Source organism: Melospiza georgiana, chromosome 31, assembly GCF_028018845.1.
Source record: "Melospiza georgiana isolate bMelGeo1 chromosome 31, bMelGeo1.pri, whole genome shotgun sequence".
Taxonomy (NCBI): Eukaryota; Metazoa; Chordata; class Aves; order Passeriformes; family Passerellidae; genus Melospiza; species Melospiza georgiana.
In genome coordinates, this window is record NC_080460.1 from 2323380 (window position 1) to 2393191 (window position 69812).

The following is a 69812-nucleotide window of genomic DNA, read 5'->3' on the forward strand; positions in this document are numbered from 1 at the left end:
CGGACCTCCGGCAGGACAGCGGTTCTGACTTCTGATTGGCTAGCGTTGAGCAGGGCGTGGCGCGGCGGCGTCACGGCGCATTCACCACAGAGCGGCGACAGGTCAGAGCGGCGCACGCGCGGGGCACGACGGGACGGGTGGGAGGGCCGGGGAGCAGAACCGGAAGCGGAAGCAGAACCGGTACCGCGACCGGGGCACCGGGATAGGGATCGGCATCACCGGGACTGGCACGAGCACCGGGACCGGAGAGGGGCGGCGCGGCAAGCCCCGGTCCGGCCCCGACGCGCCCGGCAGCGCTCGGGGATGGGGCCGGCCGGGCCCCGGCGGCCCCCGGCGCCCGCCGGAGCTGCCGCCGCCCCCCGCCGCTACCGGGGCTGAGGGCCCGCCGCGCCCGGCCCTGCCATGGCTGCGTGCGGCTGTAACGCGCTCCTGGCCGCGGCCAGGGCCAGGTGAGCCCGCGCGGGGTCGGACGGGCCTGGGGGGGTTCGGAGCTTTTATCCATTCCCCGTTAAAGCGGCTCCGGGAGTGGCGGCGGGGCTGCCCCGTCAGGGAGGGCACAGCGCGGCCGGTCGGTGCTGCAGCCGGTGCCGGGGGATCGGGCTGTCAGCACAAAAGCGATTTCACGGGGCTGGTTTGGGTGCGATGCCTCGGTGTCGGGATCTTCAGCTGCTCACAGTGATCCCGAGAAAAGTTCCAAAGTCTCTTTTCCCAGCCCGGCGCTTGAAGAAGGAGTCCGAGCTCTTAATTTCTCAGTCTCAAGGTTGTTTATTTTGTCTTATCTATAAAATTCTTTCTCCTGCCCTGCCGAGGTCCGTCCAGCAGGACAGTTCCAGGCACTCTGCCTGCCCCCAGGGCGGTGTTATGTCTTTATACTAAAAACTACGTGTACAATATTTACAATTCCTTCCCAATACCTATCACCTGTGTTAGGCAGTGAGCTTCTACTCTAAACCAATCCAAAAGTGCCACCATCACAGCAGAAGGTGGAGGCCAAGAAGAGGAAGGAGGAAGGCTGGACACACCCAGTTCCCTCCAATTTGCCTCCTGAACCCCTAAAATCTACTTTTCCACCCGGTGATAACTCCACTATTATTCTGCTTAACTGTCGTGGCTTGCAGATCTTCATCTAAGGTCGATAATTTGCTCCATGGGTCATAACCAAAACCACAGAGGGGTTTTGGGCTGTGTGCCAGGGTCTCTGAGCCCCCTGGCAGGGTCTGGGCTGCTCAGGAGAGCCAGAGGGATGTCCTGGGTTCTCGGCACTGGCTTTTCCTGCCCTGCTCTCACCCAAACACCTCTCCAGTTTCAGGGGCTCCCGTCTCCTGGCTCACTGCAGCTCTCCGTGCTCCCCAGCCGCTGCTCTGGTCCGCCTGGTGGATCCCCAGCTCAGCTGGAGCTGCAGAGACTCCAAAAGCCAGCCCTGGGCACGCCGGGCCTGCCTGCCCCGCTCAGCTGCCCACGCCCTGCACACCTCCAGCAGCTGCCAGCAGCAGCTGCCAGGGGACCCCCATGGAAAACCCAGGAACCAGGGGGCTAAAGCTGCTAAAAACCTGGCCAAGCAGGTGGTGGCTCCTGCAGGGAAGAAACCTTTGAGGCAGAGGGTGGTGGATGAGCTGAAGCATTACTACAATGGGTTCCACCTGCTCTGGATCGACACCAAGGTGGCTGCCAGGATGGTGTGGAGGCTGCTGCACGGGCAGGTGCTCACCAGGAGGGAGAGGAGAAGGGTGAGTGCTACAATTTTAGTGTTCAGGAACACATAATTACAGAATAATTATGTGCAGGTGCTTCTGTTTGGGTCAGGGGTACAGACCCAGATCTGACAGCAACATGGCTTTGAGCTGAACATGTTTTGTATCCTATCATTGTATAACTTACATATTAATTATTAAACTTACATTGTTCTATTGTATGCATTGATTTTATCCAAGCATGGATTTCTTGTGATCCCCTCAAACCCCTAACGTAGTTATGATTCTTTAAACAATAATTATATCTAATCACATCTAAAAATTATATCATTTATCATGTACTGACTACACAGGTGCAGTTTCACATGATCTAGCAAGATGTGATATAATGTAATGGGATATAATGGGATATATAATATAATATGATATAATGTAATGTGATGTAATGTGATATATAATATAATATAATGTGTAATATAATATAATGTGATATATAATATAATGTGATGTGATATATAATATAATATAATGTGATATATAATATAATGTGATCTATAATATAATATAATGTGATATATGATGTAATATAATATATATGTGATATGTAATATATATGTGATATATAATGTAATATATTATATATGTGATATATATGATATATATAATATATTTTACATATAATATAAAAATATATATGTAATATATATATGTAATATATGATGTAGTATATAATATGACATATACTATTTAATATTATATAATATATCATGTAATATATAGTAGGTTATCTATAATATAATGTTTAGTATTATATGATATATTATGTAGTATGTAATATATAATATATTATATATAATACAATATTTAATCTAACTTTCCCTGGGCCCACCTTTAACATTTCCCCAGGGCCTACTAAGCCTAATTTTCTTTCTAGCTCCCCGAATTTTCTATGATTTTAAAATCTTTTACTATCAACAACACCTGGATAAAGTGATGTGTTAAGAGGCTTAACCCCTTCTTTGGGCACACTTTGGTAATCCCTGCTGTGCTTTTCTGCCTGCAGCTGCTGAGAACTTGTGCAGATCTCTTCAGGCTGGTTCCCTTCCTGGTGTTTGTCATTGTTCCCTTCATGGAGTTTCTGTTACCGATGTTCCTGAAGCTCTTCCCTGACATGCTGCCCTCCACGTTTGAGACGGAGTCAAAAAAGGTTTGTGGAGTGTCCCCAGCCCCTCAGAACATCTGGGCAGCTGTGCAGGGCTGCTGTTCCCTGCCTGTGCTGCCAGTGAGCCTCAGACATTCCCAGCTCATTCCTGGGCTGAGTGATATTACTGTCACATTTTCTGAAAAACCCTCTTTGCCCAGGATTTTCTCCTGGGAAGCTGAGAAGCCTCAGCTTCTCCTGTGTTTGCTGCTCTAGAATGTGGCCTGGAGATTGTTTATCCAACATGTGAATTGTTTTAACTTCATGGCCAATCCCAGCCAGGCTCTGAGGAGTCACAAGTTTTTATTATTCAATCTTGTTAAGCTTTCTGTCTGTATCCTTTCTCTTTTTTAGTATAGTTTTAGTATAGCATTCATAACATAATTATAATATAATTACAATATAATGTAAATACAATACAATATAAATATAAGTGATATAAATAATATAATATTAATAATATAATAATAAATCAGACTTCTAAGAACATAGAGTCAAATTCTCATCTCTCACCTCATCCTGGGGACCCCCAAAAATTCAACAGAATGGGACAGTTGGAAGGCTCTGCTGCAGACTGGGATCAGGAGGAATGTGCACAGCAATTCCATTTTCTGCTTTATAACTTTGTATTTCCCAAATGAAGGAAGAGAAGCTGAAGAAGAAGTTGAATGCCAGGCTGGAGTTGGCCAAGTTCCTGAGGGAGACCATTACAGAGATGGCCAAAAGGAACAAGGCAGACACAGGAAAAGGGAAACAATTTTCCTTTTACCTGCACGAGGTAGGATGGCAGCCATGGCACACACACACACACACCTTTAGGGCTGCTGGTGGGGCAGAGAGCAGGGGATTTGTACCAGGACTGTGGGGACAGAGCAGCTGTCAGGGGCTGTTCCCTGGCTGCCTCCCTGCCCACCCTGCTCAGGAATTCCCAGCCTGGCAGGGCACACCTTTCACCCCATGGAAATTCCAGTGGCTGCTCAATAAGGGTTTCACTGTGACTTTTAACTGGATCTCCAGCAAGGACAGGAATTCCCCAGTGAGGAGGGGAAGGGGAAGGAAGTTCCCATCTGGGGATCCCACTCAGGGCTTTGTGCCTTCCCTCAGCTCTGTCCCAGCCCTGCTCACAGGAATTCCCAGCCTGGCAGGGCACACATTTCACCCCCTGGAAATTCCAGTGACCACTCAATAACAGTTTCACTGTGACTTTTAACTGTGAGGAAGGGGAAGGTGGGGAGGTTCCAGCTGGGGATCCCACTCACCTCCGGGCTCTTTGTGCCTCCCCTCAGGTGCGTCCCAGCGGCCAGCAGCCCAGCACACAGGAGATTGTGTGTTTCTCCAAGCTCTTTGAGGATGAGCTGACCCTGGAGCACCTGGAGAGGCCCCAGCTGGTGGCTCTGTGCAAGCTGCTGGAGCTGCAGGCCCTGGGCACCAACAACCTGCTGCGCTTCCAGCTGCTGATGCGGCTGCGCAGCATCAAGGCCGACGACGAGGTGGGTCTGCAGCAGCACCCAGGAGCTGCCCACACCCCTCAGAACAGGGGAAGTTGGTGTTGATGAGAGTCAGATCCTCCCCAGCACACATCTCAGAAGAAGACAGAATGAGAGAATTCACCTCCCTGCAGCCTTGCAGTCTTTGGGGAGTTGTAACGTATTACATGATGAGGTCACTGGGGTGAGAGAAGGATGAGAATCTTGTTTCATGATCAGAAGGTTGGATTTATTGATATATGATATATAATACATTATAACTATACTAAAAAGAATAAGAAGAGAAGTTGCAGATGCTGCTAACCTAAGAATAGAATAGAAAAGAATCTCCAAACAAGAGAGTTCTCTGTCACTGTGTTCCAGAGAGCTTGCCCTGTGATTGGCCCTTAATTGTACACGTGGAACATGAACCAATCACAGGTGCATCCTATTGCATTCCACAGCAGCTGATAATCATTGTTCACATTCTCTTTCTGGGGCCTCAGCTTCCCAGAAGATGAACAAGTTCCAAAGAAAGAATTTCTATGAAAAAATGTCTGCGACAGTAACGGAGGTGGCATTTCAGATATTGCCACTAGAACATTTCCTTTTGGTCATGCTAACTTATAAAAAAGGGATGCTTTTTGATGTGCAATGGGGTTATTTGGAAAATGGAATCAGATTTACACATGCTGAGTTAGTGGCCATAAGTTGCAGCAAGGGAAATTTCAACTCAGTCAAGTGAGTGTGTAAACAGTGGAACAGGCTGTGAAATCCCCATCTCTAAACAGGTTCAAAACACAAATACTGAACAATTTTGAGCAGGAGATTGAACTGAGGACCTCCAGAAGTCCCTTCAGGTGCAGCAGGGTCCTGGCTTGCCCTGTGCTGGATGGGGATGTTGTGTTCATTGCAGATGATTGCCAAGGAAGGGGTCAGTGGCCTGAGCGTGGCGGAGCTGCAGAGCGCCTGCAGGGCCAGAGGGATGCGCTCAGTGGGGCTCTCTGAGGAGCAGCTGAAGGAGCAGCTGGGGCAGGTGAGTGTGCCCTGGCCTGGGCAGGTGTGAGATTCATCAGAGGACAGGCTCCAGGCAGTGCTCAGGTGCAGCAGGCACAGCTTCCTGAGAATTCATGCATGAATTTCAAGCTGGATCCTGACCCACAGAGCTGAGCTCTAAGGCATGAAGGGTCCAGATGATGTCCTAGACTAAACAGAAAACCACCTTGCTCCTATCTGGCCCTGGTTTTGTTTGAAGTGGGAGGTATTCCTAACTCTTCAGACCCATTTCTTCTCATTATGGTAACTTAAAACTGTATTATCCTCACTCACAGAGCTGAGCTCTAAGGCATGAAGGGTCCAGATTATGTCTTAGACTAAAGAGAAAACCAAATAGAACCAGGGCCAGATAGGAGCAGGGTGAAGTGGGGGTATTTCTAATTCTTCAGACCCATTTCTTCTCATTATGGTAACTTAAAACTGTATTATCATCACCCACAGAGCTGAGCTCTAAGGTGTGAAGGGTCCAGATTATGTCCTAGACTAAACAGAAAACCACCTTGCTCCTATCTGGTTTGAAGTGGGGGTGTTCCTAACTCTTCAGACCCATTTCTTCTCATTATGGTAACTTAAAACTGTATTATCATCACCCACAGAGCTGAGCTCTAAGGCATGAAGGGTCCTAGACTAAAGAGAAACCCCCCACTTCACTTTGCTCCTATCTGGCCCTGGTTCTATTTGGTTATTCCTAACTCTTCAGACCCATTTCTTCTCATTATGGTAACTTAAAACTGTATTATCCAAACTCAAGACTGCTTTAAGGACAGTGTTGTATGAATAAATGCTCACATAGAGCCAATATGAAGCAACTTTTCCTTCTGTTTTCTTCCAACAGTGGCTGGATCTGCATTTAAAAGAGAACATTCCTTCTTCCCTCCTCCTGCTTTCCCGTGCCTTGTACTTAATAGATGTAAAGCCACAATCTGTTCCCATTCCACAGAGCAAGGCAAGTGGTTTGAATAAAGCTCTTAGGTTAATAGCTCAACCATTATGCATTATAAAAACGAAGGACTTTGATAGAATCTTGTTTTCTGAGCCTACAAGTGGACTGAAGTTGTGACTCTGTGTTCTTCAGCAGACAGCTGATGCTGCTGGGATGACATCTGTGCTTGAAGGTCAGAAGACCCTCCTGGATCCTGCCTCTGTTGTACAGGGAAGAAAGGTTAGAAACAGCAGTCTGCAAGCAGGAAAACTTGCAGAATTGGGAATTGGGTGTGACCAAACCTTTCCAAAGCTGGACAAACCCAGTGTTTGACACCACAGCACAGAGCAGTGTCTGTTTTTGCACTGTGTGGGTGTTTTTCCCTCCAAGAGTCTCACAGTTCTGATTTGAGAGGCAAGGGGAGGGAGCAGGGATCTGCTGTGGCAGAGCTGGTGCTGTGCCTGGGAGCAGCTGGTTATTGAGTACCATGGTGCTGGCTCCCAGCCAGGGAGGACTCAACCTCAACCTGAATTCTTTCAGACCTCAGCCCAGCTACATTCAGCTCAGAGGAACCAGTTAAAAGAGGACTTGTTTTGAGCCCTCTTAGTGAATTTGGGTTTGTTATCTGGGACAAAATGAGCCAAAATATCTGGAGTAAGAAAGCCAGAACATATGGTTCTCAGCATCACACTGCAGTGAATTCCTTAGATTAGTCCCAGCTGATAAAAGCAGCAGCAGGAATCAAAGAATATTGTATCAACTGCCAGAAATATTTCCACATAGTTAAATTGTGCTGGGGAAGCAATGGAAATGCCAGCACAGCTTTCACAGAGTGAGCAGGGAACAGCCTTGTTAGGGCCTGGGAAGGGGGTGGTTTGGGCCTTTCTGAGAGGGTTTTGTGACTTACAGCTGCTTTTTCCTTAAAGACTGAAGAATTTGTGTCCCAGCCAACAGAGAAATTGCCATTCTCTGAAGCATCAGTGAAGCCTCCTCCCCCACGAGAGGTGAGCTTGTCAGAGTTCTTACATTTCCCAAAAGGGGTTGTTCTTCACACAGCTTGCAGCCAAACTGAGCAAGTTTGGAGTGCAGGGTGCTCTGAATGCTGCTGGGTTCAGGGAGCAGCTGGAGGAACTGGATGAGAACTGCACTGGGGGCTGTTCAATACAAAGATAGCACACATGGCAGAGAGCAGTCAAACTGGGAGGAATTACTGATAGAACCATGTAATCTTCCTCAGTAATCTGCCTTGGGCCACTGGGACAGACCAGCCTTCCCTTGGGGTCAGCAGGGTAAGAGCCACTTGGTGTCTGTAAAAATATTTCTGCAGTGATTGTCTTTGTTTTGCCCATTTTCTTTCTGGGAATGTTTGATTTCAATTTAGGTGCTTATGTGCACATCTGGGATGCTCCTTAAGGCAAGTTTGGGAGTCCAGACAGACTCTTATCTCCTTTAACCTGAAGAACTTTGCTCCTTATCAATTCTCCAGAGCAGCTTCCCATGCTAAATGGGAAAACACCTTCAGAAAAGATTATGAATTTCGAAAAACATTTCTATTGCCTAAAATCTGCCCTTTCTCTTTTGCCCCTAGACCAAAATGGAAGCATCCCAGAGCAGCAAGGCTGGTGCCAATGGAGTCTAACGTGGAGGCAGCACTGGGAGGAAACAGCTTCCATCTCCACACCTGCAAAGGGAGCAGGGATTTCCCAGGAGGGCAGTAGCCCTCAGGGACCTCTCTCTCTCTGTCCCAAGCTTGTTAGCAACTAGGCTACTGCTGTCTGGATGGCCCCAGACATCTCTTTTGTGCTGGATCCTTGCCCCTGCTACTTTTAACTTATGGTGTAAATATGTTAATAATGGTGCTGCTGTCTGTGCTGTTCCTGAGCAGGTGTTTGTGCTTAGCAAAGGCAGCTTTTCATGTTAGAATGGCCTGTGCACAGAGCAGGCTGGGCTGGGCTCCAGCAGAGCCTGTTCTGCAGTGTGAAATCCTCTGCAGGAACATCCCCACACAGCCAGGGCCAGCAGCTTGTCCTGAGGGTCACAGCTCAGGCTCTTGGTCCTGTTTGGGTGTTTTAGTCACTCATCAGCCCACAACAACCCACGTGGCCACAGTTTAACTGAGGAGGTGGCCACAGGAAGGGGGAAGGAGCAGCATTTGGTGTGGTAGCACTGATCACAAGGGCTCCAGGCCCTGCTGGACAGGAGCAGCCTCACCTGGGAGTGTGGGAGCTGTGCAGGTGCCACACACTGTGACAGAATCTGACTTGCACTTTCAGGATCCCTCTGGGTCACAAGAGAGGGAACAAGCTGGGCCTGCACACCTCTCCCAAGGGTGGAGCTTTGGATGATCCTCAGCAGGCTCAGCACACACACCAAGTGCTCTCCACACCTGCAAAGTGACTCCTCACGTGCTCAGTTTTTGCCAGACTCTCAGAGGATTCTGAAAAGCTGTTTTTAGCATTTGTTAAAATTTTTTTACTCTGTCCTGTGTAAATACTGAGAAATTACTCACATTATGGATTTTAAATATGTATATATTTATACTTACTGTAAAATTAGATTTGGTGCTAAGTAGGAATGAAATGTCTCTTCCAGAGTCAGCCAGCATTTAGAACAACCCAACTGAGAGCCAGTTCTCCAAGCTCAGGTAGGAGCAGCACTTTAAACCCAAGGCCTCAGGCTCCTGCCAGCTGTCAGGTGTCCTGTGTCCTTAGCTCTGTCCCTGAGCCTCTCCTTGTTCACCCAGCCCGTCCACAGTGCTGGATCTGTGTCTAATAAATGGAACAAATGTTGTTTCAATAAAATAACACCTTGCTGTGGAGTTGTGACCGTGTTCACAGGGGTCTGAGGGTGAGGGAGGATCTGACTCCATGTTTCAGAAGGCTTATTATTTTATTATATATATTACATTAAAACTATATCTTAAACTGGGGATGTTCCCACTACTACCCTAAATTGGGGATTGTGGTGGTGTTCACAGGAGTCTTAGGATGAGGGAAGAGATGAGGATCTGACTCCATGTTTCAGAAGACTTGATTTATTATTTTATGATATATATTACATTAAAACTATACTAAAAGAGTAGAAGAAAGGATTTAATCAGAAGGCTGGCTAAGAATAGAAGAAGAAAGAATGATCATAAAAGCTTCTGTCTTGGACAGAGAGTCTGAGCCAGCTGACTGTGATTGGCCATTAATTAAAAACAACCCCATGAGACCAATCACAGATGCACCTGTTGCATTCCACAGCAGCAGATAACCATTGTTTGCATTTTGTTCCTGAGGCTTCTCAGCTTCTCAGGAGGAAAAATCCTAAAGAAAGGATTTTCCATAAAAGATGTCTGTGACATGGAGTCACTGCTGCCTCTTAGTGCCACAATGAGGGAAGGCATCTCCTCCCTCCTGCTGCTCCAGCCCGGGGCTGCTCCACTCCCAAACCCGCCTGGCTTTCTCTGGAAGCCCGGGGAGCTTTGGGGTGAAATGATCAGGCAATGGCTCTGCTGGCTCCCAGGGCTCAGCCCCTGCTCTGGGCGGAGGGAGAGGAGGAGGCTGGGTGGGATGAAGGCAGAGCCAGCACATTCCTCTGCTGAGGGGTTTCACAGATGGAGAGAGCAGAGGGGCTGGCAGGGAGCCCTGGCATCACCTGGGCACTGCCCTGCTCTGGGTGAGCTCTGGGTGGGCTCTGGTGCCTCCCACATCCCCATCCTCCATCCGTGCACCACCACATCACACTGGTGTGTGTGTGCCAGGCCTCGTGTGTCCATTTACCTCCTGTGTTTTCAATTTAGAAAGATCTGGAAGCTGGGACTCTGTTTTCCTTGGATGTCCTGCAGTGCCCACCAGCCCCGTGTTCAGCCTGAAGCGAGCACAGGCTGTGCCAACCTTCATCTTCCCAGGGGGCAGGCAGAAGGGCATGGACCCTTTCCACACAACTCTGAACAAACCCATTTTCAGATCAAAAAGCCAGCCAGCTTTTTTCCTTAGCTTCACTTGGGGATGTGCCCACTCTCACCTCTGCCTGGCACGTGGGGACCCCAGGCACCTTCCCAGGACCCTGTGCCCTGCAGAGGGGAGAAGCAGCAATTCTGCTGCATGACTTTGTGAGCTAGAGGAGGAAACGAGCCCCGTGGAGCCCCATAAATCACGGGATTCTGTTCTGCAGCACCAGGCGAACACAACGCTGCGGAGATCCAAGCTGTGTGTGCTTTGGCGTGGGGAGAGCTTTTCCAGCCGTCCTGGTGCCAAACACCTTCCAGTCTCCCCTCAGCCTGGAGAAACAGCTTCTTGCCTGTTTATCCTTCCCCAGGGCATCCTCACACTCTTTCTGCTCCAGCCCCGAGCTGGGCGTTGTGGTGCCCGTGTCCGTCCCAGCGCTGTTTTGGGGAGAGAAACAAAACTCCACAAATTCTGTGAAAGTTGTAAAGCTGGTGTGTTTATTGCAGCGCTGGACTCATGTGGGAATCCAGTCTGGGAAAACTCCAGATCCTCTTTTATCTCCCTCTCAAATACATATACATGCAATTTCGCCATAGGTTCATACATATTCATTCCACTGATTTCACTTGCCACTAATTGTGACCGTGTTCACAGGGGTCTGAGGATGAGGAAGAGACGAGGATCTGACTCCATGTTTCAGAAGGCTTGATATATTATTTTATGATATATATTATATTAAAACTATACTAAAAGAACAGAAGAAAGGATTTCATCAGAAGGCTGGCTAAGAATAGAAAAAGAAGGAATGTATAACAAAGGTTTGTGGCTCAGACTCTGTCCGAGCCAGCTGACTGTGATTGGCCATTAATTAGAAACAACCCCATGAGACCAATCACAGATGCACCTGTTGCATTCCACAGCAGCAGATAATCAATGTTTACATTTTGTTCCTGAGGCCTCCAGCTTCTCAAGAGGAAAATTCCTAAGGAAAGGATTTTTCATAAAAGATGTCTGTGACAATTAATACTTCAGAAAGAACTCCTGGGCCAGGTTGTCCTGCTCTCTCTGCCCCCCTTTCCCCCCTTATTTCAGCCCTTCCAGAGAGCAGGCAGTCAGAAAAACCAGCAAGCTAAAGATGTACATTCCACCTAAATCAAAATGGATTTCTACCCTGGAACATTTCCACTCTGCCTCAGCGCCTTGCCCTGGAGCAGGGAATTTCTGCTGGATTTCTGCTGGACGCTGCTCCCGTGGCAGCGCCAGCCCCAGGCTTTGCGTCAGCCTCTTCCCCTGAAAGCTGCAGGGAAAAGATGCCCCGGTCAGCACTTTTGGAGGACATTAGCATTCAGAGGGAAAGGCGGTGATTTAGTGCGGCCCAAGCACAACAAAGGCTGGGATTTACAGCTCCCGGATCGCAGCAGCACATTCCTGCAGCCCTCCTGCCTCTGCTGTAAACGTGCAACAAAGGAGAGGAGCCTGGAATCGAGCAGGGACAAGGGCTCTGCCGTCAAATCTTGCACGGAGCACGACGGGGTGCAGGTGGCAACGTCCCCAAGGTGTCCCCAGGGATGGTCCCACCCTGCTTCTCCTTGTGGTGCCCAGGACAGGGGGGTTTGGGGGAGCTGTGTGCCCCAGCTGCAGCTGCACACATCTGGCTCTGGCTCTGCTCAGCTCTGGGGGGGCTGGAGCTGCACATTGCTGAGCCTTTTTGGAGCATCCCTTGGCGCGCTTTGGAGCCCCTTGTATCCCTCAGAACATCCCTGTATCCTTTAGAACATCCTTGAGCCCCTTGGAGCATCCCTAGGGCCCTTGGGGCATCCTGCTGACCCCACAGCTGGCTGGAACATGGGGGATAGGGGGTGGCTGAGGGGGCTGGGGGATCATTGCCCACCCACCCTGAGCCCTGCTCGGAGCTGTGGGAGCTGCCCCGAGGTGCAGTGGCACAGGAGGTGCAGTGGCACAGGAGGTGCAGTGGCACAGGAGGTTCCTGCAGGGCTGGCAGGGTGACAAAGCCCAGCTGAGCCCTGGCAGAGCAGCCATGGCCTGGGCTGGGGCCAGGAGATTGTCCCGGCCCTGCACAGCCCGAGGACTTTAAAAGGAGAGAATCAGGAAGGCGAGGAGTGCAGAAGACAAAGGATGCTGTGAGAGCCAAGCACTCGGCAGGCACCGGTGCCCAGCACACCCCACCCGCTCTGGGGGCTCCTGAGGGGCAGCACCTTCAGCTCCTCCGTGCCCCTGGAGCCATTTCCCAAGGGATCCTGCCCCATCTCCCTCCTCAGCACTGACCTTGGAGGGGCTGCAGGGGTCCAGCTGGGGGGTGCTCTGGTCCTGGGTGAGGCCTGTGGGGGCGCTGAGGTCACTTTTGGGGTATCCCCATCTCCCACGTTGCCCACGTGGACAGGATGGCTTAGCAGGAAGGGCAGAGGGGAGCTGAATTTTGCTGCTGGGCTCCAGCATTCAGGCAGCCCTGTGCCATCAGCCTTTGTGGTTTCTGCTGGGCAGCACCCTGGGGACCCTCCATGCTGTGTCCCCATGGAATTTAGGGGTACCCAGCTGCATGTGCCCCTTCCCCAGCCTGCCAGGGAGCACCTCAGGGACCCTCCATGCTGTGTCCCCATGGAATTTAGGGGTACCCAGCTGCATGTGCCCCTTCCCCAGCCTGGCAGGGAGCACCAGGTTGGTGATTTTTGCTGGGCACCAGCCAGGACAGCACCCTGGGGACCCTCCATGCTGTGTCCCCATGGAATTTAGGGGTACCCAGCTGTATGTGCCCCTTCCCCAGCCTGGCAGGGAGCACCTCAGGGACCCTCCATGCTGTGTCCCCATGGAATTTAGGGGCACCCAGATGTATGTGCCCCTTCCCAGCCTGGCAGGGAGCACAAGGTGGGTGCTTTCTAATGGGTGCCAGCCAGAACAGCACCCAGGGACCCTCCACGTTGTGTCCCAATGTCCCCATGGTGTACAGGGGGGTGATTTATTGCTGGGCCCCAGCCAGGACAGCACCCTGGGGACCCTCCATGCTGTGTCCCCATGGAATTCAGGGGTACCCAGCTGCATGTGCCCCTTCCCCAGCCTGGCAGGGAGCACCACCAGCAGTTCTGCTGCAGCTGCTCTGCTTATTTTCATATTTAATTGCCCTCCTGGTAACCCCAGGAAATGAGCAGGAGCCGGTTTGGGATGATGTAAACACCAACTCCAGCCCTCCCTGCGCCAAGAGAGCTGTGATTTATGCAATTTATGCGATTTATGTGATTTATGGAGCCCCCCCAGCCCTGCCCCCAGCCTGGGCTGCCACTTTAATCCGGGCCCGCGAATTCAACATAAATCACTTGATTAAAAGCTCTACTTAATTTAAAGGGGGTGGGGCAATGGGCAGAGTGCAGCTGATCGATTTAATTTACACCGGCAAACAGCAACAGGCAGACACATTTAAAAAGGCTCAAAAAGGCTGGGGAGGCCCCGGTGATGCTGCAGCTGCCTCAGTTTAACCCTTTAAAGGCTCTCAGCCTCCCTCCATGCATGGCCAGCCACCACTGTGGGGTGCAGGGTGCTGGAAGATTTTTATGGGAAGCACTGGAGCCATGAAAAAGCAGAATTTCCCCCAAAAGCAGCTGAACATCATCCTCCCAAAGTGCTGCCTGTTTTTGTTTTTGTTTTAAAGCATTGGAGCCATGAAAAACCAGAATTCCCCCAAAAGCAGCTGAGCATCATCCTCTTAAAGTGCTGCCTGTTTTTTGGGATTTTTTGGGTTTTTTTTTATGGTACTGGAGCCATGAAAGAACAGGATTCCCCCCAAAAGCATCTGGAGCATCATCCTCCCAAAGTGCTGCCTGGTTTTTTGGGGTTTTTTAATGGTACTGGAGCCATGAAAATACAGAATTCTCCCAAAAGCAGCTGAGCATCACCTTCCCAAAGTGCTGCCTGTTTTTTTGGGTTTTTTTATGGTACTGGAGCCATGAAAAAACAGGATTCCCCCCAAAATCAGCTGAGCATCATCCTCCCAAAGTGCTGCCTGGTTTTTGGGGGTTTTTTGGGTTTTTTTTGTGGTACTGGAGCCATGAAAAAACAGAATTTCCCCAAAAGCAGCTGAGCATCATCTTCCCAAAGTGCTGCCTGTTTTTGTTTTATTTTTTTAAAGCACTGGAGCCATGAAAAAACAGAATTTCCCACAAAAGCAGCTGAGCATCACCTTCTCAAAGTGCTGCCTGTTTTTTGGGTTTTTTTATGGTACTGGAGCCATGAAAAACCAGAATTCCCACGAAAGCAGCTGCAGCATCATCCTCCCAAAGTGCTGCTTGTTTTTTGGTTTTTTTTTGGGGTTTTTTAAAGCACTGGAGCCACGAAAAAACAGGATTCCCCCCAAAAGCATCTGGAGCACCATCCTCCCAAAGTGCTGCCTGGTTTTTTGGGGGTTTTTATGGTACTGGAGCCATGAAAAAACAGAAATCCCCCCAAAATCAGCTGAGCATCACCTTCCCAAAGTGCTGCCTGGATGATCTTGAACCCCCTCCCCACCCCCAAGGGAGATGTAAGGGTGGTTAAAGTCTTTTAATAATTACAAGAATTCCAGGATCTCATTACAGAAAAAAAGAGTTTACAACAAATAATATTTCTCCGTACAAAGGCAAAATAAACTTTTCAAGTAACAGCGGCCCGGCGGGGAGGGATTTCGGGGGGGGGGGGGGTGTGCCCTGTCTGTCTGTCTGTCCGTCCGTCCGTCCGCGGGACTGCAGGGGGAGCACAGAGCTGGGCGGAGGGTGTGAGGATGCTCCCAGGTAAGGCACTGGCAGGGGATGCCCGGGCACGGTGGGGTTGGCACCGAGCTGGGCACTGCCCAGAGCTTTCCCCCCAGGCACGTCATGACAACAGATTCCCAAAAGGCATCATCGACACGTTATTATTATTAATTATTATTATTATTATTATTATTGTTGTTTAATACAACCCCATATAAAACTGAAGCAGCAGCAGCAAATTCTTATCGAGGGGACCTAAACTGAAATAGGTTTAGAACATAATTTAAAAAAATAAAACCAGCAAAAATAGCAAAATATATGACTTTTTTTTTTTTTTTTTTTTAATATATATATATATATATATAGCAACTGATATCTACCAGCCACTAGTACCTTCCTACCAAACTGGTATATCTCTGGTAACAACCCCTTTTTAAAAAGACATGTAAATATATATTCATATTTATACATATTTTTTTTTTCGTTATGTACACGGGACTCTGGGTTTAGCACGGGTGGGTTCAGGCACCTCCTGCCCTGGCAGTGCCAGGCCTGGCTCAGCAGAGCCCACGGGCGATGCTCTGGGGGCATCCCGGGCACGGAGGGAGCCACACCACGAGGGTGCTGGCATGCTGAGGGCCCCTGGCACACCCAGTGATGGTTATGGAACACCAGTGGGGCACCTGGCACACCAGTGATGGTTACGGAACACCAGTGGGGCACCTGGCACATTGGTGAGGCTCCTGGCACACCAGTGAGGCCCCTGGCACACCAGTGAAGCTCCTGGCACATTGGTGAGGGTCCTGGCACACCAGTGGGGCACTTGGCACACCAGTGAGGCTCCTGGCACACCAGTGATCCTCCTGGCACACCAGTGAGGCCCCTGGCACATTGGTGAGGCTTCTGGCACACCAGGCAGGGGCACAAAATCCCTATGGGGCTCCTGGCACACCAGTGATGGTTACAGAACACCAGGGAGGGTCCTGGCACATTACTGATGGTCCTGGCACACCAGTGAAGCTCCTGGCACACCAGTGAGGTTCATGGCACACCAGTGAAGCTCCTGGCACACCAGTGAGAGTCCTGGCATACCAGGGAGGCTCGTGGCCCATTAGTGATGGTCCTGGCACACCAGTGAGGGTCCCAGCACACCAGTGAAGCTCCTGGCACATCAGTGGGGCTCCTGGCACACCAGTGATGGTTACAGAACACCAACAGGGCTCCTGGCACACCAGTCAAGCTCCTGGCACACCAGTAATGGTTACAGAACACTAATGGGGCTCCTGGCACACCAGTGATGGTTACAGCACACCAGTGAAACCCTTGGCACACCAGTGAGGCTCTCGGCATGCCAGTGAGGCTCCTGGCACCCCAATGAGGCTCCTGGCACACCAGTGAGGCTCCTGGCACACCAGTGAGGCCCTTGGCACACCAGTGATGGTTACAGAACACCAATGGGGCTCCTGGCACACCAGTGAGGCTCATGGCACCTTAGTGATGGTCCTGGCACACCAGTGATGGTTACAAAACACCAGTGAGGCTCCTGGCACATCAGGGAGAGTCCTAGCACACCAGTGAGCCTCCCAGAACACCAGTTAGGGTCACAAAAATGCCAATGAAGCTCTTGGCACACCAATGAGGCCCCTGGCACACCAGTGAAGCTTCTGGCACACCAGTGATGGTTACAGAACACCAGTGAAGCTCATGGCACACCAGTGAAACCCCTGGCACACCAGTGAGGGTCTCAGCATGCCAGTGAGGCTCCTGGCACATTGGTGAGGGTCCTGGCACCCCAATGAGGCTCCTGGCACACCAGTGAGGCTCCCAGCACACCAGTGAGGCTCCCAGCACACCAGTGAGGCTCCTGGCACACCAATGATGGTCCTGGCACACCAGTGATGGTCCTGGCACACCAGTAAGGCCCCTGACACGCCGAGGCTCCCCCCCTGTGCAGCCACAGGAGCCTGGTGCTGCTGCCAGCTCCCCCTGGCACACCAGCCTGTGCCCCAGCAGGCTGTGCCAGCCCAGGATGCCTGGCTGGGCTCTTTGGCCACGCAGTGCCCGCGGGAGGGGATCTCAGCTCAGCCAGGTGGGAACCCTCCAGCACAGAATGACAGAAAAGAGGTTTAAAAACAAAAGGAGGAAAGGCCACGGAAACCCCGGAGCCTTTGGGCTGGGCAGAGCTGGCAGGAGGAGCTGGGTGGTGCTTTTGGTTGTGTGAGATGCTGCAGATGTCTCTGAACCCTTTCTGCACCAGCTGGGCACAGCCAGGCCGCGCAGGCAGCGTCCATGGGCACGGCATGGCGTGGCAGTGCCAGGCTCAGTGTCGCTTCAGTCCACCATTGCTGTGCTGAGGGGGCAGCTTGGGCAGGCAGGGCTCGTCGGGCAGCGGGTCGTGGGAGAACACAGAGTCCTCTCCTGAGGAGCACGTGGAGCTGCGCGTGGCCGGGAAACCGGGGGAGTACTGGTCCAGGGGCAGGGACAGGTCCAGGTACTCCTGAGAGAGGGACAAACCCAGGGATGGCATCAGGAGGGGACACAGCACAGCCTAACCCAGTGCCACCTCTCCTACTGACCCTGGTCCAGGGGCAGGGACAGGTCCAGGTACTCCTGGGGGGAACAAACCCCAGTGACAGGATCAGGAAGGGACATGGCACAGCCTAACCCAGTGCCACCAGTGCCACCTCTCCTACTGACCCTGATCCAGGGGCATGGACAGATCCAGGTACTCCTGAGAGGGACAAACCCCAGTGACAGGATCAGGAAAGGACAGGGCAGCCCCCAGTGAGCCCCTCACCCAGGGGAGAACTGGTCCAGGGGCATGAACAGGTCCAGGTACTCCTGAGGGGGACAAACCCCAGTGACAGGATCAGGAAAGGACAGGGAACAGCCTAACCCAGTGCCACCTCTCCTACTGACCCTGGTCCAGGGGCAGGGACAGGTCCAGGTACTCCTGAGAGGGACAAACCCAGGGATGGCATCAGGAAAGGACAGGGCAGCCCCCAGAGAGCCCCTCACCCAGGGGAGAACTGGTCCAGGGGCAGGGACAGGTCCAGGTACTCCTGAGGGGGACAAACCCCAGAGAGGGCTCAGGAAAGGGCAGGGCAGCCCCCAGTGAGCCCCTCACCCAAGGGAGAACTGGTCCAGGGGCAGGGACAGGTCCAGGTACTCCTGAGAGAGGGACAAACCCCAGGGATGGGATCAGGAGGGGACACAGCACAGCCTAACCCAGGTGCCACCTCTCCTACTGACCCTGGTCCAGGGGCAGGGACAGGTCCAGGTACTCCCGAGAGAGGGACAAACCCAGGGATGGCATCAGGAAAGGACAGGGCACAGCCTAACCCAGTGCCACCAGCCCCACCTCTCCTACTGACCCTGGTCCAGGGCCATGGACAGGTCCAGGTACTCCTGAGAGAGGGACAAACCCCAGGGACAGGATCAGGAGGGGACACGGCACAGCCTAACCCAGGTGCCACCTCTCCTACTGACCCTGGGAAGCCATGGACAGGTTCAGGCACTCCTGGCAGGGACAAACCCCAGGCACAGACTCAGGAAAGGACAGAGCAGCCCCCATGGAGCCCCTGACCCAGGTGCCACCAGTGCCACCTCTCCTACTGACCCCAGGAAGCCATGGACAGGTCCAGGCACTCCTGGCAGGGACAAACCCCAGGGACAGGCTCAGGAGGGGACAGGGCAGCCCCCCCTGACCCAGGTGCCACCTCTCCTACCTGGTTGGAGGTCATGGCCACGATCCTGTCCAGGTCCTCCACCAGCTGCTTGAAGGTGGGTCTCTGGGAGGGGACGGCGTGCCAGCAATCCCTCATCATCATGTACCTGTGAGGGCAGGGCAGGAAGGGGCTCAGCGTGGGGACCCCCAGCCACAGGAGCACAGAGGCACCAGGAATGTGTGCCCAGCGTCCCTGTGCCCAGGCTGGACCATCAGGGAAGATGCTACTCCAGGGTGATCCCCCATGTGCAAGGAAGGGGAACCCTTCTCAAGAATTGCCTGGATTGTGGGAGAGTGAGGAATACTAAAGATGTGATGAACACTTCATTCTTTGAGAAATGTGGCTGATTTTTGAGATATATATGCGGGACTACTGTTGGTTTTTACTTCTTGGGGCACACTTAATGAAGCAAAAGTTTGCAAAAAATGCTGACAGGCGTGATTACTTGTTTCACTTGTGTGAAGAGAAGCAAAAATTGCACTAGAGAACGTGTCTACTGAAACATGAATATTTTTAAATTCACTAAAGGAAGGGTATTTAGTGATGTCTGTTTGCTGTAACTGCAGGCTTTGTAAACTTAGTGCTGCTCTTGTAGAAACAGGAGGTTGCACAAGCTAACAGGGCAAGTATTGATGATAGCCTTAGCTTGACTTTTGGAAGTTTGAAACATTTCCACAAGTGCTTGCACGTTTTGGTGAAAAAAGGCATGACTCAGTTTTGCTTGTTTAAAAACGTTTGGCAAAGTGTTTGAAATAACCATTGTCAGTTTGTTTCTTCCTACTAAAAATCTAGGGAGCGAAGAATGAGCTCCGATGTGAGAGACAAAATATGGATTAGTTCTATACTGCAAAGTTGTATAAAGACATGAAAGCCTGCCCTCTCAACCCAGGGAGGAGGATGGACACAGTCTGGACTGGTTTCTGTGCTGGGATTCCCTCATTATTGCAAATCTGGCTGACTGATGTTTTTTGCAGGGCTGGGATTGTAACTCCCAACATCTGCCTGCCACCCTCCATGCCCCATGCAGTCAGCAATGGCACTCAGAGATGCCAAACCCCTCTTCCCCACGCCACTCACAGCTCGTTGGTGCAGTTGCTGGGCTTGTCCATCCTGTGACCTTCCTTCAGCAGCTTGAAGAGCTCCTCAACGGGCACGCCGGGGTAGGGGGACCCACCCAGTGTGAAAATCTCCCACAGCAGCACCCCAAAGGACCACCTGGGAACACAGGGCACATGCTGGGGCTCCAGGGTGCTGACACCCTGCTGGACCCCAGCTAGGGGCTGGTTTGCTGGGAGGAACAACCATCCACAGCTTCGATTCGCTCTGCAGGATAAATGAGCCCCAGCACCAAAAAACGTTTGGTTGGCTGGCACCAACTGTAATTTCATTAAATCAAAGCAAACCCCATCCCTGCACGTCCCCACACATCACTCACACATCACTCTGGTGGGTGTAGATTCTGTCAAAGAGAGCCTCAGGAGCCATCCACTTCACTGGCAGGCGACCCTGGAGCACAAAACCCACAAGGGCTGTGAGGGAAGCTGAGCCCTGCATGCCTGGGGCACTCCCAGCTCAGACTGGGGCACTCCCAGCACAGACTGGGGCACTCCCAGCTCAGACTGGGGCACTCCCAGCTCAGACTGAGGCATTCCCAGCTCAGACTGGGGCACTCCCAGCACAGACTGGGGCACTCCCAGCTCAGACTGGGGCATTCCCAGCACTCACATTTGTGGTCTTCTTGTAGTAATCGATGTGGTGGATGTCCCGGGCCAGCCCGAAGTCGGCGATCTTCATCACGTTGTCCTCTGTGACCAGCACGTTCCTGGCTGCCAGGTCCCTGTGGATGCACTGACCAAGCACAGGGCTCTCAGAATTGGAGGGTTCTCCATCGTGATGGGGTGTGTCACGGATATATTTTATGAAAAATCCTTTCATTAGGACTTTTTGAAATGCTTTCATTAGGGTTTGACCAAGCACAGGGCTCTCAGAACCAGAGGGTTCCCCATGATGGGATGTGAAAAATTCTTTATCATTAGGATTTTTTTCTCCCGAGAAGCCTCAGAAATTAAATGCAAACAACAATTATCTGCTGCTGTGGAATGCAACAGGCGGATCTTTAACTGGTGTCATGTGGTTGTTTCTAATTAATGGCCAATCACAGTCAGCTGGCTTGGACTCTCTGGCCAGTCACAAGATTTTATTATCATTCCATTCCATTCCATTCCATTCCATTTCATTCCATTCCATTCCATTCCATTCCATTCCATTCCATTCCATTCCATTCCATTCCATTCCTTTCCTTGCTAGCCTTCTGATGAAATCCTTTCTTCTATTCTTTTAGAATAGTTTTAATATATAATTTTATTTTAATACATATATATTAATATATATCATAAAGTAATAAATCAGCCTTCTGACGAGATCCTTCCTCTATTCTTTTAGTATCATTTTAATATATAATTTTCTTTTAATATAATATATACCATAAAATAATAAATCAGCCTTCTGATGAAATCCTTCCTCTATTCTTTTAGTGTAGTTTTAATATATTCTATTATAATAATTATATTTTATATTATAGTAATTATATATATTATATTATATTATATTATATTATATTATATTATATTATATTATATTATATTATATTATATTATATTATATTATACTATATTATATATTTTAATACAATATATAAAATACTATATTTATATAATATATAAAATACTATATTTATATTATAGATTAATATAATATATAGAATACATATATATAAAACATTAATTTAATATATAGAATACATATAATAATATTATATATATATAAAATATTATATATATATATACACACACACACACACACACATATATATATATATATATATATATATATAAAATAATAAATCAACCTTCTGAAACATGAAGTCAAGATTCTCATCTCTCCCCTCATCCTGGGACCCCTGTGAGGGATGGGCAGGGAGGGAATGGTGCATGCCCCAGGCCCAGCTGCTGGGCTCCCCATCCCACCACAGCCTCCTGGGAGCTCCTCACCTTCTTGGAGGCCAGGTACTCCATGCCCCGTGCCACCTGGTAGGCACAGGAGACCAGGTCCTTGAAGGAGAGCTGCTCCTCGGGCACGCGGGCGGGGTTGTAGCAGTACTCCATGCCCGGGGGCCGCCGTGCCTGCAGGTACTCCCGGAGGTTGCCCTTGCTGGCGTATTCCACGATCACATAGAGCGGTCCTGAGGGGATGAGGACATGGAGCAGGGTGTGCCAGGAGAGCCCCTCTAGCTGAGGGGTGGCGCAGGGGACGCCTCGCCCCCACTCACCGTCCTGCGTGCAGGCTCCCAGCAGGTTGATGATGTTCTTGTGCTTGCCGATCATCTTCATCATCTCCATCTCGGAGATGAGGTCAGACAAGTCCTTCTCTGTGGCGTCAGCTGAAGGGGAGGAGGCAGCACTTAGGGGGTGCACGCTGCAGACCCCAGCCAGGGCTGCGGCATCGTGCCAGTATAATTTTAATACATCGTTTTCCTTTAATGTAATATACAGATCATAAAACAATCAATCAGCCTTCTGAAACAGGGAGTCAAGATTCTCATCTCTTCCCTCATCCTGGGACCCTTGTGAACACCACCACAGGGAGGGAAAGGTGTGTGCCCCAGGCCCAGGTGCTGGGCTCCCCATCCCACCAAACCCCTTTTCCCCATCCCAGCACTGCACTCACAGTTCATTGGTGAGCTGTGACTTTTATGAGTCACAGTCACAATTATCTCTATCTAGTATTGTATTAAGGGCTACTGCATCACTGAAAGTTTGGCTTTGCAAACTTTCTGAAAACTCCTCTCTCTTGCTTGCTAAAAATTTCACAGCATTGTTTTGCAAGAATAATTCGTTACCATCAGTTTCTTGTACAAACTGCGGAGTAGCCATGATATTTTCTGAAAAATCCTTTCTTTAGGATTATTTCTCCTGAGAAGCTGAGAGGCCTCAGGAAGAAAATTGTAAACATTGATTATCTGCTGCTGTGGGATGCAACAGGGGCATCTGGGATTGGGCTCATGTGGTTGGTTCTGATTAATGGCCAATCCCAGTCAGCTGGCTCAGAATCTCTGTCCAAGCCACAAGCCTTTGTTATAATTCCTTCTTTTTCTATTCTTAGCTGGCCTTCTGATGAAATCCTTTCTTCTATTCTTTTAGTATAGTTTTCATATAATATATATCATAAAATAATAAATCAGCCTTCTGAAACATGGAGTCAGATCCTCATCGCTTCCCTCATCCTAAGACCCCTGCAAACACCACCACACTGCAGTTAGATGATTACATTCTGTCCCCCTGAATTCCTTCTGTAGCATCATTTTGCCAAGACATTTTTTGCTGCCACTTACACTTGAGCATCTTCACCGCCACCTTGGTCACACGGTTGGGCTTGTCCTTGTCCAGGCCGATGGCTTCTGCCAGCACCACCTGCCCGAAGCAGCCTTCTCCCAGGGGCTTGCCCAGGATCAGCCTGCAGGGAGAAGACCCCAAATGTTGGGGAAGATGAAACAGGAAAGCCTTATCAATACGATTGCCTGGCAAAAGATTTTGAGAATATAGAAACTATAAGTGAGATTGAAATGAAAGCAAGCTTTGAGATCCCTCAGATACTGAACAACTGGAAAACAATGGTGTGGCTGGCTGAAGGTGATCCCCTTTGGATGGAGCAACACCCTCTGCTTGCAGACAGCTCCAAGGCTCAGAGCAGACCCTACAGCTTGGCAGAAGGGGCACAAAGAGGAGTTTTTAGGGTTTAAAATGTAACACAGGATGGTAATGTAATGGTTCTTATGGGCTGTATGGAAATGCTGTAGGATTTGTACCTTGTACTAGATTGGTTAGTGAGAATCAGAATACTCAACACAGAAGATGATTTATTGTATTGGAATGAGAACTTTGCTCTCTTACCCCTTTTACTCTCTTACCCTCTCATCCTCTCTCCCCCTCTCCTCTCTCAGCCCTGCTCTGAGCTGTGGCTGGCATCTCCCAGCAGGGCCCTGCACTTGGCCCTTTGCAATGAACCCCAAATTCCATGACCAGAAGATTTATTGTAATGGGAACCTCACTCTCTCATCCTCTTTACCCCTCTCTTTACCTCTCTTTCTCTCTCTCAGTCCTGCTCTGAGCTGTGCCTGGCAGCTCCCTGCACCCAGGCCCTTTGCCTCCATAGTTATCCAGCAAGCCTGGCTCAGCAATTCTTTTCTTCTATATCAAAACTTGCTTCCATCTCCATTCTTCCATCGGACCCAACATTTAAAAATCTCCCTGCCAAGCACACATACCTGTGAGACTCTCCTGTCAAACCCTCATCCCTCCCAACCCTCACCTGTCCCGGGGCAGCTCCCAGCGTGGATCCTCGGGCAGCTCGTACTCGGAGACCCCGGCCAGCATGGGGGTGCCGCTGGAGGAGAGGCGGGAGGGCCTCACCAGCATCACCCCCGAGTTCATGGACGAGCTGGAGTCGGCTGACACCTGCAGGGGGGGGATGTGGGTTACCTTCATGCAGCGCCCAGCCCGCGGCTGGCTGCCCCCGGGGTGGGGGGAATGGTGATGGGAGCGTTGGTTCACCCTATGGAAGTGTGCTCCCTACTGATGGAGTGACAAAACTATCCTCTGTCCCCTTGAAGGAGTGGCAAAACTGCCCTTTGTAACCTTGAAGGAGTGACAAAACTGTCCCCTCAAAAAGGAAAGAAACCCAGAAGTTTCTCTCCTGGATTAGGTGAAAAAGCCATCTCACAGGACCTAGGGGACTTCACCTCAAACTTAAGGATACTACACTTAAAGGATACCCAATTGCACAGAAGCCAAAAAGTCTTGTATAGGAATGTGCTCCCTGTTGACAGAGTGACAAAATTATCCTTTGTCTCCTTAAAAAGGGAAAAATCCAGAAGTTTCCCTCCTGGATTAAGTGGAAAAGCCACCTGATAGGACCTGGGAACTTCACCTCAAACTTAAGGATAGCTAATTGCACAGGAGTCAAAAAGTCTTGTATAGGAATGTGCTCCCTGTTGACAGAGTGACAAAACTATTCTTTGTCCCCTTGGAGTGACAAAACTATCCCATGTACCCTTGAAGGAGTGACAAAACTATCCTCTGTACCCTCAAAAAGGAAATAAGCCCAGAAGTTTCTCTCCTCAATTAGGTGAAAATGGCATCTTATAGGTCTGGGGGACTTCACCTCAAATTTAAGGATAGCTAATTGGACAGAAGCCAAAAAGTCTTGTATAGGAATGTGCTCGCTGTTGATGGAGTGACAAAACTATTCCTTGTCCCATCAAAAAGGAAAGAAGGCCACAAGTTTCCCTCCTGGATTAGGTGAAAAAGCCACCTCATAGAACCTGGGGGATTTCACCTCAAACTTAAGGATACCCAAATGGACAGAAGCCAAAAAGTCCTGCCTGAGCAATTAATTAGAAAAAGAAGTGAAACTAACTGCTTTTGTGAGGTGCTTTACCAAGAGCAAAGACGTCCTATACCTGGCTTGGTTTTTCTCTGTTTGTTATTTTGCCTTTTTGTTTCCAACACTGCAACAGAAGCCATCCTGCTGATTTTTATGCCTCCAAGGGTAGCTGAGCTATCTTGGGTGTGTTTTAGACCTCTGAAATCTTATTAGACCTGGCTCGAGGAGGCTCCTATAACAACCCCTGCCCACCCTGCCCACGTGCCCAGCAGTGCTGCTCCCCTCTGTGGAACTTTTAATTACTCTCCATCATGCTGAAGCCCAAAAAGGCACAGCTTGGGAGCTCTCCCATCTCCTCCACACTCTGCTCAAACCCTGAACTGCTGTAAATCCTCCTGGTTCTCCTCATGAGCCCCATCAGGGGAGGGACGAGGGGAAGCTGTGCAGCCCCACCACCCTGCTGACTGTGCTGCCATCAGAAGCACAGCCAGGTGGGCACATCCAGCAGGGTGAGATGGTCCCAGATCATCCCATCCCTCCTCCCCCAGGTGCCCTGGGCTCCAGGGGAGGCAGTAGGTGCAAACAAACCCCCTCTCTACTTTCTGTTACCTGTCTGCGCAGGGGGATGCTCTTGGCCAGCTTGTGCACGGCCAGCTGGCTGTTGAAATCTGTCTTCTTGGTGGTGCTCTTCAGCTTGTAGATGATGATGGTCACCACCATGCAGGAGATGAGGAAGGCCCCGATGCAGTAGATGATGATCTCCAGGTAGAAGGGGGACGTCATCATGGCTGGGGTGTCTTCAATGGCTGGGTCAGCGTGAACAGGGGGGTTTGTTAGCACCCACCAGGCCACAGGGAGTGGCAATGGGGAGCCCCTGGCTCGTCCCCAAGCTCAGTGGGGACATTGGTGTAGCAGGGCCTGGGGGCTGCCCCCCAAACCCTTCATGGGAAATTGTGCAAGCAGCCCCCAGCTCATCATCCCCAATGCCTCTGCCACCTCTGCAGGCAGCCCAGGGCGGTCAAACGGGGCAAGGAATGAAGAAGGGGACCTTTGGGGACAGGTTGTTTAAACTAAAAACTTTACAACTTTGTGAAATTTGTAAAGCTGGTGTGTTTGTTACAGTGCTGGATGCATGTGGAGATGATTCTCTTTAAAAGACGTATACTTTTGGGAATTTCCGATTTTTAAAATTTTAAATATATGTATATATATAAATATATATATTATATAGATATAAATATATATTTTTTCTTCTAAATCTATATGCATACAATTTTACAATAGGTTTCTATATATTCCTTTTTACGAATTTTGCGTGATATTTGCTGTTAGTTCTTTATTAGAAAGAATTTTTAGGTCAGGTTGACTTGGCAATGCAGCCAGGGGCACTCCGGTGGCAATGACCTGCTGGGGGAAGGAAGGGACCCTGCTTTGGTGGCTGATGGGGTTTTGGAGCCCTGAAGAGCTCAGAGCCCCTTCCATGTGCCTGGTCCATGGTGAATCAGGCAGGATGGGGCTGCCAGCCCACCCTGTGCACCCCCAGAGAGCAGAATCTCAGAGAGAGGTGTGAGAGGGAGCTGAAGGTTCCTGCCCCAACCTCTGAGCACACCCGGCTGACAAAGCAGTGGCTGATAACTGGGAAAGTTTTGGCTGGGAAGCAGCGAGCACACAGCACCCCAAAAGCTTTCCCCAGAAGCTGTTATCAGGCTTTGCTCCCTCATTGATAGCCAGCAGCAGCAGCATCAATGGGGACGGGGCAGCCATCCCCACAGGGCAGGCACACACAGCCCTGACAGTCCCACACCACAGGGCAAGGCCAGGCTCTGGCAGGGAAGGGCAGCACTGCCAGCACCCCCAAACCCCCCTGGACCCCCTGAATGGCAGCACTGGCCTGGCCTGGGGGTGTGAGACCGTCCTGCTCCAGTGCAGCCAGCCCTGGTTAAGTACCCCAGGTATGCATTGCCTGGGCCAGGGAGAGAGCAGGGGCAGACCCCAGCTGGGGTGGAGAGGGGCACAGAGCCAGGGGACACTGGGGACACTGCCACAGCTGCAGGGCAGCCCGCACCGAGCCAGGGATGGGGCTGGGATGTGCTCTCTCCCAGACCACAATGCATACCACGGAAAGGAGGGAGGAAAGGAAGAGGAGTATATACCTTCGAGAACTGTCAACCATGCAGAGTGATGGGAGATCCCAATAGAATTACCCGCCAAACATGTATACTCCCCAGCATCCTCAAATGAGACATTCCTTAAGTGAAGCACTTCCATTTCTTTGTCTGTCGTGTTAACGCCAGCCGTCTGGAAGGGAAAAAATGGGAGCAAAAAAAAAAAAAAAAAAAAAAACGGAGAAGCAAACGACATGAGATCTTCTGGGAGGAGGCCAGAGAGGAGGGAGAGCCCAGTCTCATTTGGCAGAGCCCCGGGGAGCAGACAGAGACCACGGCAGAGATGAGAGACCCTCGGGATGACCGCTCATCCCTGGCGACCTAGGGAGATGCTGTTAAACAAAACCCTCCACCAGACGGGGTGTCCTGCCCATCATCATGCTGGGGATGGGCTGCATGGAGAAATCACCTGGGCAGGGCTGGCTGGACAGGGAGGGGAGCACAGAGACAGGACACAGACAAGAGGGTGGTGGCACAGACAGGGGATGCCGCGCTGTGCCAGTCTGGGGTGCGTGGACTGGCATGATGGCAGCACCCTCATGTGTGGGTTTCTATTAAGGGCTACAGCATCACTGAAAGTTTAGCTTTGCAGGTAAGATATAAACCTGAAAACTTCACTCTCTTGCTTGCTAAAGAGCTCACAGCAAGAATAATTCGCTACCATCAGTTTCTTGTACAAACTGCAGTGTAGCCATGATATTTTCTGAAAAATCCTTTCCTTAGGATTATTTCTCCTGAGAAGCTGAGAGGCCTCAGGAACAAAGTGTAAACAATGGTTATCTGCTGCTGTGGAATGCAACAGGTGCATCTGTGATTGGTCTCATGTGGTTGTTTTAATTAATGGCCAATCACAGTCAGCTGGCTCGGACTCTCTGTCCAAGACAGAAGCTTTTATGATCATTCTTTCTTCTTCTAGTCTTAGCCAGCCTTCTGATGAAATCCTTTCCTCTATTCTTTTAGTATAGTTTTAATATAATATATATAATAAAATAATAAATCAAGCCTTCTGAAACATGGAGTCAGATCCTCATCTCTTCCCTCATCCTCAGACCCCTGTCGCACCCTCAGCTATCATTCTTTTTCATTAACCCTTTGTTATCATCATTTTTCTATTCTTAGAAAAGAACAGCTAGCCTTTTTTATCATTCTTTTTCTATTCTTAGCTAGCCCTCTGGTCCTAAGACACCAGCACACCCTTAGAGACCCAGGTTCACTGGTGCCAGGCTGTCACTACAGGACACAAAACAACACGAGCACACACACTGCTGCTCTCAAGGTGAAGAAAAGGGAAGTTATTTTCTGTCTCTAACATTTACAGTTTTCTAAAAGTGACACTGGATTGGAGGGTTAAAGTGCCACCTCTCCAGTGACACTGGACAAACCAACAGTCCATCAAATTTCTCTTCTTGCATAAAAGAATGCAAAGCAACGAGTTATTTACAGAAAGCGTGTGAGAGAAAGTTTGCTACAAGAATGTGAACATCAGAAGGCTTAGAAAATCTTAAAAAAATCTTAAAAAAATCTTAAAAAATCTTAAAAAATCAGGGTGACACCTGCCCAGCAGGCACTTGGTGTGTCATGATGGGGAGCACAGACACTGGGACACACACAGAGCACAGCCAGCCCCGCTGGGTATTTTTCCATGGTTGTTGCACCAGAAACAGCAGAAACAGGAGAGCCCAGAGTTTTGTCTTCCACCGCCAGGCATTCCTCGTGTTACCTGTGGCCAGGGGCCTGGTGACAGTGAGCCACGCAGACTGGTTGGCCTCTCCAATATAATTGGAAACCTTACAAACATACTCCCCGCTCTCGGCCTCTGTCACATTGTACAGGGTCAGCACCTCCGCATCTGAGCTATTAATCCCCGAGTGCTGGAACAGACCAACAACAGCAGTCACACGCTGTGCCCAGGAGCCCCAGCGCCCTCGGGGCTGGCACAGGCTCTGCCAGCTCCCACAGGGGTGGGGGGCATGGGGATGTGCACAGGGGGATACAGGAGGGAGGAGCAGGCAAAGGGATGGGGGGTAACTCTGCTCCCCTCACTCAGGAGCACAGCTGGCATGCATGGAATCACTGAGTGCGGTGGAAGGGATGCTTAAAGACACCTGAAAGGACCTCCTGGCACAGCTGGAATGGCGGCCAGTGTGCCCACTGAGTGGCACTGCTGGGGTGCAGAGGGAGCTGCTCTGCCTGGGACCATGCAGGGCTCAGCTCCCAGCTCCAGAGCTGGGCTGGCTGCCTGGGACACACACCCAGCCCTGTGCTGTGTGCCCTTGGGGCTCCAAAAGCACTGGGATAATAACACACCCAGCCCTGTGCTGTGTGTCCTTAGGGCTCCAAGAGCACTGGGATAACACACCCAGCCCTGTGCTGAGTGCCCTTGGGGCTCCAAAGGCACTGGGACACCCACCCAGCCCTGTGCTGAGTGCCCTTGGGGCTCCAAAAGCACTGGGATAACACACCCAGCCCTGTGCTGTGTGCTCTTAGGGCTCCCAGCCCTGTGCTGTGTCCCCTCAGGGCTCCAAGGGCGCAGCTGGCGCACACATCTGGCACACTCCCTGCTCCCTGCTGGGGATGGCTCTGGGCTCCAGCTGCCCCCAGGCTGCTCCCCAGCCCCAGGTGACTCTGGTGGCTGCCAATGCTGCTGCCCCAGGCACTGGGGAGCCCCCGGAGCGTGGCTTTACCTTCAGGATCTGCACGTAGGGCAGGTTGTCAGGCCCGATCTTGCTGCCGTTCACCTCGATGTGCTTCAGCCACTGGATGTGGGGCTGGGGGTCGCTGTACACCTTGCACACAAACTCCACGTTGCTGCCCAGGGCCACTGTCTTGTTGGCAGGGAGCCCTGCCTGCAGGATGGGCCGGTGTGGGGAGCGCTCTGTGGGAGCAGACGTATTTTATTGTATGAAAAATCACAGGCATATTTCATTTTAGTTTATGAAAAATCCTCTTGCTAGGATCTTTTTCTCCTGACAAGCTGAGAGGACTCAGGAACGAAATGTAAACAGCGGTTATCTGCTGCTGTGGAATGCAACAGGTGCATCTGGGATTGGTCTCATGGGGTTGTTTCAAATTAATAACCAATCACAGTCAGCTGGCTTGGACTGTCTGGTTAGTCACAAGATTTTATTATCATTCCATTTCATTCCTTGCTAACCTTCTGATGAAATCCTTTCTTCTATTATTTTAGTATAGTTATAATATATCAATATAATATACTATACTATCATATAATATACCATATTATCATATAATATACTATACTATCATATAATATGCTATAATATACTATACTATAATATAATGCAATATACTGCAATATAATATAATGTACTATAATAAAATATACTATACTATACTATACTATACTATACTATATAATAGAATATAATGTAATATAATGTAATATAATGTAATATAATGTAATATAATGTAATATAATATAATATAATATAATATAATATAATATAATATAATATAATATAATATAATATAATATAATATAATATAATATAATATAATATAATATAATATAATATAATATGATATAATATGATATAATATAATATAATATAATACAATGCAATAGAATATAATACAATAATAATGTAATATAATATAATATAATATAATATAATATAATAATGTAATGTAATGTAATACAATATAAATAGTATAATAATATATAATATAATAATAATATATATATATAATAAAATAATGAATCAGCCTTCTGAAACATGGAGTCAAGATTCTCATCTCTTCCCTCCTCCTGGGACCCCTGTGAACCCCACCACAATGGGGCACCTTACAATGGGGTTTGGGGTGCACCCTGCAGCCCCCCATGCCCAGGACCCCTGGCACAGGTTGGCACCAATGCCCCCAACTCAGCATTAGTGTCCCCTCAGCCAGGAGCCTCCTGCAGTGGGGTGACAGCATGCAGGATGGGGGACAGGTGAATTCCCTGTGGGACAGGGACATCAGCACCTCTTGGGCAGGGTGAGGGGTCAAACCAACCTATGGAGGGTCCTGGCTGCTCACAAAGGGGCTGCCACTGTGGTGAGTCAGCATTAACAAACCCCTTTGTTCCCCTCGCTGACTGTTCCCTTCAGTTTGCTCAGTGTAATCAAATTAAATCACATTTTTAATGGTTCATTTACTGGCATTTAGAGCAGCTCCACATGTGGAACTGCTCAGACCAGCCTTCCCAGCTGGGAATTATGGCTAATAAGGCCATTAGAAAAACTTTCTGTCCGGTCTATGAAATGATTTTCAGCACAATTAAAAACCCCCAGAACAGGGTGGGGTGAAGCTCTCGCTGCCCAGACTGGGGCAGGAGGCCATGGGGATGGTGAGGTGGCTCTTTCCATGGGATCAGAACCCACCCAACCCTACAGGGTGGTGTTTGGGAGGGCTGAGGGTGTGGGGTGAGCCCCCAGCCCCTGCACTCACCCACAACGTCCAGCTGGTAGGTGTGGTTGATGCTGCCATACTTGTTCTCCACGATGCACGTGTAGTTGCCCTTATCAGATGGCACCACCGAGTCCATGATGATGCTCCAGGTGGCCTGGCGGACCTGGGGGGGGACAGAGCCAGTTATGTGCAGCCTGCAGAACCCCAGACCTGCTCATGTTCAACCCCTGGTATGAGCAGGACATCAATCTCCCTTTGAGGTCACCTTTGCTGTTCCCTACAGAGGGGCTGTGAGTGCTGCCAGCTGTCCCAGGAGGGACAGGAGGCACAGAGCCAGCCCTGGCCACACAGAGCCAGCTGTGCTGACCAGATGTTGTCCACGGGTTGGTGGGGACACCCTCCCTGGTGTGTGCAGGGAACAGAGCAGCTTTGTTCTTCCTGCAGGAGCTGCTTCCCTGGCTGGTCCTGGCGGTCAGACCCTGCTCCCCATGGCCAGTGGGGTCTGAGGTGGGCAGTGGGCAGCTGTAGCTGCACCCAGGGCACTCTGTGGGTGCTGCTGACCCCGTGATGTCCTCTGGAGGAGCCTCAGTGGCTCTGCTGGGCACTGCCCAGGTCCCTTTGGCCACGGGGCTCTCCAAATTCCAGCCCTGTCCCCGCCAGCTCCAGCTGCGGCTCCTCATGGCAAACCCTCCCTGAGCCTGGCTGGAAACTGGGTTATTTCCACTGGTTATTTCAGCCCTGTTGGCACTGTGCTGTCACCAGCCACGTCCTGGCTGAGCCCTGTGTCCCTGCAGGCCACCCTGCCCAGAGCTGGCAGCTGTGACGTGGCTGCATTGCTGGCAGGAGCCCTGGCATGCAGGGCACGTCTGGAGCCGCTTGTGACACGTGGCACGTGGCCCAGGGGTGATGGGGGCTCAGGCTGCAGCTCCCAAAAACAGAGAGGTGGCAAAAAGGGGACAGTGATTCCTTCTGGATGGGGAAAAGGAACTTGGGGATGCTGGTCTGGAGTTGTGAGAGGGGGAAAGCCAAGCTGCCATCCCAGCCTGGCACTGCCGTGCCCAGAACTGAGCTCCTGCCCAGCCCAGGGAGCCCCAGAGATGTGCTGGAGCACCCCCACTGTCACAGAAAAATGAAAAAATTAATGAAAATTTTATGAAAAATCCTTTCCTTAGGATTTTTTTTACTCCTGACAAGCTGAGAGGCCTCAGGAACAAAATGTAAACAATGGTTATCTGCTGCTGTGGAATGCAACAGGTGCATCTGTGATTGGTCTCATGGGGTTGTTTCTAATTAATGGCCAATCACAGTCAGCTGGGTCAGACTCTCTGGTCAGTCACAAGATTTTACTATCACTCCTTTTAATTCCTTGCTAACCTTCGGATGAAATCCTTTCTTCTATTATTTTAGTATAATAATTAGTTAATAATAATTATGTTTAATATAATAATAATAATATTATAATAATACAATAATATAATAATCTATAATATAGTCTATTATATATTATATATAAATATGTATAACATACACTATTATATTATATTATATTATGTTATGTTATGTTATATTATATTATATTATACTATACTATATTATATTATATTATATTATATTATATTATATTATATTATATTATATTATATTATATTATATTATATTATATTATATTATATTATATTATATCATATCATAACATATCATATCATATATATTATTATATTATACATATTATATGTTATATATATTATATTATATATAATATATATTATATATTATTATATATTATTATATATTATATTATATTATTATAATATTATATATAACATTATATTTAATGATAATTAAATATATTATATTTATAGAATACTAGATAAATATATATTATATATAAATATATAATATGTATATTTATATGATAATATATAAAAAGAGTATAATTATAATAATAATAATATTATAATAATTACATTTAACATAATATATCGCATAAAATAATAAATCCCAGCCATACCTTGTACCCCCCAATGCGATGGTCAGGTTTGAACTCTTTGCCGTTCTTCAGCCAGCGCAGCGTGGGGTTGGGGGTCCCGCTGGAGGGACATTTGAATTTCACTGTTTTGGCAGCAGGGACAGCGTGGAGCTTCTTCTCCATCTTCTCAGGGTAGGTCCAGTAGGGAGCAATGGCCTCTGGGGAGCAGAGGGAGGGCTCAGCAGGGCCAAACCCAGCAGCCTCCTGCTCCTGAGGCACCCAAGGATGCCCAGAGCAGGGATCAGGAGAGATGCCAGCAGCCAAGGCCAGCAGGGAGGGGAACTCAAAATGTTGCCTATTTTTTAAATAGGCTAAATTTTTTAAAATCTGTATCTTAATAGGTCTTACAATACCGGAATTATTTCTTTGCTTGCAGGTTTTTACGTGGAAAAATATCTTAGTTTTTCACACTAATAAAGACATGGTTTTGTCCAAGCAGTGAAAGTTTGATGATTTCTTGTTTTGGAGCTCTGGGGCATCACCCAGAGACACAGGAGCCCTTTCCCTGTGGGGTGGATGCTCAGCTAAAGCAGGGAAGGGAATTCAATACATTGCATATTTTTTAAATAGGCTCAATCTTTTAAATCCATATCTTAATAGGTCTTACAATATCAGAATGATTTTTTTTTGTTTGCAGGTTTTGATGTGGAAAAATATTTTAGCTTTTCAGACTAATAAAGGCTATTTCTTGTTTTGGAGCTCTGGGGCATCACCCAGAGACATAGGAACTCTTTCCCTGTGGGCTGGATGCTCAGCTAAAGCAAGGAGGGGAATTCAATACGTTGCATATTTTTAAAATAGGCTCAATTTTTAAAATCCATATCTTAACAGGTCTTACAATATCAGAATGATTTCTTTGTTTGCGGGTTTTCACGTGGGAAAATATTTTAGCTTTTCAGACTAATTTTGTCTAAGCAACAAAAGTTTGATGATTTCTTGTTTTGGAGCTCTGGGGCATCACCCAGAGACACAGGAGCCCTTTCCCTGTGGGGTGGATGCTCAGCGGCACCAGCAGTGACCCCAACCCAGCCCTGCTCTGCCCACCATGCCCTCGACAATGCCAGGTGCCCAGGGCTGCTTTCCCCACCCCTGGGTGATGCCCATTTGTGCCCAGGCTCCCCCTGCCTGCCCACAGGGCAGTGCCAGCTCGCACGTACGGTTGGGCTTGGTGTTGTCAGCCTCCTTCTCCTCCGACGAGGAATCATCTTCATCATCATCATCCTCTGCAGAGGGGAGGGCGTCTGCAAGAGAGGGAACGGCCCTGATGAGTGCCCGGGTGTGTGAGGGGAGCTTTGGATGGAGCACAAAGGGTGGGTGGGTGGTGAGGGCTGTGCCCGCTGGTGCTGGTGCCCAACAGGGGCACAGGGATCCACAGAAATCCCACAGAATCCCCACCATCCCAGTGCCTGCAGCCATCCCGAAGAGATTTGCTGTCGGAGGCGATTTTGCAGCTCCTCACTCCACATTTGGTGCCACCAACATCCACCAAGACCTGTGAGCACAGACACGTCCCCAGCTGGAGCACTCCTCCCTCTCCACGCCATCAACAGCACTGCAGAGCAGTCCCACACAACACATGCCCCCTTTTTGGGTGGTCCTGCAGCATCCAACCCTTCAGATAACCATGAGATGATTTCTGGTGCTCCTCCCTGCCCTGCAGTGGCTCTGGAGCCCCCAACCCTTCAGATAAAGGTGAGATGATTTCTGGTGCTCCTCCTTGCCCTGCAGTGGCTCTGGGGTGACTCTGCAGCCCCCAACCCTTCAGATAAATATGAGATGATTTCTGATTTCTGACTGCTTCTCCCTACCCTGCAGTGGCTCTGGAGCCCCCAACCCTTCAGATAAACATGAGATGATTTCTGGATGCTCCTCCTTGCCCTGCCCTGCTCCTGGTTCTGGGGCAGCCCTGCAGCCCCCTCAGATAAACATGAGATGATTTCTGGCTGGAAACTCTCCTGGGCACCCGCAAGGTGCAAGTCAGCCCTGAACTCACTGTGTGTGACCAGTGTGTGTGCAGGGACCTGCAGGGGTGTCCAGGGACCTGCAGGGGTGTGGAGAACTGTGCAAAAGTGTACAGAAATGAGCAGGAACCTGCAGAGGAGTGCAGAGACCTGCAGGGATGTGGAGAAATGTGCAGAGGTGTGCAGAAATGTGCAGGGACCTGCAGGAATGCGCAGAAGTGTGCAGAAATGTACAGGGACCTGCAGAGACCTGCAGAAGTGTGCAGAACTGTGCAGAAGTGTACAGAAATGTTCAGGAACCTGCAGATGAACTCAGGGACCTGCAGGGGTGTGCAGGGACCTGCAGAACTGTGCAGAACTGTGCAGAAATGTTCAGGAACCTGCAGCGGAGTGCAGGGACCTGCAGGGGTGTGCAGGGACCTGCAGAACTGTGCAGAAGTGTGCAGAAATGTTCAGGAACCTGCAGAGGAGTGCAGGGACCCGCAGAAGTGTGCAGAACTGTGCAGAACTGTGCAGAAATGTTCAGGAACCTGCAGAGGAACGCAGGGACCTGCAGGGGCGCGCGGAGACGTGCACAAACGCGCAGAGCTGCGCAGAGGCTGCCTCCTCCTCGCTCCACAGCCCGGCCCCGTGGCTGCCCCGGCCCTGCTACGAACCTGAGACGTTGACGGAGAAGAAGGTGGTGTCGCTCCCCGAGGGGCTGTTGGTCATGCAGGCGTAGAGCCCCGAGTCCTCGGGCACCACGTCCCTGACCTCTACCTCGTCGCCGGTGATGCGCGTGCGGTTGTTCTCGGCCAGCTGCACGCCGTCCCTCACCCAGTTGATGCTCTGCACGTCGTCCCGCAGCCGGCAGCGCAGCTGGAGCAGCTCGCCGGGGTGGGCTGAGTACGACTCCACCTCCATTTTGGCGTTGGGCACAGCTGGAGGGGTCAGGGGAGAGGAGGGGAGAGAAAAAAAAAAAAAAAACAAAAAAAGGAGAAAAGGGATAGAGGCTGAAGGGAAACCATGCTGCTGCTGCTGCTGCTGCTGCTGCTGCGGCCTGGTTAATGAGGCAACATGCACTGCTGGGATGCTTCCACTGCTGGGATATTCCAATTGCTGGGATGCTCCCACTGCTGGGACATTCCCACTGCTGGGATATTCCCACTGCAGGGATGCTCCCACTGCTGGGATATTCTCACTGCTGGGATATTCCCACTGCAGGGATGCTCCCACTGCTGGGATGCAGATATTCCTGAGATATTCCCATTGCTGGGATGCTCCCACTGCTGGGACATTCTCATTGCTGGGACATTCTCATTGCTGGGATATTCCCACTGCAGGGATGCTCCCACTGCTGGGATGCAGATATTCCTGACATATTTCCACTGCTGGGATATTCCCACTGCCGGGATGCTCCCACTGCTGGGATATTCCCATTGCTGGGATGCTCCCACTGCTGGGATATTTCAACTGCAGGGACATTCCCACTGCTAGGATGCAGATATTCCTGACATATTCTCACTGCTGGGATATTCCCATGGCTGGGATGCTCCCACTGCTGGGATGCAGATATTCCTGACATATTCCCACTGCAGGAATTCTCCCACTGCTGAAATGCAGATATTTTTGAGATATTCTCCCTGCTGAGACATTCCCACTGCAGGGACATTCCCACTGCTGGGACATTCCCATTGCAGGGACATTCCCACTGCTGGGACGTTCCCACTGCTGGGACATTCCCATTGTTGGGATGCAGATATTCCTGACATATTCCCACTGCTGGGACATTCCCACTGCTGGGATGCTCCCATTGCTGGGATGCTCCCACTCCTGGGATGCTCCTACTCCTGGGATGCAGATATTCCTGAGATATTCTCACTGTTGGAATATTCCCATTGCTGTGATGCTCCCACTGCTGGGACATTCTCACTGCAGGGATATTCCCATTGCTGGGATATTCTCACTGCTGGGACATTCTCACTGCTGGGATATTCTCATTGCTGGGATATTCCCATTGCTGGGACATTCTCACTGTTGGAATATTCCCATTGCTGTGATGCTCCCATTGCTGGGACATTCTCACTGCTGGGATATTCTCACTGCTGGGATATTCTCACTGCTGGGATATTCTCATTGCTGGGACATTCCCACAGCTGGGACATCCCCACAGCTGGGACATCCCCTCTGGGGCACTGGGACCCCAGCACTCAGGGATGGAGCCCATGGCAGCAGCAGAGCAGAGCAGAGGCTGAGAGCTCCCCAAGCAGCACCAAGTGCTCCCCTCTGCAGCAGGACACAAAGCCCTCACCCTCCTCAGCCCTTATGGAGCCTGACAGGGCAGGGCATCCCCAACAGGGGAGAAAACAGGCAGCAGTGACACCTCAGTGCTGCTGTCTGGCAGGACCCAGCCTCAGAAGGATCCCAAACCCCTGCGTGGCTCTGCCACCTCCTCGCAGGGCTCTCACCATCCCCAGCACCACAAGCAGGCAGCAAAGCAGGCCAGGGTCCCCCAGGGTCCCCATGGCACCATGGCCTGGTTAGAGCAGGGCACTGCAGGGGTGACAGGGCAGCAGAGCAGGCAGGCAGGGAGGGGACAGGGCAGCCCAGGCAGCTCTGGCCACGAGTGCCCATCCACAGCATCCAGGAGGGGAGCAGCACCAAGATCCTTTCTCTCCATCCTGCTGTGACACCGTGTCATCTCTCCCAGCCCTGAAATGTGCAGGGCTCTGTCCTCAAGTCCTGCCTTCCATGCTGGGGGGTGCATGAGCAGCTCTCCTGGCCCCAGCCTTGGGGAAGATGCTGCCTTCCAAATCACCTCTTCAAATTCCACAGCCCACGGAAGGGTCCAGGCTGCTGCAGCTCTGCAGAGGCTCCCTGTGATGATGATGATGATGATGAGGGTGGATGCAGTGTGATCATCATCCTAGACTGAGCTCTATAGGCACAGCTCCAGAGCCCAACTCTTCAGGAACCCCTTGATTTCTGCCTCCTCCTCCTCAATAATGTGTCTGCTTGTTCTTGGATGCCATGGGATGCTGTGGCAGCTGCAGATGTTCCTCTCAGGGGCTGGAAAATCCCAATGCACACAGCAGAACCAGCCAGGAGATGTTCAAATTCCACTCCCCATGGAAGGGTCCAGGCTGCTGCAGCTCTGCAGAGGCTCCCTGTGATGATGATGATGATGAGGGTGGATGCAGTGTGATCATCATCCTAGACTGAGCTCTACAAGGTTGCTGGGCACAGCTCTTCAAGCACACCTTCACCTCTGCTTCCTCCTCAGTGTGTGTCTGCTTGTTCTTGGATGCCATGGGATGCTGTGGGAGCTGCAGATGTTCCTCTCAGGGGCTGGAAAATCCCAGTGCACACAGCAGAACCAGCCAGGAGATGCTCAAATTCCACTCCCCATGGAAGGGTCCAGGCTGCTGCAGCTCTGCAGAGGTTCCCTGTGATGATGATGATGATGAGGGTGGATGCAGTGTGATCATCATCCTAAATTGAGCTCTACAAGGTTGCTGGGCACAGCTCTTCAGGCACTCCTTCACCTCTGCCTCCTCTTCCTCAATAATGTGTGTCTGGTTGTTCTTGGATGCCATGGGATGCTGTGGGAGCTGCAGATGTTCCTCTCAGGGGCTGGAAAATCCCAATGCACACAGCAGAACCAGCCAGGAGATGTTCAAGCTTCACCCAGGATTTCTGGGTGCCCAGTGAACCAGAACACAAACACCTCTGCTCCCTGCTCTGCCCCCTGAGCAGCACAGAGCAGCTCAGCCTGGGCCAGAGCTGCAGAGTGGCACAGGGCTCGCTCCTCCCTGCTCCTCCCCGCTCCCAACAGCCACTCTGAGCAGCCAAAAATGAAACCTTGGCTCTCCAGAGCTCTGCTTCACCGCACCGTGACCTGCACTTCACTTCCTGGCCGCTTCTCTTTGCCTTGGACCGATGAGAAGCTTCATGGGAAAAACATCCATGAGCAGCTCCAGAGCTTCTCCTCCTCCTTTTGCTCAGCACTTGAAGGAAAACAGTGGGATGGGGTGGAATTCCTTTGCTCAGTTGCTGTTATACCAATCCAGGGCTCCAGTTCATCCACGAGAGGTTACAAAACATTTTCATGTGGAAGGTGGGGAAGAGTCTTGCTTTGCAATCCTGTTTTCCCCTGATTTTTCCCCACAGGATAGGCACTTCTCACAGCTGATTTGTGTTTCAAGTGACCCATCACAGGCATCTCCAAAGGCTCCCAAAGCAGCAGCGACACCCCCTGAAGCCCAGGGCTGGGTAACACCACATCCTCCTGCCCATCCCTCCTCACACAGAGCAACAAACAGCCGTGAACACCCAAACCAGCCTGAGCCCAGTGCTGCAGCCACATCTGCTCTCATCTGCCCCTTCCAGGCATCAGCAGCTCCCCTGTGGAACAGAACAGCCCCGCTGTGGTCGCTCCTCACAGCCTTGAGCTCCACCTGCACCCCAAACTGCAGCTGGGCAATGTGCAGAGGGGTCCTGGGCATGGAGAAGGCCTTTGGAGGAGGGGGGATGTTGTGGTGCGGTTTTATTCTTTGTGACAGTTTTGGTTTTGTATCGCAGATTGTGTCCCCTCCCTTCACCTGTGTAATCCCTTTCCTTTGCTGAGATCACCCCCAAATCCCCACCAAGTTTTGGGAGACCCCAGCCTGACGCCAGGGCTTGAGGAAGCAGCACTGCAGGTTCAGGAGGGTCCCTTGCAATGGCCACAGGCGCCTGGGTGTGCTGTGTGAGTGCCACTGCTCCTCCAGACCCCTCTGAAAGCTTCCAGACCCCTCCAGCCCCACTGGTTTGCATCAGCAGCACGGCTGGGGCACGGAGGTGTGAGGGGATGGAGGGAGAGGGGAGAGGAGGGCACGGTGGGGTGTGCCATGGCATAAGAGAGGACACAATGGGGTGTGCCCTTGGTCACCCACAGCACGAGAGGGGATGCAGGGACGGGGACATGGGGCAGGGACATGGGACAGGGGTTAGGGACAGGGACATGGGGCAGCCCTGGGACACAGGGCAGGGGCAGGGGGCAAGGACAGGAACATGGGGCAGGTGCAGGGACATGAAACAGGGACATGGGGCAGGGACACGAACACGGGGCAGGGACATGGGGCAGGTACAGGGACATGAAACAGGTACATGGGGCAGAGACAGGGATATGAAGCAGGGACAAGGGGCAGCAACAGGGGGCATGGCACAGGGACATGGGGCAGCCCTGGGACACAGGGCAGGGACAAGAACATGGGGCAGGGACACGAACACGGGGCAGGGATAGGGGACAGGGACATGTACAGGGGACATGGGGCAGGGACAGAGACATGGGGCAGGGACATGGGGCAAGAACAGGAACGTGGGGCAGGGACAGGGACATGAAGCAGGGACATGGGGCAGGGACACAGGACAGGGACATGGGACAGGGACATGAAGCAGGGACATGGGGCAGGGAAAGGGGACAGGGGGCAAGGACAGGAACATGGGGCAGGGACATGGGGCAGGGACAGAGACACGGGGCAGGGATAGGGGACAGGGGACATGGGGCAGCGACAGGGACATGGGGCAGGGACAGGGACATGAAGCAGGGACATGGGGCAGGTACAGGGACATGAAACAGGGACACGGGGCAGGGACAGGGACATGAAGCAGGGACATGGGGCAGCCCCTCCTTCACAAGCTGCTCTCACCGTGCCCCCTCTCTCCGTGCTGCCCCCCAGGCTGGGCACACACCCCACAGAGCACCCTGCAGGCCCAGCCAGCCCCGGGCCGTGCCGGCCATGGGATGGTGACGCTGGTGGCAATAAAGGGGCCAACAAAGCGGCGCGGGGACAATGCGGGCGGGGGGCGCGGAGCCGCAGGCGCCGGTTGCCCTGGAGACCCCAGCGGGGCTTTCCGAAGGTATTTCCTGAAGAGAAAGCACACACATGCCCGGCAGCCCCACTAATCCCAACAGGAAGCGCTCACCGGGACCTGGGGATTGGCTTCTTTTTGATTTAAACAGCTCCGTGTTCCCCCCAGCCCGGGGGCACGGCCCGAGGTGCAGCATCCCTGCCTTGTCACAGACATCTTCCATGAAAAGTCCTTTCCTTAGGAGTTTTCCTCCTGAGAAGCCTCAGGAACAAAGTGTAAACATTGATTATCTGCTGCTGTGGAATGCAACAGGTAGATCTGTGATTGGTCTCATAGAATTATTTCTAATTAATGGCCAATCACAGTCAGCTGGTTCAGACTCTGTCCGAGACACAAGCCTTTGTTATCATTCTTTCTTTTTCTATTCTTAGCTGGCCTTCTGATGAAATCCTTTCTTCTATTCTTTTAGTATAGTTTTAATATAATATATATAATAAAATAATAAATCAAGCCTTCTAAAACATGAAGTCGGACCGTCGTCTCTTCCCTCATCCCAGACCCCTGTGAACACGGTCACATATCCTTTTCTTTTAATATAATATATATCATAAAATAATAAATCAGCCTTCTGAAACACGGAGTCAGACCCTCGTCTCTTCCCTCATCCCAGACCCCTGCGAACACGGTCACATATCCTCTTCTTTTAATATAATATATATCATAAAATAATAAATCAAGCCTTCTAAAACATGGAGTCAGACCCTCGTCTCTTCCCTCATCCCCAGACCCCTGTGAACACGGTCCCACTGCGAATCCCCGAATCCAGGGCAAGGCTGCAGCAGGGAGATGCCACCAGATGGGCAGCACAAGGCACACGTGGCTCTCAGAGTGCTCAGGGCACCCCCAGCTCCTCCTGTCCACGTCCCTCCGCAGGGACAGGGGATTTATGTCCTGCTCCAGGCTCTGCCTGCACCGCAAATGAAGCAGCACTTAATTAACAGGCGCCTTGGGAGCTTGCAGAGCCGTCGGGATAAACCCACCCCTTTCCCCCCTTTCCCTGCCCTGGAGGCAGCAGCTTGGGGCACAGACACCTCTCCATCATCACCCCTGGGCATGGCACACATGGGGGGCACAAGAGAACCCCCCAAATCGCAATTTTGGGCTGGATTTGCCTGGCCCTATCTCAATGCTGGAACTGAGCGCCCATTCCTCTGCCCACCTTCCTCCTGCACAGCCCCAGGCAGGGGCTCCACACTCAGGGACCCCCCCTGCTCCCCACAGCCCAGGCTCTGGCTCTTTCCCAAAGACTCTTAAGTATTTTTTTTGCTCCTCAATTAAGGGCTGGAGTGACAGCATCCGAGTGGAAAGGCGGGAGGAGGGAACAATGCGGGCTGGGAGGGGACTGGGTGTGATGCCCTGGAGGGCACAGCAGTGATGCCCTGGAGGGCACCGCCCTGGCAATGGGGTCTGGGGGTGCTGCTGGCCCCTCCGAGCTCCGGGAACAGCCCTGGGCTGCTGCCATCAACAGCAGAAGAAGAGCAGGAGGCTGCAGGCTTGGCAGGGAATGCCCGGGCTGCTCGTGGGGCTCCAAATGGGATCCCCCGGGCACTGGGTGGGAGACACCTGGAGCTGCAAGGACAAGGAGAGGGTGGGCAGCAGGGAAATGGGGAGAGGGGCAGAGGGTCAGCAGTGCCCCCAAAGACCCTCGTGGGCTGAGCCTGACCCAACTGTTGGCTTCTACAGGGTGCAAAGCAAGACCCCCCGGAGGAGCTGGGGACAACAAAGCCCCGGGAGCCAGAGCCCCTGCTGGTCCCACAGATGGCCAGGGGGGGTTAAGCCTGTGGCCAGCTGGGCAGCAGCAGCCCTGGGAAATGGGAAATGGGGCAGCCCTCAGCCCCTGCCCCACGGGGAGGGGGCTGCAGCCCAATCCCCTGTGCTTTGGAGTGCAAACACACCCCTATAGGGGAGGGTTTGGGGTGCTCTGTGACCCAAGGCAGGACCCCCCCTGCCCCAGCACAATCTGCTGCACCCCTTATGAGGAGATGCCTGAGCAGCAGCTGGGACAATGGCAGACAAGGAGAGAGGGGGAAAAAAAACCCTTGGCAATTTTCTGCAGGTTTCTATTTAACCTGGAGACAAAGAGCGGCTTTGTGCGAGGGAGGGACGGAGGCTGCGCATGGAAATTTCTTGGCTTTTCCCCTTCGCCGGGGTTTTTTCACCACTCCAAATTTAGGTAACTATAAAAACGCACTAAATGCCTGTTAATGTTTTATTTGCTGCAGGTTTTTTTGGTGCCGGGAGCTCCCAAACTCCCTTCTCACAGCACGGGGAAGGGGTGGGCAGAGCTGAGCCCCCCTCCACGTGAGGCACAGGGCTGGCCGGCCGCGGGGGATTACTCCTCCCTGAGAAGGGAGCTTAGCTGCCTCAGAACCAGGAGTAAACTGAAACCCTATAAACATGCAGAACAAAGTCCTGGAAAGCTGCAGCCTCCAGCACCGAGCAGGGCCACGGGGGATGCTCCTGAGCGCCATGGGGAAGGACAGACACCATGTCCCCCAGCATCCACACCTCTAGGGACCCCAAAACCTCCGAGGTGGGGTCAGAGCCTGCCCCTGAAGGATGCTGGTGGCTGCAGGTCCCGGCCCAGCGCTGGCTCTTCCCATCCCACACGTCCTGCTGGGAACATTCTGTTCCCACCAGCCGGCTGCCGAGCCAAGGGACGGATCCTGCCCCAGCCGGGCTCCTGCTGTGGCACTAATTGGGCTGCCCTGGTGAGAACCGTGTCGGGAAATGTTTCCAGAGGTTATTGTTAGCCCTGGCATGAGGCTGGCAAGGAACCAGCTCCCTCCTCTCCAGCCTCTCCTCCTCCTCCTCCTCCACTGCCACCGCCAAACCCTCCAGGGCTCCTCACGCAGCCCTGCGCTTCATCAGCCTGAACACCCCAACCCTTTTCTCAGTGGGGCTGCAGGTGGTGCTCTGCAGGCAGCACAGAGCCATCCTCACCCTAAACGCTGCCAGGAAACCTCTTCCAGGAAGAGCAATCTCCCGAGAAAAACATGTTTACCACTGTCAACCGCATTGTTTACAGATGCGGGGAGCAGGCAGGCCAGTGGAAAAATCTCAGCAATGCTGCCTGGCAGCGAAGCTCTGCCCGGGCTCCTCTCTGGAGCTGCAGCTCCCCGGGGACCATGCCTGGCTCTGGGGTGTCACCTGGCACCAGGTCCAGTCAGAGGTACCAACCCTGGCATCACCCAGCATCTCCCGTGGGGCTGGGGCAGCTGCAGAGGGGGCACTTGTCGGCTGCCAGCTCCCACCCTGAGCCCTGAGGGGACCCTGGGGCACCTCACAGCGCTGTCCCCAGGCTGGCCACACCAGCAATCTGCCTCCCAGGGTTCTGCTGGGGGGAAGGGGGAAGGGGGAATGAGTATTAAAAAGCAGAGCAGTGCCCACAGAGCAGACATTCTTGGGTAATTAGAACCAAAAGGAGCGAGTCGAGGTCCCGCTGCCGGCTCTGGTTATTCTCTGCCTCGCCGCGGCTCCGAGGCGCCGGAGCGGGGCTCTCTGCCAGGGCTGGCTCTGCCCAGGGACAGGAGACCCCTTTGGCCCTGCCCTGAGCCTTGGGGTGCCCCACACTCTGCTGGAGCAGAGATTTGGACTGCACAAATCAGCTTTGAGCCCCCACCTTGGGCATTTCCAGCTGGGAGCAACACCGGAGGGTTTCTGTGGGTGCACTCATCCCTAGCACTGCCAGCTGGCAAAAACTCGACCCAAGGTTCTGCCCAGGGCCAGGCGACCCCCTTGGCCCATCCTTGAGCTTTGGGGTGCCCCACACTCTGCTGGAGCAGAGATTTGGACTGCACAAATCAGCCAGCCCCAGCTTTGAGCCCCCACCTTGGGCATTTCCAGCTGGGAGCAATCCCGGAGCATCCCGAGGGTTTCTGCGGGGTACATTCACCCCTAGCACTGCCAGCTGGAAAAAGCTGAACCAGTACCTTGCACCCAAACCTTCAACCTCACTAGTGAGCTCAGGGTCACCCCAGTGGGGCCAAGAGGGTGGGAGCAGCCTCACACACACCTTGGGTCACAGATTGCCACAGGGAGTGACCCCAGCAGGGGACACAGCCCCAGGGCTCTGTGCCGTCCTCCAAACCAACAGGTCAGGGTTTGCCACAATTTTTCCCAGGTTTAAAATGTCCCCAGGCACTGCTGTGCCCACACAAACCACTTTGGGGACAACACATGCCATGTCCCCAGAGGCACCAGCTCCCGGGTGACACCACCATGGCACTGGGGACGTGCTGGTGGCCCCACAGCTGGACAGCTGCAGAGAAAAGCAGCTCGTGTGACCCACGAGGAACACAAAGGAGGGAATGGGGGCACCAGGCCGTGCTCTTACCTTGCTCGGGCAGGGTGGGGGCCGGCCGGGCAGCGGAGAGCGCGGCTGCGACCAGCACAGCCCAAAGGATCAGGCACCGCCAGGTCCACATCCCACTGCTGCAGCTACTGCTCGGCGACTGGGCTCTGCAACTGCCCCTCCATGGGGGCCCTGGGGGGAGCAGGGGGGTCTCCGCAGGGCTGGCAGCCCCTACAAGCTGGGAAGGAGGAAAGCAGAGTCAGGCAGGGCCAGCTGCCCCACACCCCACCATCCATCCAGCGCTGGTGATGTTCCTCCCGCATCCAGCGCAGACAGCAGGATGTCTCTGCACCAAGGGACATCCTGGATCAAGGGACATCCTCAGACTGCAGTGGCAGGACCCCACAGACCCCTCAGCAGCCTGACACGAGCTGGCACTGACTGGCAGGGTTATGTTTCCCCGTGTAAAAGCGCTGATGTGTCAAGAGTGAAACCGCTGGCGAAGCAGAACCGAGCGCAGCAAGATTTCCCAGAACGGTGAGAGAAACATTAACGACGCTTAAAGAAAGGGAGATTCCTGCTCTCCTCCTCCTGCACTTTGTCAGGTGTTGCTGAGCCATGGCTTCACTGAGGGAAATCCCTTACCCAGAGCAAAATCTCATGCTGTCTGTGCTGTGCCACCCCTAGCAAAGCAGCTCTCACTGCAAACTCCAGCCCCTGCCATTCCCTATAGGATCCATAGGGCACACAGCAGCCACCCCTTGGAGAGGCCTTCCTGGAGCCACAGGGTCAGCCAGCTGCAGCCCATCTCCTTCCACCAACAGCTGTTTTTGAAGTGGCTCTGTGGGGAGAAATCCCCCGGCATCCAGGGCCAACTCTGCAACTCGCTCTCGCCCCTGCCAGCTCTCACGCTCAGGTCCCCATCCCTTTCCAGGCCAGCTCCAGAGCTGGGCTCTGGCACAGCTGGGAGGCTCGGGGTGCTGTGGGGGCGCGCCCTCCACGGCCCTCATTCCTCCTTCCCTCTGACCATCCCTGCCAGCAGCACGGAGCTCTTCCAAGACACGTTCCAGGGGACGCCGGAGCCCGAAGGCGGCCGCCCCCGGCCAACTGCTCCGAGCCTGGCGGATGGGATGGGATGGGAAGGAGCCCCTGTGCTCCACCCCCGCGCCACATCTGCACCTCGGCAGCAGCCTGGGATGAGGTCCCGAGGCTGGCCATGGCTGATGGTCCCGCTGGGCTCTGTGAGGAGATCCTGCCCAGCCATTGCTCAATGTGCACGGCCCCGGCCAGGGCGCCGCTGCCAGCGGTGGCGTTCTGTCTCTCTGGGACAATTACAAGGACAGGACAGGATACCATGCCGCAAACCCTTCCCCATGGCACCTCCTGGGGCACAGCTGTGCCGCCAGGCCCCTCAGCCCCTGCTGAACACCCCAAGCTCACCCGTGCTGCCGTGCGCTGCGCCGTCCCCGACCTGCCGCGGGAACAGGCGTCAGGCTGAAGCACACACTGTTAAAAACAGTGAGTAATAATCATAGTGAGTAATAAACTGCTACTCATCCTCCCCACGCACTCTACCTCTCCTGCTCCAGTGTGAGATCTTGCGCTCCCTGAGCCTGGCTTTTCCTCAAGGATGGGCTGAGCAGCCACGACCCCCAGAGATCCTCCAAAAAGCCTCTGCACCCAAAGGAAACCCAGCTGGGGTGTAGCTGTGGGGGCTCCAGCTGCCTCCTTCATGCCCAACAGCTCTGGCTGGCACAGGAGTATTTGGGACCCAAATTATTGACACAAGGAGCTGGGCAGGGAAAAGGGCACCCAGCAAACACCGGCGTTATCTCCAACACCAGCGCTCCCAGGCACTGGGTAGTGCTTGGAAATGGTTATTGAATGTTCAGGATTTATCAGGGTTTGGAAAGGGGAGGCGGAATTCTTTCAGGGAGGAGGTGGCGGCGGGGGGGGGGGGCGGAGGATAAAAAAAAAAAAAGCCTTTGGTATTTCTGGAAATTATTTTCTGTCTCTCGGTGGCTTTGTTTATGGGCAGCACATGCTCCCCGGAACATGCCCTAATGCGGAGCGTCTGCGTGGGCCTCCCGAGCCGGCCCCGCGCCGAGGGGAGGGATGGAGGGATGGAGGAGAGCCCAGTGCCTCCAGTTCCTGACAAATGAGTCAGTGCTGGCCCGCGCACAGCAGAGCCCTTCTCCAGATACACCTCGGAGCGGGCGCCTTCCAGCTGATTCAGGGGCTCGACAGCGGGATATTTCCATGGCGTAGGGACGGCTCGGCAGCACGGAGCTGTCCCGCGGCTCAGAGGGTCACTGCAGGGAGGGAGGAACAGAGGGAAGGGTGCCAGCACCCAGCAAGAGCACACAGGGATGGTCGGCTTCCCAGGGAGGGAGCAGCAGCCACGGCTTTGCTGGAGAACAGCAGCACTGGGATTGCTCCTTCTGGACAGGTTCAGCAGCACCCGAGGGAATCTCAGTGCTCAGAGAGGCAGCACAGACCTTTTCCCCCTTCCCAAGGGAAAAGGGAACACTGGGGAACCCCAAGACACCTGCCCTTCACGACTCCTTGGTGTCCCGAGGAAGTGGGGAGAGCACTCCTACCTGTGCAAACACCAGCATGGCTCTTTTCCGTGTTTATCCAGCTTTTATATAAATCCCAACAGGAAACCATTTGCTCTGGAGGATGGCAGCTCGGGCAGGGTGGGTCTCTGGGCACCATCCCCTCTCCCCGTGGCCCCAGCACACTGCAATTTACCGCTGCGGGGTGGATTCAAACAACTAAAAACAGAAGCAGCTAGAGAGGAGCCAGGGCTAAGTGCCCCTCGGAGACCTGCCTCCAAAACTGCAATTACCACCAGCCATTACACCCACGGAGCTATTTCAGAGTGGTGATGGACAGCCCTGTGCCCATCCCTGCACCCTCCAGGGGCACACACTCCCTGTGTGCCAGGACAGATGTTCTCACACTGCCTCTGCACTCCGGCGTGCCCATGAGGAGTCTTGTGCAACCTGTCCTCAGGGGGCTGCACTTTCACTCCTCACATCTCCCACAGCCCTGAGTCACAGGGCTGAGCTGTCCCAGGGACGTGGCACGGACTGGGCTTTCCCACTTGCACAGCAGATGCACCCCGTGGCTCCGAGCTGAGTGGCTCTGAGTGGGGAAGCCCCTTGCTGTCGTGTCCATCTCTGGAATGCATCTCAGGTGCCAAACACGGGAGCAGGGTGGACAGCCAGGCTTGGAGCCCTGCGATGCTGTGATATCTGCAGGGGAGCCCCGATCTGATCCCTGAGACTTTGCCACGGGCTCGCTGGGGCTAGGGGCTCTGCTTCCTTTCCTCTGCCTCCCTGCTGGCCTGAGGCATTCACCGCCAATGCCTTGGCACCAGCGGGTGGCACAGCAGGCAGGGAAAGCACAGGGACGGGCCAAATGCAACAGGGAGAAGAGTCTGAGCTCAGCTCCCGGGTCTGCACAGCATCAGGAGCTGGAGGTGGCACACTGTGCCCAAGCAGGCACGGTCCCTGTCCCTCAGGAGGGGAGGTGCTGACTGCCAGCAGACCACCCTGCCTGGCACGGACACCCCTCAGCTCCAAAGCACATGAAAAGAGGCTCCTTTTCCTCCGAAGCACAACAAAAGCAGCACAAATCCAGCTGCCCTTGGCGAAGGAGGACACGCCAAAGGCACAATCTGTGGGCGGCAGGAGTGAAACCTTTCCCTTGCCCAGCGCTCCGTGCCCCCAACCTGTGGCTCAGGTCAAGAACCAAGTATTTGCTGAAATAAAAAGCAAACACAACTGCACATGGAACTGTAGGGGAAAACTGTAATGCTTAAAGCAGACACATGCTTGGAAAAATAAATATCCAACTGTGCAGCATAAAGAGCATGTTAACCCTTCCCAGCTGGCCGCCAGGACTTCAGGGCTACCAGGGGCACCTCCAGCACTGAGCTGTGGGCTGGAATGCAGTGGTGGGAGAGCCTGAGATGTGGGGCAGGAAGGACAGGGAAAGGCCCAGCCTCACCCACAGATCTCCACAAAACCATCGCAGTTCTAGAAGCATCCTCACGCTCAGGGGTCCCTCCCCAGCCAAAGGCTTGAGTTTCACATCTACAGAACAATTGCTGGTACCCAAAAATCTACACTGGGATGGTCTCCCTGACTGCTTTGGGAGGAGACTGGACAAGGAGAGTGACACTGGGACACGATCACAGCCTGCCATCCCAGGCAGGGACAGAAACCCATTAGCCAGCCTGGGAGGGAGCTGGATGGGGTCTTCACTACAGTGCACTCCTCCAAGGAAAGCCATGGGGAGGGGAAGGACACACATCTGCCGTCACGCCCAAAGGGGCAGAAAGTTGGATTTTCAGGACGGGGTGAGCATCTGCAAGCAGCCCCTTCCAGCAGCCAGGATTTGGGGGGCTCCACCTGGGGCTGAAGACAATAGGGCTCCTGGCTCAGGTTATGTTTTTAGGTGGGTAAATAAAGAGGGAGCTGCAGCTCAGCTCTGGTACTGGTGAGGCCAGGGAAGGCACCTCGTGTGTGCAACAGCCCAGACTCAGCTCCCGCCGGCCGCCTTCACTCGTGCCTGCACCCTGCCGGGGCAGGGGCGATTTATTTTAATCCTCTCGCAGCAACACAAGGAAAAGGCAGCAGTGCATGCCAGCCAGCACAGGGATTAAGGGAGGAAGTGCTCCTGAGTGGGGAAGATGGCTGCTAGCCAGAGCAGGGGGCTGCAGGGCCCACGCTCCTGCGGCGGGGGGGCTCTGCCTGTGCTGGCATCCAGCATCCATCCTGGCACGGAGGGGCTCTGCCTGTGCTGGCATCCAGCATCCATCCTGGCACGGGGGGGCTCTGCCTGTGCTGGCATCCAGCATCCATCCTGGCACCCAAACCACCGCCTCCACCTGCCCCGGGCTCACTGAACCGCTTGGGTTCCAACATTGCCGGGCACGGAGCAGCCCCGGCCCGCCCGATCCGGGACACGGGGCGGCAAGCCGGGCACAGAGGGGACGGCGAGGCAGCCCGGCATCACCTGAACGCGGACACGCTCTGCTCCGTCCGCACACGAGGCCGTGTCTGCCGGCCCCAGAACCCGCAAAAACCACGACCAAAGCGCTCCGCAGCCGATCCCCCCCGGGTGCCCAGGGCCACCGCAGGTGTCGCCTCCCCGCACTCCCGGAGCCGCCGCATCCCCGCGCCGTGCCGGGCTCCGGGAGCCCCACCGGCGTGCACACACAAAGGGAAGCACCAGCCCCGGGACGGCGTTATCCCAGCGCCTCCATTCCCGCTGCCCGCCCCGGCATCCCAAAACTAAACCACAGCCAAATCCAGCTCCTTCTTCTCCATTTTTTTCCCCCCTGGAAGCAGCAAGGCTTCCGCTCAGGTACTTTTCGGGAAGAAGGGGCCAGGCGGCGGCTCGGAAAACGCCCCCCGATTCCCGCCAGGCTGCCCCGCGGCCGGGAGGGCTTTGGGGGCCGGGACGGCGGGGGCGGTTCCAGTCTCGGTTCTGCCGATCCCAAGCCGCCGCCGTACCCGGGAACGGCCCCGGGGCCCCGCAAACCCCCCGGTCCCTCAATGCGGAGCCCCCCCCGTCGAGCCGCCCCGCCGGGACAACGAGGCGCACCTGGGGGGGGAAAGTTCGGTCCCGTTCCCCGCCCGAGCCCCCCGGGCACAAAGCGACGCCCGCCGTGCCCGTGCCGCCGCCCGCGGCCGTTACTCACCGGAGCCCCGGCGCGGAGCCGCCGCTCCCGGGAACAATGGAGGGGAGGGAGCCCCGGCCGGGGCGAGAGGCGCAGCCCCGCCGCCGCCGCGCTCACAGCGGCCGCCCCATGGCAGCCCCGGTGCGGCCGGGCCGGCGGAGGCGGCGGGAGGCGCTCCCGGAGCCGCTGCCGGACGCGCTCCCGAAGGCGCGGCCGCCCCGACGCCGCCGCCGCTGCCGCTGCCCGCCCGCCGCGTCCCGCCGAGCGCCCGCCGCCGCCGAACTAAGGCGCTCCCGCACCGCCCCGCCGGCCGCCGCGGCTCCTCCTCCGCCTTCCTCCTCCTCCTCAGCGGCCTGATGGGGCTTGTAGTCACAGCCGGAGCGCCCCCGCAGCTGCAGACCCCGGGGCCGTTCCGGACATCGCCGGGGTTTTGCGGCCCGAAGGCAGCGCAGGATGCTGGCCGTGATGCTCCCCTCACCTCTGCACCTTTTCCCTGTGGCTCTTGCTGGCCCCAGGGGAGCTTCAGGCCCCCGTGGGTGCAGTTTGGGGTGGGGGGCCCGCCTGCACCCCCATTATCCTGTGCAATACCCGCTCTGGAGGCAGCAGGGTGAGCAGAGCTCTGGGCAGCCTGGAGCCCCCCAGCCAGCCCCTCTGCAGGGCAAGGCCCAGGGTGGATGTTTAAAGAGTCCCAAATCAGCCCCGAGTCCTCCCAGGAGCCCTTTTACACGGGAAAACATAACCCTGCCAGTCAGTGCCAGCTGCTGAGGGGTTTGTGGGGAGCTGGTGCCGCAGTCCCTGCCCTTCCCAGCTGCTTTCACCGAGGTTTGGAGCAGGAACGTGGCAGCTCTAACACAGAGCTCCCCAAAACTCTGAACAGGCGCTTTTGGCTTAGTCCCAGCTGGGGCCACACTCTGCCTCCAAGCCAAAAGGCAGAGTGGGATTTTGTCCCACCAGCGAGCTCGGCCTGAGTTCTGTGCTCCCCAGCAGGGAGGTTTGGGCACTCAGAGGAGCTCCCCCAAAGCTGGCCTGGCTCAGGGTGATGCAGGGCACTCAGATGAGCTCCCCCAAAGCTGGAGTGGCTCAGGGTGATGCAGGGCACTCAGATGAGCTCCTCTCAAACCTGGCCTGGCTCAGGGAGATGCAGGGCACTCAGATGAGCTCCCCCAAAGCTGGGGTGGCTCAGGGTGGTGCAGGGCACTCAGATGAGCTCCCCCAAAGCTGGAGTGGCTCAGGGAGATGCAGGGCACTCAGATGAGCTCCCCCAAAGCTGGAGTGGCACTGGGTGATGCAGGGCACTCAGATGAGCTCCCCCAAAGCTGGAGTGGCTCAGGGAGATGCAGGGCACTCAGATGAGCTCCTCTCAAACCTGACCTGGCTCAGGGAGATGCAGGGCACTCAGATGAGCTCCCCCAAAGCTGGCCTGGCTCAGGGTGATGCAGGGCACTCAGCCTCCATGCAGGAAGCACTGTGGGAGCAGCCACGAGCCCAAGTCAGGGCATCCCGGGATGAAGACATCTCCAGACAGCAGGGAAAGAGCTGCCGAGGCAATGTGCAAGTGATTAAGTTATAAGAGGGAAGAGGACAGGCTGAATTAGCCCTGTCAGTCACTGGTGGTAGATTTGAACCAAATGCTGGGCATCCATCCCCAGGAGCGGCCTCCTCCTGCTTCAGGCACCCGTTCAGCTCCCCGTGCCAAGACCTGCGGAACATTTCCCTTTCAGATCTGACAGATTTGTGGGCAGGGAGAAGGGGGGAAGGTAACACACCTGCAGGGATGTTCTCCCAGCAAGCTGGAGGTGGGAAGTGTTTCAATGCACAACTCACACGTGCACAGCTCACCCAAGGTACATTCAGGGTGCAGTCACCCATCCCCAGCGCTGCCTTCCTCACTGCCCAGGAGCTTTGGGTAAAGGTTCCAAGGCTGCTGAGGGACCCAACCTGCTGGGCTTTGCTATCCATCACTCCCACTGGGCATCTGTCCCAGCCTTTTCTGTGCTGGCTCCAAAACAGGGCTGCACTCATGATGGACAGCCTCCGTGGCTGCTGGTCCTTTGGCACGGTTTGCTGCATGATTTCATCAACAGGGCACAAGTTCTTGGGCCTTTATCAATAAAGGTGCTTGGAAATGGCAGAAAATGGGGAAAAGCACCCCCTGCTCCCAGGAGGCTCAAGGATCTGGCTCAGCATCATGTTGGGGCTCAGCACAGAAGTGACCATGAGCTGTCAGCGTGTGGTGGCACGAGCTGTGTGCGAGCAAGTCCTTCAGGATGGACAGGGACCCTTCAGGGCGTCACACAGGGTTTCTCAGGGTGTCCTAGCTGTGTCCCTGCAGGGTGTCACACACACAGAGTCCCTCAGGGTGTCACACACACGTGTGCACACACGCACCCCCTCCTGCACACTCAGTGCCGCCCGCCTCCGCTTGCCAGCCCAAGGCCACGGGGTGTCCTTCATCATCCTCCTCCTCCTCCTCCTCATCTGCTGCCTCCACATGCTGGCTCCCAGCTGCGGCATCGGAAGCAGCAGAATCCATCACAGCAGAGCTGAGCCCCCTCCCCAAATCCATCACAAGCGAAGCTGAGCCCCCTCCCCAAATCCATCACAGGCAAAGTTGAGTTCCCTCCCCAAATCCATCACGGGCAGAGCAGAGCCCCCTCCCCAAATCCACCCCAAGCGAAGCTGAGCCCTCCCCATCCCACCGGGCCGGCTCCCCTGGTCCCCAGCGAGGCTCCAGCGGGAACCGGGCTGTACAGAGGGGGCACAGAAAGGGCTGAGCCGGCAGAGGAGAGGCCCCGCACAATAGAGCGGCTCCCCCCCTGACCTTGCCTTCCCCGTGAAAGATGTGCAGCTCTCTCCTCCTCCCCACTACAAAGGGGCTCCTTTCAGCCCCTAATTCTGCATTTAGAAAACAAAAGCAGATGCATCTAGTTTAGGTTTGGAGAGGAGGGTGGAGCGGGGGGGGGAATAGGCAAGAGCAAATGCTGAAGAACAAAGAGCTTTCCCTGACAGATCTGACTGACAAAGACTTTGTCAGCTCCGTCTCTCCCTGAAAGGGCTGGAGCCCATCAGGGCGCGGGGCTCCTGGCAGGCAGCTGGCTCTCCCAGAGCACAGCAGAGCTCACACACACACACACACACACACACACACGCACACACACACACGTGTGGGACGTGCCCCAGCCCCGTGGGGCACAGCTGAGTGTGCACATGCGTGCATTCGTGCTCACAGGAACCCAGCTGGGCATGGGGATGGGGCAGGACACGCCTGCGTGTCCCCAGATGGGAGCCAGCGCCAAGGGCAGGCTGTGCCCGTGTCACCCCTCTGTCCTAAACTCCAGCTGTGGGGACACGGGACATCCCTCTGGCTGTGCAAGACCCCTGCCAGAAGTCTCAGACCCACAGAGCCCTAAATGCCCCTGTGGTTTTGATTATGACCCATGGAGCAATTGACCGACCTTGTGTGAAGATCTGCAGGCCATGAAAAATGGAGTAGAATGATAGTGAATTTATCACAAGGTGGAAAAGTAGATTTTGGGGTTTTTAGAATGGGGTTCAGGAGGCAAGATGGAGGGATCTGGGTGTGTCCAGCCTTTCTCCTTCTTCTTCTTGGCCTCCATCTCCTGCTGTGATGGTGGCACTGACAGATTGGTTTAGAGCAGAAGCTCACTGTCTAACATGGGTGATGGGTATTGGGAAGTAACTGTAAATATTGTACATGTAGTTTTTAGTATAAAAAGATAACACCATTCCCAGGTGCAGGCAGAAGGCCTGGACTGTCTTGCTGAGTGGGCCTCAACAGGACAAGAGAAAGAATTTTACAGATAAGACACAATAAACAACCTTGAGACCAAGAAATGAAGAGCCCTGACTCCTTCTTCAAGCGCCGGTCTGGGAAAAGAGACTTTGGAACTTTTCTGGTGGTCACTGTGAGCAGCTGAAGATCCCGACACCCAGGATGTCTCTTCCCAGGCTGCAGGGTTTGCTCTGCACCCTCCAGGCGTGTTGGCTGGCCTTGTCAAAGCACTTGCCATCATCTGGAACGTGTGAGTCACAGAGAGCAGCCTGGCACCTGCCCAAGGCTGGCAGCTCAGCTCTGGCATGCAGGGATGGGCTTTGCTGGTGCCACCTCTAGGAAACCTCCAGCCCCTCTCGCTGTCCAGCCCAGAGTTTTGGACCCAAACTTCTTTTTTCCTTTTCTTGGTGTCATCTCAACACCATAACCTCCCACCCACCCAGGCTGCTCCTCTGGGAAACACATTTTTTAGGAGCCCCTGGCCGCCCAAACTGCCCCAACATCATCTTCTTCATGGAGGAGAGGACCTGTTCCATGACCAGCAGTGCTTGGGGCACCAGAGCTGCAGTTTCGGGAGGTGATGGAGCAAGCTCAGCCAGGGAGAGCAGAACACCAATGCCACCCAGCCTTGCCTTCAAAGCACCCAGCCCAGCTGTTTTTGCCATTGCCTCGACATTCCTGTGGTATCTCATTTGAGACCCCAGCGCTGGGACCAGCCCCTCCAGCCAGGCAGGAGCTCTGCTCCCTGCAATTCTCACATGCTGAGGGGCTCATTAAGACATCACAGGATATTTTATTGCCTGCAGACAGCAGTCAAGGCAGGCAGTTCCCCAGCAGTGCTTGCAGCACGTCCCCAGACTGGTGTGTGCCCAGGACAGGCACCCTGGGAGGACAAGGGAGAAGGGGCTCAGGGATGCTCAGGGCTCTGCATCCCCACTGCTGGCACAAAGACAAGGACCAGAGCTGCCAGGTGTCACAGACATCTTTTATGGAAAATCCTTTCCTTAGGATTTTTCCTCCTGAGAAGATGGGAGGCCTCAGGAACAAAATACAAACAATGGTTATCTGCTGCTGTGGAATGCAACAGGTGCATCTGTGATTGGTCTCATGTGGTTGCTTCTAATTAATGGCCAATCACAGTCAGCTGGCTCAGAGAGAGAATCAGAGACAGCAGCCTTTGTTATTATTCTATTCTATTCTATTCTATTCTATTCTATTCTATTCTATTCTATTCTATTCTATTCTATTCTATTCTATTCTATTCTATTCTATTCTATTCTATTCTATTCTATTCCATTCCATTCCATTCCATTCCATTCCATTCTTAGCCAGCCTTCTGATGAGAACCTTTCCTTCTATTCTTTTACTATAGTTTAATGTAATATATATCATAAAATAATAACTCAAGCCTTCTGAAACATGGAGTCAAATCCTCATGTCTTCCCTCAGCTGAGACCCCTGTGAGCACCATCACAGCCAGGTGAAGGGCTGAGCCATCCATCCCCCAAACCTGCTGCCCAAAAGTGCTGCCAGGCTCAGCTCTGTGCCTGTTATTGATTGTCCATCCTGGAGATCCTGCCCAGAGGGAAGCTCTGATCTGCTGGGAGGTGAGCAGGAGTATTGGAATAAAACCCCAATATTAACAGCACAGGAGCCCTTGGAAGTGCTGCAGGGCCCCTGCTCATCCTGTGCCATGGTTATGGAGGTGAGCAGGAGCCCTTGGAAGTGCTGCAGGATCATCCTGTGCCATGATTATCTACTGCAGCGCATCTCCTGTGCTGGCAGACCTCGACTTCTGCCCCCCACATTGATTTGCAGAGGGAAATTAATTCTGTTTGTTTGACATTGCCCCCGTGGCAGCGAGGCCGAGCTGCTGTATGAATGCCATTCTGTTCCAGCCCAGCTTGCTCCAGGGGCTGGGATGTTTAATGAGCTCTCCCAGGGGACCTCCAGCTCTTCCCGTCCCTGATGCTCGATGCATTCAGAGGCTTTTCGGGCTCCATGGGAGTGCCCACACAGCCAGGCAGGCTCAGAGGGCTGGGGAGGGAGAAAGGACAGGCTCTGGTGCTGACACCAGCACACCCAGGGCTGTCTCTAGAGCCAGGACACTGCCCATCCTGTTCCCATGGCTCTCCACCCTGAGAAACCCTCCTGCTACCTTTGGTTTGGCCCCAAAAGATCTCCAGGGGCAGATAAAGGTGCTGAAGTCCATCAGAGCAGCAACAGGCACCTCCTCAGGCTGTTATCTCCTCTTCACAGGGGGAGAACACTCCAGATAAGAGATGTCACTAATTTACAGCCTTCAGAGCAATGCAGGCACAGGAGAAATCACTTGGGGGTTGTCCTCCCTTTATCCCGCCCCTCCAGCAGCTCCCACAGCACCCACACATGGTCCCTGTCCCTGCTGGGAACTGGGGATGTGGGGAGTGGTCCTGGGCACGGTGCAGAGACCTGTGTGGGTATGGGATTCATCTCTCCCATTCCTGTGTGAGAATGGAGCTGGCAGCTCCTTCTCCCAAGGCCAGATGCATTTCACCCTTTTATTACTGCAAAAATCAGCCTGGGCATGGTGCAGAGACCTGTGTGGGTATGGGATTCATCTCTCCTGTTCCTGTGTGAGAATGGAGCTGGCAGCTCCTTCTCCCAAGGCCAGATGCATTTCACCTTCTTGTTGCTGCAAAGATCCTTCAGCTGGGCAATCTGCTAATGGCATTTTCTGCACGCTGTCGTTTGGAAGCCCCAAGAGCAGCTCCTTGCAGAGGGAGAAGGGCTGTCATTATGTGTCATTACCCACGGGCCAGGATTCCTCCCCCACTAACTGGAGATGGGTTTTTTTTAATTCTTTCAAGTACTATTTGGATGTTTACAGGGGGGAAAAAAGGCACAGCTGGGGACAGAGCAGCCAGGATGAGGAGTTTTCACTGCAGGAGTATGAAGTGGAAGCAATGCAGAACAAACTCGAGCAGGTTTAGCACCTGGAAGGAAGGAGCCCAGCAGCTGGGTCTGATGGGTGAGGGATCCAGTGGATCCCTAGAGCTGCTCTGCAATGGTTGGCATAAAGATGGGAAGCAGAGAGGCCAGAGCAGGATAGAGGAGTGGTTGTGGTGTAACTGTGCTGCCTCCCCATCTTCCTCTGCCTCACCCAGAGCTTTGGATGCCCTGGATTTAGAAGCAAGCAGCCAGTTTCCCCTGGGCTCCCAGCACTAACTGGAGCTGGTTTTTTAAAAATTTCAAGTACTATTTGGATATTTTCAGGGGGAAAAAGGCACAGCTGGGGACAGAACAGCCAGGATGAGGAGTTTTCCCTGCAGGAGTATGAAGTGGAAGCAATGCAAAACAAACTCGAGCAGGTTTAGCACCTGGAAGGAAGCAGCTGGGTCCCTGTGCCCTGCCCAGGCTCTGATGGGTGAGGGATCCAGTGGATCCCTAGAGCTGCTCTGCCCTGGTTGGCATAAAAAAGGGAAGCAGAGAGGCAGAGCAGCATAGAGGGGTGGTTGTGGTGTAACTGTGCTGCCTCCCCATCTTCCTCTCCCTCACCCAGAGGCAGAATCCCCTGGATTTGGAAGCGAGCAGCCAGTTCTCCCTGGGCTCCCAGCACAGTCCCAGTCCCCTTTAACTGCGGGAGTTTTCTCCCAGTTTCTCAGGCTGTTTCCTGTCTAGACAGCCCTGGAGAAGCCGCTCCAGGGTATTTATAGAGCAGGGCAGAGAGCTGTGCCCGCTGGCCCTGCCAAAGCCACACGAGGCTGATGCTGCCGGATGGAGACGCCTCCCACACGCTGGAAACGGGAGGAGGAGGAGGAAGGCAGAGGAAACCACAGGCAGACCCTAAACTCCCTCACCCCTCCAGATTGTGAATGGCTCCTCTCAGTGCCCAGGGCTGCTGGGATCCTCTTGCCCTGGCCCTTGCTCTCTAACAGAGAGGTGCCAGGAAAAGGATGAGTGCAGGGCACTTCCAGGTGAAGGTGACTCAGTCCCCAACTCTCCCCAGGGTCCTGTCCTGCCCAGCAGCTCTGGAGCAGGTGGCTGGCGTATAAATAGAGCAAGAGCCGCACAAGTGCATGAAAGCTTTTCAAATTTCACTCATTGATTAGTTCATTTGGGCTTAATGTGCCGGGGAGGAGCATCCTCTGGTGCTTCCACCTGCCAACGTTTGACTTAATTCACCCTTGTCTTGGCTGCTGAGCTGGGGAGGCATTAAACCTCCCAGGACACAGAGCACAGCCTGGCTCAGAGCACGGCCCTGGCAGAGGTTCCTGGCTCACAGGGAGCTGTTTCAGAGGGGTTTGGTGCCCAAAGGGTGGGTGGGAGCCCCCCTTCCTGCTCTGAGCTCTGCAGCACTCAGAGATGTGCAAAGCCCCTTCAGCATTCCCAGCCCTCCCCAGCCTCTGCCCTGCAGCCCTGGGGGCTCTGAGAGCAGCAGAAGCCAAGCTGGGTTTCCAGGAAGCTTCCCCGTGATGGATTTATGGACACAGCGCCCTTTTTACAGGAGTTCATGCTGGAAACAAGCTGTGGATGCTCTCCTTGGGGCCTCCAGCAAGCAGCCCAGGTTTGCTGCTGCTGCCTCGCTCTGTGCTTGGGAAGGGGCTCAGTGTCCCCATGGAGCCATGCCCAGCTGGGGACAGAGGATTTGCCTGTCCCAATCTGTTCCTGAGAGATGCCAAGGTGCAGGGAGAGTGTGCTGGGCAGCTTCAGGGCTGGCTTTGGCATTGGACTCAGAGGCGCTTGATCCCAAGGGTGTTTACCAGCCTAAATGATTTATTTGTCCATTCTGTGAATTCCCCAGGGAGCTCGGTGGTGGCTGAGCTTGTGTAGCTGAGGGCGAGGCAGGTGATGCTCCAGCATCTCAGAATGCAAAGTGCCTTCCTTGTCACACAGGGGGTGACCCTGGCTCGGTACCAAGGGTGAATTCATGCTGAATAATCATGCAAATCAAAGGCGAATTCATGCTGAATAATCATGCAAATCAAAGGTGAATTCATGGTGAACAATCATGCAAATCAAAGGTGAATTCATGCTGAACAATCATGCAAATCAAAGGTGAATTCATGGTGAACAATTATGCAAATCAAAGGGGAATTCATGTGAATAATCATGCGAATCAGATTAATTCATACTGAATAATCATGCAAATCAAAGGTGAATTCATGGTGAACAATCATGCAAATCAAAGGGGAATTCATGCTGAATAATCATGCAAATTAGGTGAATTCATACTGAATAATCGTGCAAATCAAAGGTGAATTCGTGGTAAACAATCATGCAAATCAAAGGTGAATTCATGCTGAACAATCATGCAAATCAAAGGTGAATTCACGCTGAATAATCACGCAAATCTCTCACCCAGGAGCCTGAGTTTGGTACCTCCAGGGGCTCACTCTGGCTGGCAGAGTCTCTGGGTGGTTCCCAGCCTGAAGATGCAGCATTGCCTGCTCTGGGGTCCTTCCTGCCCTGCTCTGTCCCTCCTTGGCATTGGGGGTCACCCAGTGCCCAGCCACATGATTTTGAGTGGTCTCAAGGACCAGGAGCTCCACAGGTGCTCTGTGTGTGTGCACTCCAGTTCTTGGAAGGTGTTCCCTGAAGTATTTGGGGACAATTTGCACCCCACCCCATGCTCCTGCCATGCAGTGAGCAGCTGCAGCCCCAGGAAATGCTGAGCTGCTGGTAACCCCCAGAAATTCCCCAGAACTGCTGTTTGGTCCTGTGGTGAGCAGAGTAACCATGGAAAAGGTCCCTAGAGCATGCCAAGTGCTGGGGCAGTGTCACAAAATCTTTTAAGGAAAGTCCTTTCCTTAGGATTTTTCCTCCTGAGAAGCTGGGAGTCCTCAGGAACAAAATGCAAACAATGGTTATCTGCTGCTGTGGAATGCAACAGGTGCATCTGGGATTGGTTTCATGTGGTTGCTTCTAATTAATGGCCAATCACAGTCAGCTGGCTCGGACAGAGAGTCAGAGACAGCTGCCTTTGTTGTTATTCTATTCTATTCTATTCTATTCTATTCTATTCTATTCTATTCTATTCTATTCTATTCTATTCTATTCTATTCTATTCTATTCTATTCTATTCCATTCCATTCCATTCCATTCCATTCCATTCCATTCTTAGCCAGCCTTCTGATGAAATCCTTTCTTCTATTCTTTTAGTATAGTTTTAATGTCATATATATAATAAAATAATCAATCAAGCCTTCTGAAACACGGAGTCAGATCCTCATCTCCTCATCCAACACCATCGCAGGGCAGGGCTTGCAGAGTCTCCTGCTTGCCCTGTCAGAGCTCATCCAGCAGTTTTTGAGGCTGGATAAAACAGGGAAAATTTCGAGTTTGGGGCCAGGAGCATGCTGCCTGCCCTGGCTGTGTGTGGAGCTGTCAGTGCCCTGGGCAAACCGAGGGGATTAGCTCTGGGATTGGAGGTGGTGTGAAAAGTGACTCCCGTTCTGAATGGATAAAGCTGCTTTTCTCTCCTCTGCTCCAGCGCTGCAGCAGCACATCCAAGGTTTAATCCCTTCCGCCTGATCCTGCTCGTTAGACATAATGTAATTAACAGGCTGCAGAGCTGTTTGTGCTCCAGGGTCACACGGGAGAACAACAGGGGGAGAACAACAGGGCACCAACTGCCAGGCAGGGCTGGGGCAGCGCTGGAATTCGGGGGGCTCGCCCACATTGGGGGGCTCCATTTGGGGGGGCACACGGCCCAGGGGACACCTGGCGCAAGGGGAGGGACCCTGGTGCTGGCAGATGGGGACAGAGCCCCAAGGTGTCATCCCCATCCTGCTGCTGCCTCTTGCACCACCAAACCCTCCTGGGCTGGGCTGATCCTTTTGGGTTTTTGTGGTTGAAATGACTTTTGAGGTATTAGAAAGTCATTTTTTTTCCCCCAGCCTCGTGACTGAAGAAGAAGTTGAGATTCATCTTTTTTTCTTTTCAAGGTTGTTTATTTTCTCTTATCTGTTCCATTCTTTCTCTGTCCCGCAGGTTGGGTTGTGGCACAGCCACTGCTTTTGGGGTGGTGTTGGCTTTTTATACTGAGAACTGTGTGTACTTTATTTACAATAATTTCCCAATATCTCTCACCTATGCTAGACAGTCTGTCTCTACTCTAAACCAATCCAAAAGTGCTACCATCACAGCACAAGATGGAGGACATGAAGAAGAAGAAGAAAAGAAGAAGACAAAGAAGAAAAGAAGAAGAAGAAGAAGAAGAAGAAGAAGAAGAAGAAGAAGAAGAAGAAGAAGAAGAAGAAGAAAAGGAGAAGAAGAAAAGAAGAAAAAGAAAAGAAGAAGAAAAGAAGAAGAAGAAGAAGAAGAAAAGAAGAAGAAGAAGATGAAGAAGAAGAAGAAGAAGAAGAAGAAGAAAAGAAGAAGAAGAAGCAAAGAAGAAAAGAAGAAGAAAGAGGAGGAGAAGGAGGACAGGACACGCTTAGATTCTCCCATTTTGCTTCTTGAACCTCCATTCTAAACCCCCAAAATTCTACTTTTTCACCCAGTGACAAATTCACTATCATTCTACTCAAACCCTTGTGGCTTGTAAATCTTCACCCAAAGCTGATAATTTTTTTATGGACTAAAATCGAAGGCACAGGTGTTTTTTGACTCCATGCCAGAGTTTCTGAGCTCTTTGCTAGGGTCTCAAATCACTCAGGGTAGCCAGAGGAATGTTTGGGTCTCAGGGTCCCAGCTCCAGGACCCCTTTGGGGGCATGCACTGACTTCTCCCCCCAACAAAACAAAAGGGGAAGGCTGGGATGGGGCAGGGAGCCCCTGGGCTGCCCCACCACCCCGGCCCCTCCCCACCTGTCACACTCTGGCTCTGTGGCCCTGCTGGAATAAAAGGCCCCATTTATTTGAGCTGTGCTAAATAAGCCAGCACAGCCTCCCTGGCCTGGCTGAGGACACCCCTGGCTGTCCTCGGGAATGTCCCGGGGTGCCAGCTCCAAAGGCAGCTGTGGTGGGCCTTAGATCTTTATGGCCACTAAAGGGCTCCGTGGCTAATTTATGCCCCTCCTATAATTTACAGCCTCTTTACAGCTGCTGTAAAATGACCTGTAAATCACAGGCAACATCACAGCGCAGGGACAAAGCCTCGGCATCGTCACCTGCCAGTTGGCTGGGCTGGGGGAGGGTGGGAGCAGGTACATCCCAATGCAGGCAGGCACTGGGAGCACTGGGAGCACTGGGAGCACTGGGCAGGGCTCCTCTGCCAGCTGCAGCCCCCTTGGCACCCCGCCTGTGCCACCCCCTGTCCTCAGTTCTTGGCTGGCTGGCACAGGGGGGTCCCCACTGCTGTCCCCACCAGCTGGGGAGCACGTTTCGTTCACAGAGAAAAGCAAGGCACGATTCTTGCCAAGGACATTTCTGGATTTCACGTTCTCTGAGCCTCAGAGAAAGGAAACACAGTTCTTATCTGTGCCTGTTTGTGCAAAAGTAGAGTGCAATATGGAGATTATTTACCCACAGTGATGGTGTTGGTGGTGATGGTGCTTTGTTTCCTTGACCTGTCAGGGCCAAGCGTGCAGCCCCACATTTCTCTTCCCAGAGAAAAGCAAGGCACAATTCTTGCCAAGGATATTTCTGGGATTCACATTCTCTGAGCCTCAGAGAAAGGAAAAACAATTCTTGTCATTTGCTGTGCCTGTGTTTGTGCCAAAGTAGAATGCAATGTGGAGATTATTTACCCAAAGTGATGGTGTTTTGTTTACCCAAAGTGATTTGTTGTTGGTGTTTTGTTTCCTTGGCCTATCAGGGCCAAGAATGTGTGTGTGTGTGTGTTGGGACTGTTGGGGGACAGTCATGAGATTCTGTGCAGTGTGTGCAGAGCTGAGTGCTTGGCAGGTTCAGTTTTAGCTGTATAGAATGATATAGTATAATAAAAAATAAACTAATAATAAATTATATATTGCATATAATAAATTATATAATTTAATTACTATAATTATATATAAGTATAATTATGCATAATTATATAATATATAATTATATATATAATATAATATATAATTATATAATTCTATATATTATAATAATATATAATATATAATATATAGTATATTATATAGTATATATTATATAGTATATATTATATAGTATATATTATAGAATATATAATATATAATATATAATATATAATATATATTGTATATTGTATATTATATATTATATATTATATATTATATATTATATATTATATATTATATATTATATATTATATATTATATATTATATATTATATATTATATCTAGAAATAGTTTTGTTATAATATATTTATATTATAAACATATATAATTTATACATTATATAATTACATAGAGTGTATATATTATTAACACAATTATATATATTAATTATATATTAGAATGGTATATAATTTTATCTTATAATATATTACTATAATTATTTATTAATAACAAGGTATTAACTAAAAAGTGTAATCAATAATAAAGTAACTAATGCGCCTTCTGATAAGATGAAGTCCTCCTCATCATTCCTCCTTCATCGGGAGCAAAAATATCCCCTATATAGAGGCTGCTGCTGACAGGGAGGGCTGGCTCTGTCCCTTTTGTCCCTTGTGGGAGGAAGAGCAAAGCCCAGGGCTGTGGGCAGGAGGTGGTTTGTGCTTGGGCTCGGGCAGGAGGTGGTTTGTGCTTGTGTTTGTGTTTTCGCTCAGGCTGGAGCCAAGTCCCCGGGCTCTCCCTGGCTCTGCCTCTGCTGGGGCTCCTCTTGCACAAATGCCCTGTGTGATGAGGACGGAGGGGGCTGACAGAGCCAGTCTTTGTGCCCAGGTGTGAGAGCAGAGCCTCTGTGGCACCCCTGGCACCCAGCACTGAACAGTGAGCTCAGTGCTGTGGGCGCTCCTGGGCTGCCTTGAGGGATTCCATAGCATGCACAGGGCCAGGGGTCACCCACAGCCCCACAGAGCCACGCTTGGCCACTCCACCCCACTGCAGGGGTTGCTTGAACTCCTCCACACTGCAGGATGATGGGTGCATGGCCCTGGAATGCAGCCAGCACCCTGGGGCCGTGTCCTCAGCGTGCACCTGTGTCCCATTCCTGAAAACCAGGCTTGGCTCTGATCCTCCTCCTTGCCCAGGCTTTAAATAGTGACCTGAGACTGTGTTTCTGTATATATATATATATTTATGTGCACCAATTACAAACTAAACAGTGTGCAGAAAAACACAGTGGGTGTTTTAGGTGACAAAGCTTCTAGAGGGACAACAGCCCAAAGTTTACATCTGGTGGGACAACTTGGCTGCTGCCTGGTGGTGCGGGACCCCAATTTGGATAGAGATATATCAATTACAAACTAAAGAGTTTGCAGGAAATCACAGTGGGTGTTTAAGGTGACAAACCTTCTAGAGGGACAATGGCCCGAAGTTTACATCTGGTGTGACAACCTGGAGGCGCCTGGCTGCTGCCTGGTGGTGCTGGACCCCAGTTTGGACAGCAATGCACAGGATGGGGGTTCCTCCCAGGCCTGGGAGGAGCAGGGACCTGCAGTGTTGGTGGCTGGGGGACAATGGGAGTGCCCAGCACAGACCGGGGAGGTGGAATGAAACCAGTGGCACTGCTGTGGATGGAGCAGCTCAGGCTCTGCAGGGATGCCCTGCCCGGCTGCTGGCAGCCCTGTGCTGACTCCAGCGGGCTCTGGCAGCTGTGCCAAACCTAGGGGCAGCGGGAAGAGGTTTGGCTCTCAGTGCCAGACCACAAAAACATCGGTTGGGCAGGAGGGGAGTGCCCAGGGCCACGTCCGGAGCTCTGCAGCCACTGTGGGCTGTGGTTGCATCCGGAGTGGAGGGACAGAGCAGGGAGGAGAGGGCTGGTGTGACCGTGTCGAAGGAAGAGATGAGGATCTGACTCCGTGTTTCAGAAGGCTTGATGTATTATTTATGATATATGTTACATTAAAACTATACGAAAAGAATAGAATTAAAGGTTTCATCTCAGAAGGCTGGCTAAGAATAGAAAAAGAAAGAATGATATCAAAGTTTGTAGCTCGGAGAGAGAGTCTGAGCCAGCTGACTGTGAATGGCCATTAATTAGAAACAACCACATGAGACCAATCCCAGATGCACCTGTTGCATTCCACAGCAGCAGATAACCATTGTTTACATTCTGTTCCTGAGGCATCTCAGCTTCTCAGAGGGAAAAATCCCAAGGAAAGGATTTTCCATAAAAGATGTGTGCGACAGGCTGGGATGGGGCTGCTGCACTGAGGATGCTGGGAGCCATCTGGGGCTGGGCCACGGAGCACATTTCTGAAATGTTTTAGGTTATTCTGGTTAAAAAAACAACAAACCAGAAAGTGAAATTTTATCTGTTGAGAGAGAATGAGAAGTTTCAGTAAAAAAATCTGCAGATGTCCTGTCCGGGTTTGTTTTGATCCAAAGGCCAGATGGGTGTGGGAACGCCCCGGTGCCTTCCCAATGCTGCTGTGCCTCATCCTGCTGGGATGGGACCCCCTCTGCCATTCCCACCCAGCCCAAAGCAGCTCCTGGACTCCTCCAGGAGGTTGATTATTTTAATCTGGGTGCTTTGCTTTTTCCTTTGCTAGCACAAAGACTCCATGGGACCCTCCAGGGGCTTCATGGGCAGGATGGGACCCTCCAGGTGTTCCATGGGACCCTCCAGGTGTTCCATGGGCAGGATGGGACCCTCCAGGTGTTCCATGAGACCCTCCAGGTGTTCCACGGGCAGGATGGCACCCTCCAGGTGTTTCATGGGACCCTCCAGGGGCTCCATGGGCAGGATGGGCCCCCCTGCCTTGCTTTACCCCAGCAGGAGGAAGCGTGCACAGGGCGTTCCTGCAGGGCTGCGCTTCCAGAGCAAAGCTCCTAATTAGAAGGAGCGCTGAAAGCCTGCACTGTAATTTAAGATGAACTCATGAGACTCAGTGTCTAATTTGTGGCTGGGAACAGATTTAACCTGCAGGATGGGCACCAGGAACCTGCCTGTGGGTGTGGTGTCCCTTGGCTGGGCACTGGGGGCACAGCCCTGGGGTGCAGCCCCCGCTCAGGGCTGCCCCAAACACCGAGCAGGGCTGTGGGCAAGGCTGGCTCAGCCCCCCCTGGGCCTCTCCAGGGTTTGGGGGAGCCCTGTTGCTCTCCTTCCCACCCTGGCCTGAAATAGAAAAGGGGAAGAGGGATGTAAAGGGAAAATGATGCCACAAAAGTTGCAGGAGTGTGGTCGTGTTTGCAGGAGTTGTAGGACGAGGGAAGAGACAAGAATGTTGATTCTATAATAAAATAATAAATCAAGCCTCCTATGTTTCAGAAGGCTTGATTTATTATTTTATATAATATATAATATATAATATATAATATATAATATATAATATATAATATATAATATATAATATATAATATATAATATAGTATATAGTATATAGTATATAGTATATACTATATACTATATACTATATACTATATACTATATACTATATACTAATATACTATATATAATATACTACACATAATATATAATATATAATATATAATATATAATATATAATATATAATATATAATATATAATATATAATATATTATATATAATATATAATATATAATATATAATATATAATATATAATATATAATATATAATATATAATATATAATATATAATATATAATATATTATATATTATATATTATATATTATATATTATATATTATATAATATATATTATATATTATATATTATATACATACACATATAAAATATATTATTTTTATTATATTAAAACCATACTAAAAGAACAGAAGAAAAGATTTCATCAGAAAGCTAGTTAAGAACAAAAAAATAATTATAACAAGTCTTGTGACTGACTGAGACAGTCCGGACAGCTGGGCTGTGATTGGCCATTAATTAGAAACAACCCCATGAGACCAATCACAGATGCACCTGTTGCATTCCACAGCAGCAGATAACCATTGTTTACACTTTGTTCCTGAGGCATCTCAGCTTCTCAGGAGGAAATAATCTTAAAGAAAAGTTTCTTCAGAAAATATAATAGCTGCACGGGCGGAACAGAGAGAAAATCACCTCCATTTACAGGCATGTTAATGGAGGTGAAGCCACCCAAAGTTTTCCAAGCAGCTCCCGCCAGCCCTGCTTGCTGCAGAGCAGGGATCTCACTGCAGCCTGGCTCTCCTGAGGCTGCTCACGTATTCCCACCACGGGGCTGCTCCCAGCATTGCCTCTGCTTGGCCTTTTCTGATGAATTATGGAGCAGTGATGCTGTGACACCCCAGAACCAGCCCCGTGTCTCTGTCAGATGGGAGCTGATGAGCTGACACGTCCTGATCCCTGCACCAGGAGCTCAAGGGTTCCAACAGCAAAACTTGTTTTCCCTTCTCTGCTCTGCCTCACCGGCAGACAGCTGAAAATACTCCTTTCCTTGGAGCATGACCCACACTTCTGGAAGCTTGTCCATCTCCCAGGTGAAGCTCTGTTTATAAACCTGCTTGGAGCATGGCAGAGCATGCAGATCCATCCCAGGAAAGGGCTGGCACGAACCAGCATGGTCCCTGCGAAAAACGCCAATCGCTTGTTTTTAAAATTTTAAAAGTTTAATAGTTATAAAAATAGTAATACAGTTAGAGTAATAACAATTTGGACATTTTGAATTAGGACAATATGAGACAATACATACAAAGAGTTACGGACATCTGGGTACGTTTTTCTGGGCAGCATGAGCCCGAAAAAGGATCCACGTTAACAGAGGATTAACCCTTAAAAACAACAGCCTGTTGCATATTCATACACCTCATCCATGATGCATAAATTCCATTCAAACACAGGATTCTGTCTGGTCATCATCAGCTTCTTCCTCTGAATCCTAACAGTGCCTTCGAGATGGGAAGAAGTTAATTTCTTCTGATAAGAGGGGAATAAATTCTCTTTCTCTGAAAGTTTCAGGTGTCCTGCGGCTGCTATCTCGCTGCAATTCCTTTCTTTAAAAAAAGTATCTTACATAGCATCGTTTCTATTTTAACAACTTTTATAACCTAAAACTATATTTAACACAGTACTTAGGAGAATTAACACAGCATCGCTTTCTAACACAACACATATAATACTCACTTTAATATTTGCAAAAAGCCAATCATAAAATACATGCATTTTTCACAGGCTCCATCTAGGAGAGTTTCCATGCCCTGGGGGAAGGCAGGGGGTCCCAGGGAGCCCCCAGCCCCGGGCAGGACGGGAGGTATCCAGCCAGGCTCGCTAGACTGCTCCTAATGGGATCATCTCTGCCTGATGCACAGGGCGCTCCGAGCCAGGCATCATCCCCGTGCTTACCGGCTCATTAAATAGGAAAAGGGAAATTAAGAATAGGAGTTTGTGGGGAGGAAGGAGCCCGGGGAGGGAGGGGGGGAGGCTGTGCTCTGTCTGCAGCCCCAGCA

General features: G+C 52.0%; 2 protein-coding genes and 1 long non-coding RNA gene across 7 annotated transcripts; 1 reads left to right on the forward strand and 2 right to left on the reverse strand.

Annotated features, from left to right (window-relative positions):
- Nucleotides 1-364: 364 nt before the first annotated feature.
- LETM2 (leucine zipper and EF-hand containing transmembrane protein 2) lies at nt 365-32109 on the forward strand. Of its 3 annotated transcripts, XR_009115821.1 has the most exons (11): nt 365-449; nt 1304-1727; nt 2755-2898; nt 3536-3670; nt 4179-4382; nt 5275-5394; nt 6250-6360; nt 6490-6576; nt 7263-7340; nt 7925-9030; nt 32100-32109. XR_009115821.1 is itself a non-coding variant. In XM_058042565.1 (10 exons), the coding sequence occupies exons 1-10, from the start codon at nt 403-405 to the stop codon at nt 7973-7975; spliced, it is 1398 nt and encodes a 465-aa protein (XP_057898548.1). In that variant the 5' UTR covers nt 365-402; the 3' UTR covers nt 7976-9154. The 3 variants fall into 3 exon arrangements, 2 of the variants coding, with proteins under 2 accessions (XP_057898548.1, XP_057898547.1); XM_058042565.1 differs by lacking the exon at nt 32100-32109 and having other exon boundaries at nt 6250-6364; nt 6497-6576; nt 7925-9154; XM_058042564.1 differs by lacking the exon at nt 32100-32109 and having other exon boundaries at nt 7925-9154.
- LOC131094959 (uncharacterized) lies at nt 15353-16180 on the reverse strand. The gene is made up of 2 exons (XR_009115822.1): nt 15728-16180; nt 15353-15687 (listed from the first exon to the last, which is right to left on the reverse strand). It is a non-coding gene; the product is annotated as an uncharacterized LOC131094959 (long non-coding RNA).
- On the reverse strand, nt 16640-51732 carry FGFR1 (fibroblast growth factor receptor 1). 3 transcript variants are annotated; one of them, XM_058042563.1, is made up of 18 exons: nt 51641-51732; nt 45967-46162; nt 36395-36658; nt 34935-35018; nt 33760-33935; nt 31788-31911; nt 30023-30213; nt 29059-29209; nt 25776-25979; nt 24100-24244; nt 23123-23244; nt 22061-22171; nt 21783-21973; nt 20458-20580; nt 20168-20238; nt 19810-19947; nt 18733-18838; nt 16640-17501 (listed from the first exon to the last, which is right to left on the reverse strand). In XM_058042563.1, the coding sequence occupies exons 2-18, from the start codon at nt 46055-46057 to the stop codon at nt 17325-17327; spliced, it is 2469 nt and encodes an 822-aa protein (XP_057898546.1). In that variant the 5' UTR covers nt 46058-46162; nt 51641-51732; the 3' UTR covers nt 16640-17324. The 3 variants fall into 3 exon arrangements, with proteins under 3 accessions (XP_057898546.1, XP_057898544.1, XP_057898545.1); XM_058042561.1 differs by lacking the exons at nt 29059-29209; nt 51641-51732 and adding an exon at nt 27327-27471 and having other exon boundaries at nt 24100-24245; nt 25783-25979; nt 45967-46146; XM_058042562.1 differs by lacking the exons at nt 29059-29209; nt 36395-36658; nt 51641-51732 and adding an exon at nt 27327-27471 and having other exon boundaries at nt 24100-24245; nt 25783-25979; nt 45967-46146.
- Nucleotides 51733-69812: the final 18080 nt, after the last annotated feature.

Bases quoted from the DNA above. Each gene is read 5' to 3' on its own strand.
- LETM2 (XM_058042564.1), top strand. From the start codon at position 403: ATGGCTGCGTGCGGCTGTAACGCGCTCCTGGCCGCGGCCAGGGCCAG. The intron at 1,728-2,754 runs GTGAGTGCTACA...TTCTGCCTGCAG, and splicing joins CCAGGAGGGAGAGGAGAAGG to CTGCTGAGAACTTGTGCAGA. The intron at 5,395-6,249 runs GTGAGTGTGCCC...TTCTTCCAACAG, and splicing joins TGAAGGAGCAGCTGGGGCAG to TGGCTGGATCTGCATTTAAA.
- FGFR1 (XM_058042563.1), bottom strand. From the start codon at position 46,057: ATGTGGACCTGGCGGTGCCTGATCCTTTGGGCTGTGCTGGTCGCAGCC. The intron at 36,659-45,966 runs GTAAGAGCACGG...TGACCCCTCCAG, and splicing joins CCCCACCCTGCCCGAGCAAG to CTGTGCCCAACGCCAAAATG. The intron at 30,214-31,787 runs GTGAGTGCAGGG...CTGCTCCCACAG, and splicing joins CTACCAGCTGGACGTTGTGG to AGCGCTCCCCACACCGGCCC.